General features: G+C 44.7%; 1 protein-coding gene across 2 annotated transcripts; it reads left to right on the top strand.

The window, feature by feature from the left end:
* Positions 1-4,212: 4,212 nt before the first annotated feature.
* LOC102448088 (amine sulfotransferase-like) lies at positions 4,213-24,941 on the top strand. Of its 2 annotated transcripts, XM_006123235.5 has the most exons (7): positions 4,213-4,370; positions 6,473-6,644; positions 14,842-15,050; positions 16,830-16,956; positions 19,763-19,857; positions 20,715-20,895; positions 24,701-24,941. In XM_006123235.5, exons 2-7 carry the CDS (start codon positions 6,482-6,484, stop codon positions 24,823-24,825), a joined length of 900 nt encoding a protein of 299 aa, XP_006123297.1. In that variant the 5' UTR covers positions 4,213-4,370; positions 6,473-6,481; the 3' UTR covers positions 24,826-24,941. The 2 variants fall into 2 exon arrangements, with proteins under 2 accessions (XP_006123297.1, XP_089633342.1); XM_089777216.1 differs by lacking the exon at positions 24,701-24,941 and having other exon boundaries at positions 19,763-19,894; positions 20,715-20,853.
* The last annotated feature ends 27,518 nt before the right edge of the window (positions 24,942-52,459 follow it).

Here is a 52,459-nt window from a genome sequence, read left to right as displayed (position 1 = left end):
TATAGGAGTGATTTAGCACCTTCTTTATCCAAGTGGAAAATAGGAGCCTGAACGTGTGTGTTGGAGCAGCAATAACCAAGCAGAGAAGGTAAATACCATTTTGTCGTATAATATAAAACTAAAACATTTTTGAGAGTAAATCTGTGTGCAAATTAAATATCCTGGCTCGTTTTAAACATTCTGTAAGTGTGGAAGGAAATATATGAAAACAAAGGATAGTTACCATGGAACAATATTTACGATATTTAATATGAAATCATATTAAAAAAATTAACACTACCTTTGGAATAGATGCGTTATCATCCTTTCTAACAACTCAAGCCAGTAAACACAGCAAAATGATTATTATCCACATACAGCTCAGCTTGAAGATGCTAAACAAATCTGAGTCAACAAGAAATGTTCGTGCTCTCCTTGCAAATATTAATACAATATTTACTGAGACTGGGAAAGACAGTAAAATGCATTCACACTGTCTTACACAGTTTCTCTGGGGAATGTTTAGAATCCATGCTATATAAATGGAAATGAAAGAGAGACCGTAAAAAGTGATCAAAGTTCTCCTGCTTTGAAGCTTTCACTTAGTGGATGTCACCAACTCAAAGAGTAGAAGCCCCAGAAGAAATGAACACATGGCTTCAAGGTCTGTAGACTGATCCATATTTCAAAGAGCTTCCAAATTAGGTTTCAACTTAGTACTTCCTCCTTTTGACTCATCTAGGGTTACCAGGCGGCTTAAAAAAAAATACCGGACTCACTTGACCTCAGATGGGGGGTGGACCACCCGGCAGGAAGCAGAGGGGAGGGAGCAGGGGCAGAGGGGATACCTGGGGGATATCGGGGTTGGGGAGGAGGGCTGGCCGGCAGGAAGCAGGGATGGCTGAGGGGTGGGTGTCGGGGGCAGTGGGGCTGGCCTGGGGATATCGGGGTGGGGGACCGGCCGGTTGGGAGCTGGGCTGGCCAGAGAGGAAGCAGGGGGATATAATCGGCTGGCAGGTAGCGGGACTGACCAGGGTGCACGCAGATCCCAGGGTGCTGCCCATCACTTGTACAGTCCCGTCGAAGCAAGAGCAAGTCCGGCTCCGGGGATTCCCTGTTGCCCGTCCCCTCATGTAATTGCGTATTTCCTGGCTGGTAGACACACTCACGCAGCGTGAGCATGTCTCCGAGCCAGGCAGTACACAACTACGTACTGATATGCCTAGTAATAATTATATGTACCTAATTAGAAAATACCGTATCTTTCATATGTCCAGTATTTTCTCAATTTGTTTCCCGGACCGTCCGGTTCAAATACCCTCAAATACCAGACTGTCCAGTTCAAAACCGGACACCTGGCAACCCTAGAATCATAAGAGCCAGACCTCTATCAGATAGCAAAGATCTGGCCTTAATGCAATACAATTCACCCTGTATTTATTGTTTCAGAAGGGTAGCCGTGTTACTTTAAAATCAACTTTTTAAGAAACAGCAAGTAGTCTGGTGGCATCTTAGAGACAAACATATATGTATATTACCATGAGCTTTCATGGGCAAAACCCACTTTGTCAGATGAGATGATCCTGAGGCAATTTTAAAATCATTACGATTAGAGTTTTCGATATCTCCAGCACTCCAAAAAAATCTGTTTAAAAGAATCTTTTTCCTTTTTACCTTAAGCCATTAATTAACACCTATGTCAATTTTGTTTGAAATGTAATCATGCAAATATCCTTGGTGCACACACCATCTATGCAGCCTGCTTTCCCCTCCTCCAACACAGACAGACAGACAGAGTCTAACTCTTCCATCTGGACGGCAGCAAGCGAGTTAGGACACCCCAAACAAACGCTTCCACCGCCCCCCCCCACTTCCACGTCACTGCACAGATACAGCATGCACCTCCCACCTCTTTCTCCTTCTTACCTCTGTGCAATTTGCTCCTAAAATCCTGCTTCTCAGATTTGCAGGCACCAGCAACCTAGCTGGGACTCAAGATTGGACACAGCAAAACTCAAACGCTAAACCAGTCTGCCCCCACTCTGTGTTCCCTCTAGGTTTTGTCTTGTGCGCCAATACTGAGGTCAAGTGCACTTGCTCAGATGTCTGCCACCCAAGGTATCAACAAAGTATGTGTGTACAGGCAGTCCCCGGGTTACATGGATCCAACTTACATCGGATCCCTACTTACAAACGGGGTGAGGCAACCCCACACTAGCTGCTTCCCCCCAGCAGACCAAGGAGACGCGAAGCTAGCGCCCCTCCTCCCCCCCAGCAGACCAGGGAGACGCAGAGCGGCTTTTCTCAGCAGACACCTCAGCTTGAGAATAAAGGACTGAGGGAAGTGAGGTGTGGGAGAAGAAAACTGAGCTCTGGAGAAATGTTTGGCTAGACTTTCCCCTACAATATGTACCAGTTCTGACTTACATACAAATTCAACTTAAGAACAAACCTACAGTCCCTATCTTGTACGTAATCCGGGGACTGCCTGTATATATATATATATATACAGAGAGAGAGAGAGAGAGAGAGAGATGTAAAACTAAAATGAGGGATAACAGACAAGACAAAAATTGTCAGTAACCATTAATTATCTTACATATGTCTGTTCCTTTGAGGCATAAAACAAAAGTGTCAATTTTCTTGACAAAGCAAAGAAAATATTTTATTATTATTATTGATACATGAAATGAAATATTTGTTACAATTTATGCTTGAAATTAAATATTTATGTCTCTTGGTTTGAGACACTTAAAAAAATTCAGCATCTTTATATGCTCAAAAGTGTATATATGGTCTTTTTTCTTGTGACTTGTGTCAAAACAAACTGTTTCATTTTATGCATCACAACAAATAACTAATTTATTTTCTTTATTTTGAAGACCACTAATCATAGTTACTGGAATGAGACCCATAGACACTAGTAGATACTGGCAAGCTAGATGATGGGGCAGTTACTTGCTGCTGGTTACCATGATGAACATTTTCTCTTCTGCCTTTACAATTCTTTCAGTGCTCATATACAGTGTCAATTGAGAGATATAGTGTTGCTGAAGCCACACCATGGGCTGTGCGTTCATCTGTAATTGACTTCAAAACTACATGTTTCCATAGCAATGATACCTATCCACATGCTCATCTAGAATTTGTATCTCGGTTTTTTAATCTGGGATTCACATTTATTCCCCAATATATATGTGAAGTATGGGCCAATCAAGGAATTATTTGGCCTAACAAAAACTTGAATTTAACTTTGACTAATTTACTCCCTTGTAAATCCAAATTATTGCAGTATAATGGAGTCAATTTGGTGCTGAGTGGTTGGAGACACCCTGTTACATTCCAGCTTAGCTTTCCCTTCGATATTTTTATATCCACTGCCTCTTTTTGTCCCCCTGCCATTTTTTCCCTTCTTCCCCCATGCCCTCCTTTCTCCCCTATTTATTTTATTTCTGGACGTCCAACGCTCTGGTCATCTGAAGAAGTGGGCTGTGCCCACATAAGCTCATGATACCATCTTCATGTTCTGTTAGTCTTTAAAGTACTACCAGACTATTTCTTGTTTTTCTAGTTTAGTTCTTTTTTGCCATTCAAATAGATTTTGTGTCATGGGCCATGGCTGATCTCAATTATGTAAAATGCTTCCTCGAGGCCTTTTCCCATGTAAAATACTTTCCAGAGATGCCTCAGGGCCATATACCTTTCCTAGGAGAGAAGTGTATGGGGCGTGAGTTGGGGGAGGAGGGGAGCTGAAGTGTGATTTTTCACATTCACACTGCCAGTGGCCTGAGCTTGCCACTCCCATGATGGATTCTTCACATTTGCTTCCTTAAAATAAAATTAGCAGAATTTTAAAATACTGTGAAGAGAAAATTTATTTTTTTGGTGCTAAATGCCCTCAGGAATAGGAGATGCTTTGCAGTTTTGGGAGCAGTGGCCGGTGTGGCTGGGAAGGTACTGGGCATAGAGATTTGTGGTGATGTCTTGGGATTTCTGGGCATAAGGGATTTATGGGCATAAGGTGCTGGGTGATACTGGACAGGGAGGCGGCATGGTAAGCACACTGGCAACTTAGGGCAGGAGCTGGTATTATTTTAATAATTTTCCTGTTCTTTAATTCAGACGTGTCCAGGGAATTTGCGTCATATTGCCATGTTTCACATTTCTAGAACTATCTGTTTTGAAATCTTCCCCTAGAAGTTTATCTTGAGTTCAAAGGTTGAAAGAGATTAAAAGAAAAAATAACCAAATAGATCCATGAAACTTCAAACAGGTTACACATCAGCTATAACTACTCTCCTTTTACAGGAGTGATTCACCATCTTCTTTATTCAAGTGGAAGGAAGGAGCCTGAGCGTGTGTCTCGGAGCAGCTGAAACTAAGCAGACAAGGTAAATATTCTTTATTGTGTAATAGATTACTAAAACATCTTCATGAGTAAATCTGTGAGTGAAATAAATATCCTTCAGGGTTCTGCAGTGGAGTGTGTGCAGTGTAAATATTTTCCATCACAGTTCTGTAGCAAGAAACTGAGATGCATGGGAATCTGATCCTGAAATGCTTTGTGTGGTTATTTAATACAGAAATCACAACAACATCGTGCATTGTATTAATGCCATCACTTGGTTTATTGTATCAGCATAGTGATGAAGCTTTTAATAGATCACTGCTATTTTCTGCTGTGACAGTAGAAGTGGATGGAATAGTTAAGGCAGACACAGGTTTGTGCACAAGAGTAGCTGTGACATCTGGCTGGTAGGATGCCATTCTACACAGCAGTGCTGGCATTTGAGCAGTGCAGAAAGGTTGTAACTCTTGTGCGCCTGTGTATGGGTGACTGCCCTAGACCAGCCATTTTGCAGGGACCCTCAAGCTGGAAACTTCCCTGGAGCTTCCAGTGCAGCCTGAGGTGCAGAATGAAGTTAAAAGAATAATTCAAGTTGACAACACTATTGCAAATAGTAAAATAAAATACAATTGGCCAGGGAGCTGATTGCATTGGGAAAACAGGAGGGAGAAGAATCTTCACAATGACAGCAGCCCTGCTGCGTGGCAGCATCTCAGCGTGTGTCATTTCAGAGGCCGACTGCAGACTCCTTCCTGTAGCCCCCTCTACTTCCCATTTCCTGCCTTTTAGAATCCCTGTCTGTCCCACACAGACGAGCTTCTCCTTAAGTAGCTGCCTTGAGCCACCTGGTCCCACTTGGCTCCTGCAGGGCAGTGTGGGGAGCTCGCCCCATCGCAGTGACAATAATGTTACTCTGCAGACAGCTAAGAGTGTTGCTAGAAAGAACTTGGAGGCAGAGCCAGCACCAGGCATGAGCAAAGCAAACAATTGCTTAGGGCATTGAACCGCTTCCTGGCTTGGAGTCAGGGGCTGGCAGACAGGGTGGCAGCCAGACTCTTGGCAGGTAGCATCTGGACACCAAACTGTGGGAAGCCAGGAGACTGGAGGTCACGTGGCTGGTAGATGGGAGCCAGTAGGGCAGGAGCTGGGCTCTCCTCAGGGATCCGGGAGCAGAGGGAGAGGTCAACTGAGGGGCTGGGCAGCAGCTGTTTTCCCAGAAGGGAGGCAGAAGCCTGGGCAATAGCCTGGCAGTGAGCTGGTAGCCATGGCAACAACCTGGCTCATTGTGGGGAGCCAGGTGGCAGCTAGAGCCCTACACTGGCCCAGGGTGACAGCCAAAGCTGTAAGATGGGCGCTGGATCTTCAGCAAGGAGCCTGGCAGCCTTTCTCCTCAACCTCACAGCCCCAGCACCAAGCCATGGCACAGGGCTCCTCCCACACTGCATGGCAACAAGGTCCATTGACACAAGCCCTACAGCTCCCAGGGAGGTAAAGTTACGAGCTCCCTGCTTTACAGCTACGAAACCCATAAAACAAAGTGGCCTAGAACAGTTTGTGCACTCAGCATGGACGCTATCTTTCAAAAAAGCAGATCGCTTTTTTCATTGCACTTTGTCTTTGTGTACACTCTCTTTTGGAAGAAGATTTTTAAGTTCGCTTCTGGAAAAGCTTCTTCCGAAAGAAGTCTGCAGTCTAGACATAGCATGGAAGTGAGAGGAAAACAGAAATAAGATGGTGTAAACAAAATACCAGATAAACAATGATTCATTATTCCAGTTGTATTTAAGGAGTAAGTCATAGCTCAAAGAAAGCATTCAACTTTGTAGGGAGTTCCTTGGATAGCTCTGACTTTAAGAGCCCATTTATGTGCATTCTGAGAAGTTACACAATTCATTAAGGCAGTAGTGATGCCTAACAATATCAGATGCTTCTTACAAGCAAATGATTAAAAGACAATGCATTTCACAGAAGTTTTAGTTGCAAGAGATATTTAATTTTCATGCCAGGTGCTAAAAAGGCAATTTATATCCTATTGTTCAATTTGCTAACGGGATCTGGTTTTCTATATTGGATACAAATTTTTGTCCTGAAAGATAGATAATACCAAAGTAAAAACGATATAAAACTGTGTTTCCTAATCTGCAGATTCTTGACATGAGTGAAACTGAACAAACAATGGAGCCATCAAATAAATATATGTTCAAACATAAAGGATATTATTTTCCACAAGACACTACCACAGCTGAATACATAGATTCACTGGAGGATTTTGAAATCAGAGACAATGATGTATGTGTGGTTACTTTTCCAAAATCAGGTGAGATTGATTGCTTCTTTCTCTGTAGGAAACTCATTTCTGACTTTTGTCTGAATCCTTCATTGGGCTCTGCTCCTTTGTGATCACCATTATGATCTATGTTTGGTGGTAGCAGTGTAAAATCTTTTAACTGCCACCAATTTATTAGAGACATTGTCTCAGTTCATCCCCATGATTAAGCAGTGGCAGAAGTTTAACACTTCAGAGATAATCTGCAAAGTGTATTAGAACTTGGCTAATATTGTCAAAAGCTATTTACAACATTGTATTATAATGAAGCATGTCTATTCATTTTTTGTAATAGACTACTATTTTTATTCACCTTAGTGCAACCATTTATGTCATCAATATTTTGGGAACACTAAGCTGATGGAAAGGGAGGATGGTGTGACTGCTTATACTAATTAATTTGCGTATAAACACATTCCTCCACTGAGACAGCTGTTTTGATTTGAAATTAAACAATCTCCCAACCATTCAAATTTGAACCCTATCTTGTCATACAATATTCAAGATGAACTACCATATCCGTGTACTCAGATTATCCAATTTTTGTTCTCAGATATGACAGTGATATATTTTCTTAAAGCACGAATAATACCAATTCTAGTCTTTGCGGATTGAGAACTATTTACAGCTTTAGATTTGTAATAAAGGAGAACAAACTCCTTTGAGAGAAGCTTAGGAAGATGGATTCTGTATCCCATTGTACACAGAACATTGTACAGTAATATGAAACACCACCACACAAGGTGCTTTCAGATACTATCAGTAAATCCACTGATTATTCTGTAATAGCCAGTCATGCTGTTATCCTTCTAAGAAGCACACAGGAAATTTTGAGGGGAAAAGGCAATACAATATGTTTATTGAATATACAACTTTAAAAATCAGTATATGCCTTTATCATACACAAAGACACACACACACAGAAAGAGAGAGAGAGAGAGGTCATAGAGATGGCTTTAGAGTTACCAGTCTGTTGCAGCTTGAATCAATCTAATGGCCAGGGATATTGAGCATGAGTGGGGATCTGTTGGTTGCGATCCGAAGTTGTAGAGGATAAAGCCAAAGAACCATGGCAATACTCCCTACACACATAGCTATACGTTCCAATTCAAGTCTATGGCTTGTGCATTGTCATTTAGCAATTATTAATCCTTAAGTGGTGTTTATCCCAAGGTTGCTTCTGTCATTGTCCTTCATCAGCACTTTGAATGGGTGTCACTGGGAGTCTGCAATCTGGTTATGCCTTTATATATTATTTTGCCTTTGAGTGTATGGCTGTGATTAACAACAGGGTTGGGGAACCTCAGGCCCAGGGGCTGCATTCATCCGCTAGCATGCCTGGATCTAGTCTCTGAGGTTCAGGGTCCCCCCCCCCCAAGCATTAGGGAGCCTATTCTAGCACTCCAGCCCCCACCCCCACCCCTGCATGCCCACCATAGGACTGGAGCACACAAAATCTGCTGGGGTGGTCCCCCCTTAGGCTCTGGTATGGAAGAGGAAATTGGGGAGTGTCTTTCTCTTTCTCAGTCAGAGGCCACATCAGCGAGGGTTTTTTTTTTCATTTGTGTATGATCCCTGATTGATTTTTGTGTGGGTCAGCAGCTCCCTATCCAAAAAAGTTTCTCAATCTCTGCTTTGCAATCATCAATCTGTCTCTCTTCAATCATACTCAGTTAACTCATCAGTGTGTCCTGAAAGCCTCACTGGCAGTTCTGAGTCTTTCTCTCCCTTTTTCACCATCTGGGTCAGGTATTCCTCACTCCTTACCAATTGCTATGCATGTATTCTGCACTTACACCCATAAGCCACTAAACTCATGAAAGAGCAAAAGCCTATTTCTTCATTAGAGACAGGCCACTGTTGTAAAGTCCAAAGAATAAAGAATAAAACATTTTACCTTGAATAATAGTGACGTTAATACATCAGTGATTTCTCTGGACTTTTTCTACCATAACATTGTGGAAGACACCGACAGATCCCTGGATGCATATTTTTTAAAAGTTAATTAGGAAGGGTGGCTGACAGGGTAAAACACAGGAAACACAATGATACTATCACCACTAAACTGAACTTAATATTATAATTCTACTACAGGATTTTTCATTATTTCTTATTCTACATAAGTGGCCTTAATACATCCAAGCTACACTGTTGCATCATTTAGGCAATATTGGAGGGAGAAAAAAAATATCTAATAATTTATCTTTCAATGGGGAACCTGAATACCCTAGGTAAAAGATATTTGAGGAGGGGAAAGACCCTATTTGGATACAGAATTGCTAACCTAGTGAGGAGGGCTTTAAACTAGGTTCGATGGGGACAGGTGAGCAAAGCCCACAGGTAAGTGAAGAACATGGAGACCTGGGAGATGGTTTGGAAATGGGAGGGAGCATGGGCTACAATGGCAGAGAGAAAGGAGGGCCAGGGTAAAACTGGGAGGCAAGGTCAAATCAGGATCTTAGATGCCTATATACAAATGCAAGAAGTGTGGGAAATAAGCAGGAAGAACTGGAAGTACTAATAAATAAGTACAATTAAGAAACTGTTGGCATCACAGAAACTTGGTGGGATAATACACATGTTTGGAATGTTTGTACGGAAGGGTACAGCTTGCTCAGGAAGGATAGACAGGGAAAAAAGGGAGGCGATGTTGCCTTATACATTAAAAATGAACAAACTAGGAGTGAGGTGGAGATGGACATAGGATACGGAAGTGTTGAGAGTCTCTGGGTTAGGCTAAAAGGGATTACAAACAAAGCTGTTGTCATGCTAGGAGTCTACTACAGGACATCTACCCAGGTGGAAGAAGTGGATGAGGCTTTTTTTAAACAACTAACAAAATCATCCAAAGCCCAAGATTTGGTGGTGATGGGGGACTTCAACTATCTTGATATAGGTTGGGAAAATAACACTGCAGGGCACAGACTATCCAATAAGTTCTTGGACTGCTTTGGAGACAACTTTTTATTTCAGAAGGTTGAAAAAGTTACCGAGGGGGAAGCTGTTTCATATTTGATCCTAACAAATAGGGAGGAACTGGTTGAGAATTTGAAAGTGGAAGGCAGCTTGGGTGAAAGTGATCATGAAATCATAGAGTTCACTATTCTAAGGAAGGGTAGAAGGGAGAACAACAAAATAGAGACAATGGATTTCAGGAAGGCGGATGTTGATAAGCTCAGAGAGCTGATAGGTAAGGTCCCATGGGAATCGAGACTGAGGGGAAAAACAACTGAGGAGAGTTGGCACTTTTTCAAAGGGACATTGTTAAGGTCCCAAAAGCAAGCTAGTCCACTGTGTCAGAAAGATAGAAAATATGGCAAAAGACCGCCTTGGCTTAACCACAAGATCTTGCATGATCTAAAAATAAAAAAGGAGTCCTATAAAAAATGGAAAGTAGGACAAATTACAAAGGATGCATATAGGTAAACAGCACAGGAATGCAGGGGAAAGATTAGAAAGGCAAAGGCACAGAATGAGCTTAAACTAGCTACGGGAACAAAGGAAAACAAGAAGATTTTTTATAAATACATTAGAAGCAAGAGGACCAAGGACAGGGTAGGCCCACTGGTCAGTGAGGAGGGAGAAACAGTAACAGGAAACTTGGAAATGGCAGAGATGCTCAATGACTTCTTTGTTTTGGTCTTCACCGAGAAGTCGGTAGGAATGCCTAACATAGTGAATGCTAGTGGGAAGGGGGTAGTTTTAGAAGGTAAAATAAAAAAAGAACAAGTCAAAAATCACCTAGAAAAGTTAGATGCCTGCAAGTCACCAGGGCTTGATGAAATGCATCCTAGAGTACTCAAGGAGCTGATAGAGCAGGTATCTGAGCCTCTAGCTATCATCTTTGGAAAATCATGGGAAACAGGAGAGATTCCAAAAGACTGGAAAAGGGCAAATATAGGGCCCATTTATAAAAAGGGAAATAAAAACAACCCAGGAAACTACAGACCAGTTAGTTTAATTTCTGTGCCAGGGAAGATAATGGAGCAAGTAATTAAGGAAATAATCTGTAATCACTTGGAAAGTGGCAAGGTGATAGGGAACAGCCAGCATGGATTTGTAAAGAACAAATCATATCAAACCAATCTGATAGCTTTCTCTCATAGGATAACGAGTCTTGTGGATAAGGGAGAAGTGGTGGATGTGGTATACCTAGACTTTAGTAAGGTGTGTGATATGGTCGTGCATGATATTCTTATCAATAAACTAGGTAAATACAACTTAGATGGGGCTACTATAAGGTAGGTGCATAACTGGCTGGATAACCGTACTCAGAGAGTAATTATTAATGGTTCACAATCCTGCTGCAAAGGCATAACAAGTGGGGTTCCGCAGGGGTCTGTTTTGGGACCGGCTCTCTTCAATATTTTCATCAACAATTTAGATATTGGTATAGAAAGTATGCTTATTAAGTTTGCAGATTATACCAAGCTGGGAGGGGTTGCGACTAATCTGGAGGATAGGGTCATAATTCAAAATGGCCTGGACAAATTGGAGAAATGATCTGAGGTAAACAGGATGAAGTTTAATAAAGACAAATGCAAAGTGCTCCACTTAGGAATGAACAATCAGTTTCATGCATACAGAATGGGAAGCAACTGTCTGGGAAGGAGTACGGCAGATAGGGATCTAGAGGTTATAGTGGACCACAAGTTGAATATGAGTCAGCAGTGTGACGCTGTTGCAAAGAAAACAAACATGATTCTGGGATGCATTAACAGGTGTGTTGTGAGGAAGACACAAGAAGTCATTCTTTTGCTCTACTGTGCGCTGGTTAGGCCTCAGTTGGAGTATTGTGTCCAGTTCTGGGCACCGCATTTCAAGAAAGATGTGGAGAAATTGGAGAAGGTCCAGAGAAGAGCAACGAGAATGATTAAAGGTCTAGAGAACATGACCTATGAGGGAAGACTGAAGAAATTGAGTTTGTTTAGGGTACGTCTAGACTACATGCCTCTGTCGCCAGAGGCATGTAAATTAGGCTACCAGACATAGGAAAATGAAGCGGCGATTTAAATAATCACCGCTTCATTTAAATTTACATGGCTGCCGCGCTGAGCAGACAAACAGCTGATGCCCAGGAGGCATACCTGGGTGGTCGACAAATACCTTTGATGTCGACACCCCCGCGTCCAGATTATCGCGCTGAGCCATGTAAATTTAAATGAAGCGGCGATTATTTAAATCGCCGCTTCATTTCCCTATGTCTGGTAGCCTAATCTACATGCCTCTGGCGACAGAGGCATGTGGTCTAGACGTACCCTTAGTTTAGAAAAGAGAAGATTGATGGGGGACATGATAGAAGTTTTCAGATATTTAAAAGGGTGTCATAATGAGGAGGGAGAAAACTTGTTCATCTTGGCCTCTGAGGATAGATCAAGAAGCAATGGGCTTAAACTGCAACAAGGGAGGTTTAGGTTGGACATTAGGAAAAAGTTCCTAACTGTCAGGGTAGTCAGACACTGGAATAAATTGCCCAGGGATTTTGTAGAATCTCCATCTCTGAAGGTATTTAAGAGTATGTTAGATAAATGTCTATCAGGGATGGTCTAGACAGTATTTGTTCCTGCCATGAGGGCAGGGGACTGGACTCCCTTCCAGGCCTAGTATTCTATGATTCTATGATTTGTCTCCTGCAATCCATGTCCAGACTCTAACAGAGGCCATGGGCACCATTCCTTACCCCCCTGGCTAATAGTCTTTTAGGGACCTAACCTCTAAGAATTTATCTAGCTCTTTTTAAAACTCTGTTATAGTCCTAGCCTTCACAGTCTCCTTTGGCAAGGAGTTTCACATGTTGACTGTGCGCTGTGTAAAGAAAAACTTCCTCTAGTTTGTATATTATGGGAACAAGTAAATCACTTTTCTTTATTCACCCTCTCCACACCTCTCATAATTTTATAGAACTCCATCGTATCCCCTCTCAGTCTCCTTTATTCTAACCTGAAAAGTTCCAGTCTCTCTAGCCTCTCCACATTTGGGACCTGTTTCAAACTGCTCATTATTTTAGTTGCCCTTTTCTGAACCATTTTTAATGAGGTAAGGAGACCACATCTGTATGCAGTATTCAAGATGTGTGTGTACCATAGTTTTATATAGCGGCAGTCAGATATTCTTTGTCTTATTTTCAATCCCTTTTTAATAATTCCTAACATCGTATTTGCTTTTTTGACTGCCACTGCACACTGTGTGAATGTTTTCAGATAACTATTCACAATAACTCCAAGATCTCTTTCCTGATTAGTTGTCACTAAATTAGCCCCCATCATATTGTATGTATAGTTGGGGTAATATTTTCCAATGTGCATTACTTTACACTTATCCACCTTAAATTTCATTTGCCATTTTGTTACCCAATCACTGAATTTGGTGAGATCTTTTTGAAGTTCTTCACAGTCTGCTTTCGTCTTGAGTATCTTGATCAGTTTAGTATTGTCCGCAAACTTTGTCACCTCACTGCTTACCCCTTTCTCTAGATCATTTATGAATAGGTTGAATAGGATTGGTCCTAGGACTGATCCTTGGGGAACACCACTAGTTACCCCTCTCCATTCTGAAAATCTACCATTTATTCCTACCCTTTTTTTGCTGTCTTTTAAGCAGTTCTAAGTCCATGAAAGGATCTTCCCTCTTATCCTATGACAACCTAATTTACACAAGAGGCTTTGGTGAGGGACCTTGTCAAAGCCTTTCTGGAAATCTACTGGATCCCCCTTGTCCGCAAGTTTGTAAACCCCTTCAGAGAACTCTAAGGGTATATCTACACTACCACCCTAGTTCGAACTAGGGTGGTTAATGTAGTCATATGAACTTGCAAATGAAGCCCGGGATTTGAATTTCCTGGGCTTCATTTGCATGTTGCCGGGCGCCACCATTTTTAAATGTCCGCTAGTGCGGACTCCGTGCCCGTAGCTACACGCGGCACGAATTAGATAGTTTGGATTAGGCTTCCTATTCCGAACTAGCTGTACACCTCATTCCACAGAAGCCTAATCCGAACTATCTAGTTCGTGCCGCGTGTAGCCGCGGGCACGGAGTCCGCACTAGCGGACATTTAAAAATGGCGGTGCCCGGCAACATGCAAATGAAGCCTGGGAAATTCAAATCCCGGGCTTCATTTGCAAGTTCGTATGACTACATTAACCACCCTAGTTCGAACTAGGGTAGTAGTGTAGACATACCCTAATAGATTAGAAAGACATGATTTCCCTTTACAGGAACCATGTTGACTTTTGCCCAACAAATTATGTTCTTTTACATGTCTGACAATGTTATGCTTTATTATTGTTTCAACTAATTTGCCCAGTACTGACGTTAGACTTACCATTCTGTAACTGCCAGGGTCTCCTCTAGGGCCCTTTTTAAATATTAGCGTTATGTTAGTTGTCTTCCAGTCCTTGGGTACAGAAGCTGATTCAAAGGATAGGTTACAAACCACAGTTAATAGTCCCGCAATTTCACATTTGAGTTCTTTCAGAACCCTTGGTTGAATGCCATCTGGACCCGGTGATTTGTTACTGTTACATTTTTCTGTTTGTTACAATACCTCCTTTAATAACACTTCAATCCGGAACAGTTCCTCAGATTCATCACCCACAAAGGATGGTGCAGGTTTAGGAATCTCCCGAACATCCCAGCTGTGAAGACTGAAATAAAGAAATCATTTAGTCTCTCCACAATGGCTTTATCGTCCTTGATTACTCCTTTTGTATCTCGATCGTCCACGGGCCCCACTGGTTTTTTAGCAGACTTCCTGCTTCTAATGTTCTTAAAAAACATTTTGCTATTACTTTTTGAGTTTTTGGCATGCTGTTCCTCAAAATCTTTTTTTTTTTGCTTTTCTTGTTACATTCTGACACTTAATTTGGCTGTGTTATGTTCCTTTCTATTTACCTCACTAGGATTGGACTTCCACTTTTTAAAAGATGCCCTTTTTCTCTCACTACTTCTTTTACATGGTTGTTAAGCCATGGTGGCTATTTTTATGGAATCTTACTATGTTTTATAATTTGGGGTATACATTTAAATTAGGACTATATCATAGTGTCCCTTTCATACAACCTTTGTATTTCATGTATAATGCAAAATGTGACAATGTTTGGATGAGATCGTGACCATGGAAGATTATTACATGATATTAAAACAAACTTAGCATCAAAGCTCTTTTAAATAAGGGTATTTCTTTTCCCAGGAACTGTGTGGAGTCAGAATATTTTGAGCCTGATTTATCATGAAGGCCATCGGGATGGAACAGAAAATATAAATCTAATACACAGAGTTCCATGGCTGGAGTATAACTTACGTAATGTTGATTATGTCAATCGTCCATCACCTCGGCTCTTTGCTACTCACCTGCCTTACAATTTAGTTCCAAGAGATCTCAGGAACAGGAGAGGAAAGGTAGGTGAAAATATTATCCAGGAAAAGTTCTGGCTTTCAGCAGTAAATCAGCCTGAATTCTCAGAGCCAGACTGTCTGCCTTTCCCACAACAACCTTTGCAGAAGTATATCTCCCGTGAATACGGATGGGGTTCATGTTCCTCCAAAGGCCTATTCTATGTCCTAAAGCCTGCCAAGGGAGAAGGGGGAAACAAAGTTCAATCTAGACCTCAGGACGTCAGTGCCCAATTTCCATGGATATCCCATTTGTATTAGAACTGCTGTGCTTGGTGTCTGGGCCAGGAAACAGAGTTCCTTCTGCATAATGATAGATTACCTGAAAAGAGCAATATTGATGGGTATGATCTTTATAGTCTGCTTCTTATATGTAAATTGCAGTGTTCTTGTTGTGGTGGTGTTTGTAGCTATGTAAGTGTCAGCTCTGCTCTTAACCATATTTTATGTCTCCTGCATCTTGAAATATCATGAGACTCCTTGCCAATGAACAGGAGCTCTCCTGGGCCAGATGCAGGTCAAGAGGAAGGCTACCCCGGAGACAGGATTTCACACTGAGCTTTTTCCCACTGAAGGTGCGCAGTGCCACTCTGCCATAAGGCAGAGGAAGAGGGAGAATTGCCTCATGAGAGCAATGCCAATCTCTTAAGTTTCCATCTACATATTCCATGACAGGGGCTGCAGTGCACCCACTTCTCCGTGAGAGACCCTCTTTGCAGCTTCTTTATCTCAGTTGCAGAAACATTCCAGTAAGGGGAACAGATGCTCAGAACAAGAACCCTATTCTGCATGAGCTCCATCAGTGAACCTCTCAATCCCAAAAGGTATGTCTACACTAGCCCCCTAGTTCGAACTAGGGGGCTAGTGTAGACATACCCATAGGTACCTTCCTCCTGAATTGCTTTATTGCTCAATCCCTGACTCCCAAGCAGAAAGACTACAGTAAAAATCAGTGGAACAACATCTCTTATGATGCACAAAGCACAGTTTTAACTATAGACATAGGAAAATCTTGCTTATGTGTATTTGGTAAAATATTGTTGGAAAAAATAGTCAAGGTGGGCAGCAAAGCATTTTAGCATGACTTATTAAACATGATAGACATTGCAATTGTCTGCAAATAGCTCTATCCACAATTTTATGAAAAAGGGGCAAATTCATGCTTACTGGGATTCTAGTCTGAGGATACTTTTTTCACTGAAATAATGTATCAAACACAATACACATCTGTTATTCACTTGATAGTGGTTGTTTATAAAAAGGAAAACAAAAGCTAATCCATTTATTAAAAAGTTACCATTCTTTTAAGGTAGTACACCTGTAACTGTAGCCCATGTTATTATTAGTGATTATTTAATGTTACATCTTCCATGATTTTTAAATATTTTTGTTGCCTTCCTGCTCTGCAAAAGACCCACACAAACAATTAAAACAGTTGAAGAACCACTTCTAAGAAAACTTACTGCTGTGCTTACAAAAGTGATGAATCCCAATGAGGCCAATGGTACTATCAGCTACAGACAGCTGCACATGGGCAGGAGAGGATTTGGAATTAAAGAAGTGCAGTAGTGACCCTGACTGTGCAGAAAGTGCTGGCAAGGCACATAAGAATCATTTATTTAAAAGCAGGTTAAACTATAGTATCAAGAACGTTTTTTAATCCTCCTCATACGCAGAGATTTTAAGGGTTCTTTGCAGAAATAGCAATAGTATTAAACCTACAGATTTTTAGGTTTATCGTGTCCATGTAATACGTCTGAGATTGTCACTGTTTTTACCTTGCAGGTTATTTATGTTGCCAGAAACCCTAAGGATGTCGTGGTTTCCTATTTTCATTTTTCCAACCTTGTTGTCAGTCTTGAGAAAGTACCAGATTTTAACAGTTTTCTGGAAAAGTTTTTAGCCGGGAAAGGTAAGGCATCATTTCTTGGTAAAGAGCAATGACCTCATCACTGACCACAGTCCATATAAGCTAACTGTTGGCATAAATTACATAGAAGGTGGAGCTTTTCAAAATCCTGGTGTCCACTCACAGCTGGGGGTCAAAGGCTTCAAGTAATGCACTAACACCCACGGTTCACAATAGAGGTTTTATGTAAAAAGAATTGCAGGGAAGCTGCACGGTCATGTGCACCGCATCAATGACATCTTATCAGTATGCATACACTGTACGTCTGGAATCATCCCATGAGGTTTTACCTGTCCCCTATGGCTGAGTGAGCAGGCGGATGCAGTGTGCACTAGACCCCTCAGGGGTTTCTTCCCCACCCTTATTGGGATGGTGGACAGCCTCTATCCCTTTGTCCACACACCAGCATGAAACTAGCCATAAGATTCGGACCTTTGCATTCCATATCCAGGCAATCCTGCTTTTGTGTCCTAGCTGCCTACAGTGCCAGCAAACTATCATGCTGGGTCTACTGGGTGTTCATCAGGGTTCCTCCTTCCTGTCCAGGCCTTTCCATGGAACAGATTCCTCTGGCTTCCCCCCAAGTCATTGTCTTCATAGGGTCAGCCCCCTCTGTCTGGGGGGCATATATTTCTTGGTCAGCTTCTCTGCATTGACCGTTGGGGGTGGTGGCATCTGACCCAGACTCAGATATTCTTGGAGAGGCCCCATAACAATTATTCTAGGATGAGTGTGTCCATTATTTCTCCCACCGATCACATCTTGGGCCTCATCCAGTGGCTCATCCAAGGCTTTCGGTGAATGTCCAGGGCTGCCTTAGGGCCCAAGTTGCCCTCTTCCATCGTCCTATAGGCAACTGGTGCCTGAAGGGAGAGAGATTCAGGGAGGGCTACTATGAGGAAGAGGCAAGGGGTATGAGTGAGCATTTAGCAAACAAAATTTTGTCAGGATCATAGGGGCAGTGCACCTCCTGGGTGCTACTATGAGTTACCTTTGTCTGGCACTGTGGTCCTACTCAAATGTACCAAGGAAGGCAACTGGATTATCTTCTGCCCCCATTTTTCAGAGTCAATAACCAGCAGTTGAAGCTTGACTATTTTATACTGGAAATAAGGCAAAACTATTAACTGAGAGCATAATTAACTACTGGAAAAATTTACCAAGTCTTGTGTTGGATTCTTCATCATTGGCAATGTTTAAATCAAGGTTGGATGTTATTCTTAAAGATGAATTTAGGAATTAGTTGGGAGAAATTCGATGGCCTGCATTGCACAGGAAGTCAGGCTAGATGATCACAAAGGTCCCTACTGGCCACATGTTCAGAGATTGTTGGATTCTATCAATTTGGTTCTGGGTTTGGGGTCATTCATCTACAAAAGCAATTAAAATATGGTTGTGACTGCCGCGGTGTGCGATCACCCTCTCCCGCCCCAGGAGAGGGGTTCGGCGGACCCCGTCGCTGGCCTCCGGCCCGTTGGTCCTGGAGTCTAGTTCAATTTAATGCCTTTGGGTGCGATCACCCCACTCAGCCGAGTCCGGGGGATCTGCGAGCCCTGAGGTTGCCCGTCCCTTTAAGCGGGGTTCTTCCCCGCGGTCTCTGCCAGTGGCTCCAGCTCGTTGGCGCTGGTGCGCCCTGCAGCTCCCGACGATGGCAGGATGGGAGGGGGACCCGGGCCCACCGTCTCCACCAGGTCCCAGCCCGGGGCCCTAAGCGCAGGGGTCAACTAGCTCTCTGTGCGGCGGACATGGGATTCCTTCCCGAAACGCGTCCACCCACGGACGCCAAAAGGGCCCTGCCCCGGGCTGCTTCCTCCCCGCTGCGAACCCGTCGGCCTCCCCATGGGGTCCCCGTAGCCTACCGTGGCTCGGTTGCTCAATGAGGGCATAGTCCGTCCTTCGCCATGGGATCCGGCCTCGTCAGCGAACAGCCGCCGAGGACGTCTTCGACCCCTCGCCTCAGGGGGTCCTCGCTGGGAATCCGAGTCCCCCGGGGTGGCGTCTCCCCGAGCCCAGCCCCAAACCCTGCGGGAGCCGGCCACCAAGGACGTACCCCCCCCCCCCCCCGCGCTGCTGGCAGGCCTGTTTTAAATGGCTCACCGGAGAGGACGTCACGCCAGCGCGCCGCCTTTCCTGCGTCAGTGTGCACGCTCCTGCCCTGCCCGGCTCGTTGGCCTCTGTGCCTCCCCCGGCGGACACGCGCCGGGAGCCAGACAGACCGCTGCTCTATTTCCCAGCTGCGGGGGAAGCTCCCGCGGCTGGCATCTGCCGCGTGCCGGCTTCCCGCAGCCAGGCACCGCGGCCGTAAGTGCTGCCTCCCCCAGCCCCCCTTGGTGTTCCTCCATGCGGGCCGTCTCTGGCCCGTCACAATGTTCTATAAGTAATTAATCCGAACATAAACATTGAAATATGTTGTGCCAGGTGAGAACACAATTCTGTGGTGCCAGTGGGTTCTAGAGGTAAAAGTATAACCTTTATTAGTCAACATGTAACTGTCTGTCTGTCTTAAGAAAAAAAAAATCTGGTGTCATATACCGAGATTAGAAGATTGATGTGGCATGATATCTCATGTTTAATATGAAAGTAAACTAGGAAAAGGTTATGAATAAGAACATACCTGGAATAATATTTCAAGGGCCCAAATATCCCCCCAGCAGGAGAAGGGGAAAAAATCTGAAATAAGGACCTATGCTCCCTCGATTCTACATGGTCAGGTCTGCTGATGAGCATTCTGGGATGCAAACATGCCAATAATTGAATGGCTTTTCTCTTTGAGATCATTAACTTTTATTTCTATATTCTCCTTCCCAAGCGTCTCCTGGCTCATGGTTAGATCACATCGGAGGCTGGTTCACTCACAGGGATGACTTCAACATTCTCTTCCTTACCTTTGAGGAGATGAAGAACGTGAGACCAGTCGATCACTTTATAGCTCAGATAAACAGTAAACTAATGCCTCCCTTGTTCCCTGTTTTTACCACCCTTACTTATGCTGAGTTGTGCTTTAGTCTGTGAGACGTTTCATTGATTTCACAGAGGAAGGTACATTGATCTCAGTGATTTCAGTGAGTGTCATTGTAAAAGTATGTGCAAAGGGGGAAGAATCAGAGTAATTGGGTAAGATGCTTAATTCAGTTTGACATTCAATAGCATGTAAATGCCTAGTTCACTATATCATAACAGATCTCACCTACTTCCAATTTGTAATGGTTTGCCTTGCTATTCCTCTGTCAGATTTTCATGCTACTTTACACACTGATAGGGTATGTCTACACTATGGGATGAGGTTAAATTAAGATACACAACTTCAGCTATTATAATTGCATGATTGAAGATGAAGTACCTTAACTCAGCTTTTGGTGCTGCCCACACCTCAGAAACCTAAGGGATAATACTCTCCTTTTGACTTCCCTTATTCCTCATGGAAGTACGGCTACTGGCATGGATTGGAGTGCCCCTTTCAGTTTAAATTAATGGGTCTTCATTAGACCCCCCTAATTCTAACACTGGAAGGTCAACAGTAGCAGTTCGATCTTCTCTGTAGTCTAGATATGCCCATAGTGAATGAAAATCTTACTTATGAAATTATGTAGTAAAGTTGAAGGTCCCAACGAAGAAGTCACCTTTATTCTTCAGTGCTCTAACCCTATGCTTCATTTTACACCATTTGTTTAAGGATCCCATTAGCCTTTGCTCAGTCTCTTTATTTAGTTTTTTTATTTCTTAAAGCTAGGAAACTCACTTTAAAATAATGTTCATTTCAGGATCTCAGAGGCGCCGTGCTGAAAATCTGCAAATTCTTAGGAAAGCAGCTAACAGGAAAGGAACTGGACACAGTCGTGGAAATGGCTTCATTTGATAACATGAAAAGGGATGCCAGAGCAAATTATGAAAACATGCCAGAAAGTGTCCTGGAACGAGGCAAAGGACATTTCCTTCGCAAAGGTAACACAGCGGCTGCGAAGTCTAATCAATATTTATTCTTCCTAATCCTGGTTAGGTCATGTTGAGGCTATCAACCAAGGACTTCCAAACACAACTTTCTGTGCTTGGGAAATAACTGGATTTAGGGAATTACTACTGTTATTTCCAAAGAGTTTGATTAGAAAGAGCTGGACAAAAACTGGTGAAAGGGTTCAATGATAAAACTATCAGTATTTCAACAAATGAAAATTGTCAATAAGCTCTTTTAGGGTATGTCTACACTACAGTGTTAATTCGAGTTAACTTTATTCAAAATAGTTTATTCGAATTAAGATAATTCGAATTAACACATCTACACAGGTAAGGCAGCGGCAGCCAAGTCTAATCAATATATAATCTTCCTAATCCTGGTTAGGTCGTGTTGAGGCTATCAAACGAGGAGGTTTAGGATGGAGAGGCGGGAGGGGGAGAAGGGAGTGGGAGGAGGAGCGGGAACTGGGGAGGCAAGAGGCGCAGGAGCATCACGAGACAGCACGCTCTGCACCAGGGTGTGCAGATTGGCAGAGATGGCACAACCCTGAGCAAGCAGCTCCCGCTGGAACTCCTGTTCTTCCTGCGCCTGCTGCTCTGTGATGCGGGTCTGGTCTCACAGGTCCGCCAGCTGCTGCTCGTGGTACCCCTGCAGTGTTGTGGTGTTCCTGCGGAGCCCTTGGGTGTGGGAGAATGTCCCATGTGGGGTGGTGCGCCCTGCACGTGCAGGTGGTGCAGCTGTGGAGAAAGAAGAGAAGTGGTCAGTTCTCCCTGGGGACACAGTGGGTGAAGCCCAGCCCCCGCTCTGTGAGGAAAGGATGACCGTGTCCTGCACCGTCAGAACCATTGTGCTTGCCCAGAGGTCATGTTCGGAATGTCCAGCTATCCCTGGGATTGGGAGGTGCCCTGAGACTGCACCCATGTCCCTGTGCTGTGTATAGTGTGACTGAGGTGGGGGGAGATGCCACCTGCCTCTGTGTAGAGGGGGTGTGTGAAGGGAGGGTGTCCTGCTGTGTCCTGCCCCAGGGTCCGGACCGTGTCAGGTTTCTTCACAGACACCTGTGCCTATCAGGCCACAGCCCCTGGGTGTCACTCAGCTGGAGCCACCTTCCTAAGGGTGGCACGGCATGTGCCCTCACGTGCACAGGTTGCTGCGTGATGTATGGTAGGCAAGGGCCACGTGCGGGGTCTCTGTTCTCCCTCCCCTGAGTAGGGGATGGTGATGACACTTACTTTGTGTGGCCTCCCCGGATGACCCTGCTGACTCCGGTGCTGGGACAGTTTGGGGGTCCTGCCAGCGTGGCACCCTCAGCGATATCCCTTCTGCCGCACACTGGTCAGGCCCTCCAGTCCAGGATCACTGTCCCCCGTGGTGATGTGGGCTGTCCCGCCCCCCAGGATGCGTTCTAGGGTGGGGAAGTAGGGGCAGGTGTCAGCCCCTGCTGCGGCACCGCCCCTGGTGATCCTGGTGTATGCCTGCCGCAGCTTCTTCACTTTGAGGCGCACCTGCTCCTGCATGCACCTGTGGCCCTTTCTGGCCATGGTGGTCACGTAGACGGCCGCATTCCTCTGCCTAGTGAGGAGATCATGGACATTGGGGGCCTCCCCCCAAACCTCAAGGAGGTCCATGATCTCTGCACTGGTCCATGAGGGCGCGCACCATCCATGGCTCCTGGCTTGCCCCTGGGTCCAGGGGGACTGGGCGCAGGATGGCTGGCTGCTACTGGCTGCTATTGTGCGGCCAGTGGGTGAAGGGCTGAGGCTGCTGGCAAACCTGGCTCTGGCAGGTGCCCAGTGGCCAGACTCTACCCCTTTAAGGGTCCTGGGGCTGGGGCAGAGGGAGAGGAGTTTTCTTGATTGTGCCCAGAGTGGCTACCAGGGGAAATTGGGAAGGGTTGGAGGTCAGCTAATTCAAATTAAGTGTCTACACAGCACTTAATTGGGAATAGCTATTTTGAAGTTGGCCTAACTCCTCAGAGAATGAGGTTTACAAAGTTCAAATTCAGTGCTCTGATCTTTCAAATTAAATTTGAAATAGCGGTTTGCATGTATAGACGCTATTAAAGTTAATTCAAAATAACGGCTGTTATTCAAATTAACTTTGTAGTGTAGACATACCCTTAGAAGGTAAAATTCATTTTATGCTACCTGTAAAAGGAAAGGTCTTCTTCAAGAAATTAATAATACGTGAACATTAAAAGAAAACGGAAAGCAGTTCTGTGTAGTGCTTCTGTGAAACTTCACAAATGGGGGTTGTGATGGACTGGGCCTGGTCTGGGCACAGCTGAGGATATCCGCTCAGGGCGAATTGCTCAAATTCGGGGCTCCTTACAGCCCCCAGACTGGAGACCTTTCCAAACAGGCCACAAATCAGTCCCAGAGCGCTTTAGCTGCCTGCCTGAAGCCTCACGAGCAAAACCCCTCCGACACCCTAGCAATATCCATGCCCCAGATGGCCCTGGGCCTCTCACACAGGTGAGGGGTCTAGAACCCAATCTCACCTCCCCCGAACAAGTTCTGTCCAGTTCCAAGAAACCAGCCACAGATCCCAGGTCAATTTACCTTCTGGACCTTACCCACAAATCACGCTGAGCCAATCCTTTAGCATCTAACAGCTAAAGGTTTATTGCTACAATAAAGAAAACCAGGAGAGTAAGGTTTTTAAAGGATAATACATTACATGCATCGAATCTCCCAGTTCTCGATGCAGGCTCTAGCAGAGATGTTATAGCTGCTGGATTAAAAGTCCTTGTTGAACATCCTAGGTTAGGATGGGTCCACAGGTCTTTCCGGCTCTTCGATCCCTACACTGATGCCTCTGGGATGAAGTGCTGAGCTGAGTACAAGATGGAGATGGCCACGTGGCAAATTTATACCTCCTTCCTGGTTTCTTCCAGGCTGGCTAGAGAGCCACAAGGCCAGTGGCCAGGTGTGTCTTTGGCCTTCATAGGCCCATTGTTCCCTGGTGCTTCGCTCATTAGCATGTCCATAGGCAAACATTCCTAGCCCATTAGTAAAGCCCATACAGAGAGACTTCAGTCCCCATACAAAGTACAGATCCCTAACTCCACACACAGACATTATACAGATATATAAAGAGCAGATACAGAATCAGAAGAAAGTAAGCTTTTGTTTGACCCCTTACATGGCCCCCTTTGTATTACTTTTGAAGTGAAGACCCCCCCATAGGTGCAGCAGTGACCTGGCTGCTCCCCTCATAATCCAATAATGTGACAGAGATATAGGAACTGATTTGTCTCTGCTGTTTCTAAGAATAGTTTAGAGCATGGAATTAACCACATAGATAAGATCTAAGGGTGTGTTTGCACAACACCCTGAACTCAAAATAAAACTGCATGTCTTATTTTGAATCTATGTTGAAACAGCTTACAGTATTTAGAAATTGTTCTTCTAATATTTGCAGTGACATAAATCAGTACAAGGAGATAAGAACTGAGCTATATAAAACTACCGGTATATAAAGCAGATTGAGTGAAAGTATCTAGAAAGAGCAGGTCAGAGAGGAGATGTATGCTCCAGTGGAAAAAACATCCGAGGGGGGGGGGAGTGGTTTACTGTATTTGTCCAGCCCTCCAGGTTTGGAAATATACCTCCAAAGAGCTAGGGAGCTAAGTTCTGGGGGGTTGAGAGAGGAAGGGCCTGTCTGGGGAGAAAAGGAATTGAACCCAACCAGAAGCAGTCACAGCTTCTTACCTGCACAAGTGATATTGAGATTATAATAAAATCCGCAAGTGGCCTCTAATCCCCAATTCTCCGTCTGTGTCTCCTGCCCCAGGGACCATTGGAGACTGGAAGAACACAATGACTGTGGCGCAGAGTGAAAGGTTTGACAGCGTTTTTAAGGGAAAAATGAAAGAGCTGCCTTTCCAGTTCATCTGGGATATTCATGAAGATCTCTAGTGTGGGCTCCAGTTGGAGACAGGTGACAGTACACCACAGGGAATGAAAATATCTCTGTCACGGGTGTTCAGAAAAATCCATTGTGCTGTGCAATTAAAGATTTGAAACCTGCAAAATTTTGTACCTCTCATATGTGTTTGCACATTATGGTGAAAACCCAGTTCTAAGGAAAGGTGCCCTGTTCTGTCCCAACTGTCCTGCAAACCTCAGCACCTGATCTGCCCTGAGGCTGTGTTTGACAGCCTGGATACCAACAGCCTGCAGACAGACATGAAGGGTAAGTCTAGACTACATGGCTCTGTCGCTAGAGCCATGTGGATTAGTTTACTATACATACCCAAATGAAGCGGCGATTTAAATAATCGCTGCTTCATTTACTTTAAAATGGCTGCCGCGCTGAGCTGTTTGTCAGCTAGGCGCACTAGTCTGGACGCTCCGCAGTCGACATCAAAGGCATTTGTTGACTTTCCCGGTAAACCTCATCCCACGAGGCATAACGGGGCGGTCGACAAATGCCTTTGATGTCGACCGTGGAGCATCCGGACTAGCATGCTGAGCCGACAAACAGCTGATCGGCTTGGCTCAGCTCCGCGCAGCAGCCATTTTAATTTAAATGAAGCGGTGATTATTTAAATCGCCGCTTCATTTGAGTATGTCTAGTAAACTAATCTACATGGCTCTGGCGACAGAGCCATGTAGTCTAGACATACCCGAAGTGTCCCGAGTGTCTGTGCTGCACTGCTCTAGGTCAGCGCTCTGTCTCCAGCTAACACAAGAGCCCCACTCAAGTGTTGGTCACCCTCTTATCTCATACACACTGACCGAAACACACTCCCAGTCCTGAGAGTAGGCCATAGTAGATGGAGGGTGGGGACGCTCCAGGCCAGACAAGGGGCAGCCCTCTCCTCACCATCCTTCAATCAGTTAACCAAATAAATGAGATTTTACATCCCTACTAGAGATATATCTACCTATTATTGTCCATCTGAGCAGCTGGAGAAAGCCATTCCAAATCTTTTTAGTGACCCTTCCTCTTGGTAGACTAAAAGAGCATTTCCATGAGTGGTGACATTTCCATGAGCATTTCAAACAAAGGCTGCCACAGTTTTCTGGCATTCTGCACAGGGCAGCTACTTTGATTAAGGGATGTGTCTGTCTTTGGGCTACATTTTGGCAACAGGAACTTTTCATGGCAAGGGACTTTCCTTGCTTTATTTATCAGCCTTGATAGTGTTCTTCTGCTTTTCAACTTGCTTCCTCCCGCCTGGTATCTCTGGAGTCTCTGTTTCTGCTTTTTTTCATGTTTACCCAAGAGATGCTCTTAGATACGTTATCTATTCAACTGTTAAAACAAGTAGAAGCTCAACAGCACAAATGCCTGTGTTGACACCTCAGCATGAGATGGTAACGTGTCAAAAGGCAGAAGAGCTGGCCTCACCTGCATCTCCTAGAGGTAAGAAAGAGATAGTGTAGTTATCTGTGTGGGTGTATCGGCCTCTGACATGATCGCCCATGAGCTAGTATCTTCCAAATTCCCATGTAATTTGTAGTAACCTGCACTAAATACAAGTGGGTATGTCTACACTACAGCGTTATTTCAAAATAACTTAATTCAAAATAGTTAATTAGAAATAAGATATTTCAAAATAACGCGTCTACACACAAAATGCAGTTCGAAATAGCGTTTTGCTATTTTGAAATACCGTTTCCACACTGAGTGGACTCTGATTTGTATTTAAGACCATTCGGAACCTAATCGAGCAGGACATCAGGTGTGGACTTACTGTGTGGGGCTGCTGCCTGAGGCTATCTGAGGCCTGTGCTTAAAGGAACACCCCCTATTGCCCTGGGCAGCCGGTTCTTAGGTTGCCCTGCTTGCTTTCCTACCTCAATGAGGGACAGGAAAGCATTTGTGTTTCTGTATGCTCTGGTTGCCCTCACTCAGGACACCACAGCACTCTACAACATGGAGCCAGAGCTGCCCCTGTGCACTCTGGTGCTTCTCATGGATGCGTTGCTGTGACCCTGGTTACACTTCTGCAGGCTGCCATCCAGGAGGTCCATCGGGGGGCTGTCAGTATCCAGGAGGCCCTGTGGGAGAGCTTCCACCCTGAGGAACACTTAGAGCCTCCCTGGTCTGCCCCACTGGGGAACTGTGCCTTATTCCTCCCTCACGTTCTTCCACTTACCCACCCTTCCCCCAAACTCCTTCCTGATGTCAAATAAAAAACCCGTTTTTCCATAAATACAAAGTCTCTTTATTTAACAAAACTGAGCGGGGGGGATGAAACTCTGGGGAGACTAGGGAAAGGAGGCGGTAGAGGAGAGAAGAGTGGGTGGGAGAGGGGAGGGAGAAATTTGGGAGAAGGGAGCTGGAAGGGGGAAGCAAGGGGAAGAAGGGGAAGGAGGGGTTCAGGGGTGGGGGTTTTGCTGGACCAACTGTCTCCCAGCACAGAGGGTGCGGGGGCCTTGGTATCCCCGGGGGGGATGGAGAGGAGGGGGGTTGGAGGGTGAGGAGGGTGTGGAGGGAGAAGTGGTAGTGGGGAAGGAGTGGGAGGAGGAGCGGTAGGTGGGGAGGCAGCAGGCGCTGGAGCTGCAGGAGGCAGCACGCTCTGCACCAGTGTCTGTGGGTGTTGGCAGATGGCATGAGCCTGGGCAAGCAGCTCCCCCTAGAACTACTGATCTTCTTGCACCCAGTACTCCACTGTGCAGTGCACAGCTCGCAGGGCCTCCAGATGCTGCTTTCGGTACCCCCGCAGTGTTTGGTTGGTGCTGTGGAAAACTTGGGTGCAGGAACATGTCCTGGGTGGGGTGGTGCATCCTACACACGCATCGGGTGTGGCTGTGGAGAAAGAAGAGGAGTGGTCAGTTCTCTGTGGGGACACTGTGGGTGAAGCCCAGCCCCCCTCTGCGAGGTGAGGATGACCGTGCCCTGCACCATCAGAGCCGCTGTGCTTGCACAGAGGCCAGGTTCGGAATGTTCGGCTATCCCCGGGACTGGGAGGTGCCCTGAGACCGCACCCATGCCCCTGTGCTGTGTATAGTGTGGCTGTGCCAGGAGGGGGGGAGATATCCCCTGCCTCTGTGTAGAGGGGGCTAGTGAAGGGAGGGTGTCCTGATGTGTCCCGCCCTGGGGTCAGGAGCGTGTCATGTCTCTTCACACATGCAAGTGGCTATCAGGCCAAGGCCCCTGTGTGGCAGCCAGCTGGAGCCTCCTGCCCAGGGGTGGCACAGCACATGCCACAAAAATGGTATAAAAGGGGGCCATGTGGGGTGTTGAATAGAAGCTTACTGTCTGCTAATCCTATGTACGCTAGTCATGTGATTGTATAATGTCTCTGTGTGTTGTTAGAAATCTGTAATCTGTGTAGATACTGAATATTTCTCTGCATGTGGTTGAGCAGTGGGCAGAGCCCGGCCTATGGACAGAGAGGCCCTGTGGGACAATGGGACTCAATGGGCCAAGGACACACCTAAAGAATGAGTGGTGACTCATACCTAAAGGCTAGTAGCAGGGAACAAGCAGGAATAAACCGTTGCCCAGGTGACCTGCTGTAGCCAAGAAGAGACCAGGAAGGAGGGATAAATAGGCCATGAGATGGACTCCATCTTGGTATTCAACTCAGCACTTCATCCCAGAGGCATCAGTGCAGGGATTGAAGAGCCGGAAAGACCTGTTGACAAATCCTAACCTAGGATGTGCAACAAGGACTCTTAAGCCAGCAGCTGTAACATCTCTGCTAGAGCCTGCATCGAGAACTGGGAGATTCGATGCATGTAATATATTATCCTTTAAAAACCTTACTCTCCTGGTTTTCTTTATGGTAGCAATAAACCTTTAGCTGTTAGATGCTAAAGGACTGGCTCAGCGTGATTTGTGGGTAAGGTCCAGAGGGTAAATTGACCAGGGATCTGTGGCTGGTTTCTTGGAACTGGACAGAACTTGTTTGGGGTAGGTGGGATTAGGTGCTAGGACCGCCCACCTGTGTATAGGCCCGGGGCCTTCTGGGGCACGGATATTGCTGGGGTGTCAGAGGGGTTTTGCTCGTGAGGCTTCAGGCAGGCTGCTGAAGCGCTCTGTGGGACTGGTTTGTGGCCTGTTTGGTCACCAGTCTGGGGGCTGTAAGGAGCCCCGAAGTTGAGCAATTCGCCCTTAGCAGACGCCCTCAGCTGTGCCCAGACACGGCCCAGTCTGTCACAGCTGCTTCTGGGGCCGTAGCTGGCAGGGAGCCTGCCCAGTAGTCTCATTGGGCCGCAGGAGTTTATTGTCCCAGAGGTTGGTGGCAAAATTGATCTGAATGTTTCCTGTGCTAGATCCTTCCTGTGGGGTCTTTTTGGTCCACCACTGCTCTGGGAGTAAAGGTCTATGTGCTCTGTACCAAATCAAATTTCCTTCATTTAAACTAGGTAAATGCTAATACACAGATCTGCTCGGTAACATTTAAACTGTTTAATTATTACCTCAATTTCATAATAACTGAGTATTTTACAATAAGGTCTGTGTTTTGTCAATACACCAAAGGGTTTTCTCTTTTGACAAATAAAATACTTGAAAGAAAGTGGATGTTATTGTATTATTTTAATAGTTTTCAAAGGATATGTCTACAAAGCAAAGTTATTTTGAAATAACAGCCCTTATTTCGAAATAACTTTCCTAGTGCATACACAGCCAAACCGCTATTTCAAAATTAATTTGAAACAGCGACGTGCTTAGTTTGAACTTGGTAAATCTCATTCTATGAGGAATTATGCCAAATTCGAAATAGCTATTTTGAGATAAGCGCTGTGTAGACATTTATTTCGAAATAGGGGGCCTCCAGCCTTCCCAGGGTGCGTTCCGGCCTCAACAAAGAACACTTTTCTCCCACCCTGCTCCCCGGAGCCCTTAAAGGGGTAGACTCTGGCCACAGTGTCTGTTCCAGCTCCAAGCCTGCCAGCCCAGAGCCAGCAGTCACTGCTCCTGACCCAGTGGCCCCAAAGCATGAGCCAGCAAGCCACTGGCTGCCAGCCCTCCACCACTCCCCAGGAGCAGTCTGCTAGCTCCCAGGAGCCTGCCAGGGTCTGGAGCAGGTGGGCACCTTCCTGGTCTAGGGTGGAGATCAGGGACCTTATTCAGGTTTGGGAGGGATGCCCCCAACATCCATGATCTCTGCACTAGAAGGAGGAAAGTGGCCGTCTATGGCAGGATAGCTGCCAGCCTGGCCACCAAAGGCCACATGCAAACCCAGGAACAGGTTTGCATGAAAATCAAGTTGGTCCGGTGAGACCCCCAACCCTGAGTCCTGAGCTTCCTCTCCCCCTTCTTCCCCTTGCTTCCTCCTTCCAGCTCCCTCCTCTTAGATTAATTCGAATTCACTATTTCGAATTAAGTTTATTCAAAATAGCACTGTAGTGCAGACATACCCTCAGGTACCTGTCTTCTGTAAGGGTATGTCTACACTACAGCATTAATTCAAGTCAACTTAATTCAAAATAGTTAATTCGAATTAAGCTAATTCGAAATAACGCATCTATACACAAAACCTATTTTGAAAACTGGGAGGAGGGAGCTGGAAGGGGGAAGCAAAGGGAGGAAGGGGGAGGGGAAGCTCAGCACTCAGGGGTGGGGGTCTCGTTGGGCAAAGGAGCAAAGGAGCAAAGTCGCACGGGCAGCGGGGTGCCGCTGCCTGTGCGGCTTTGCTCGGGTCTCCCTGGTCTGCTGGGGAGGGAGGGGGCGCAGCTAGTGCGCCCCCCCCCCCCCGAGCAGACCAGGCTTTTGTTGCGGGACGCCTGGGGTAGAGCAGCTGTGGTGCTTCTGGGTTGGTCCTGCGGGGACCTACCCAGCAGTGCCCCAGCTGTTCTGTCCGAGGAGTCCAGATTCAGCTGCTGTTGAAACTGATCAGCGGCTGATTCCAGGAAGCCGGGGGCAGAGCAACTCTGCCTAGGGCTTCCTGTAGTCAGCAGCTGATCAGTTTCAGCAGTGGCTGAATCTGGAGCCAGTTCCGACTTACATACAAATTAAACTTAAGAACAAACCTATAGTCCCTATCTTGTACGTAACCCGGGGACTGCCTGTACTAATGAATTTACCTAAGAACACTAAACCTCAGATTCCAACTAGAGATCCGTCTCGACTTAAAATTAATTAAACACAGTCTCCCAACCATTCAAATTTAATTCCCATCCTGTCATTCAGTATTCAAGATGAACTACTAACTATGTGTACTGAGATTATCAAGTTTTTGTTCTTGAATATGACAGAGATATATTCTCTTAAAACATGAAGAATACCAATTCCAGCCTATGCAGATTGAGATCTATTTACAGCTTAAGAGTTATAATAAAGCAGAACCAACTCCTCTGAGAGAAGCTCAGACAGATGGATTCTGTATCCCATTGTATACAGAACATTGTAACATGAAACACCAGCACACACTGTGCTTTTGGATAGAATCAGTAAATCCACTGATTATTCTGCAATAGCCTTTCATGCTGTTACACTTATAAGAATCACAGAGGATATTTTGAGGGGAAAAGGCAATACAGTATGTTTATTGAAAATCCAACTTTAAAAATCAGTATATACCTTCATTCATAGAAACAGACACACACAGAGAGAGAGAGAGAGAGAGAGGTCATACAGATGGTCTTACAGTCACCAGTCTGTTGCAGCTTGAGTCAATCTAATGGCCAGGGATATTGACCACGAGTGGGGATCTGTTAGTTGCGATCCGATGCTCTGAAGTTGTAGGGGATGAAGAACCATGGCAATACTCCCTACACTCATAGCTATACATTCCAATTCAAGTCTATGGCTTTTGCATTGTCATTTAGTAATTATTAATCCTTAAGTGGTGTTTATCCCAAGGTTGCTTCTGTCATTGTCCTTCATCAGCACTTTGAATGGGTGTCACTGGGAGTCTGCGATCTGGTTTTACCTTTATATATTATTTTGCCTTTGAGTGTATGCCTGTGATTAACAACAGAGATGGGGAACTTCAGGCCGGTGGGGGAGGGGGCATTCAGCCCCTAGCTTGCCTGGATCTGGTCCCCAAGACTTAGGGTCCACCCCCAACATTAGGGAGCCATGCTGGCACACCAGCCGCCTCGCCAACGCCCCACCATGGGACCGGAGCACACAAAATCTACTAGGCTGGGCTCCCCTTCGGCTCTGGTATGGAAGAGGAAAATGGGGAGTGACTTTCTCCTTCTCAGTCGGAGGCCACATCAGCGAGGGTTATTTTTTTCATTTGTGTATGACCCCTGATTGATTTTTGTGTGGGTCAACGGCCCCCGATCCAAAAAAGTTTCTCAATCTCTGCTTTGCAATCATCAATCTGTCTCTCTTCAGTCATACTCAGTTATCTTATCAGTGTGTCCTGATAGCTTCACTGGCATCTTTGAGTCTTTCACTCCCTTCTTCACCATGTGGGTCAGGTGTTTCTCACTCCTTACCAATTGCTGTGTATATATTCTGCACTCACACACATAAACCACTAAACTCATGAAAGAGCAAAAGCCTATTTCTTCATTAGAGTCAGGCCATTATTGTAAAGTCCAAAGACTAAAGAAAAAAGATTTTACCTAGAATAACAGTGACCTTAATATGTCAGAGATTTCTCTTGCCTTTTCCTGCCACAAGATTGGGGTAGACACTGACGGCTCCCGGGATGCATATTTTGCAATAGTTAATCAAATCACTGGCTTTCTGCAGTAAACCAGCCTGAATTCTCCAAGCCAGAATGTCTGTCCTTCCCACAACAACCCTTGCAGTAGCATATCTCCCCTGGATATGGTTGGGGTTCACATTCCTCCAAAACCCTATTCTATGTCCTGGGAGCCTTCCAAAGAAGTAAGGGGAGACGAAGTCCAATCTAGACCTCAGGATGTCAGTGCCCAGTTTCCGTGGAGATTTCATTTTTTCTGAACTGCTGGACTTGGTGCCTGGACCAGGAAACACAGCTCTTTCTGCTTTATGATAACTCACCCCAAAAGAGCATCATCAATGGGTATGATCATTACAGTCTGCTTTTTATATGTAAATTGCCTTTCCCTGCACCTGCAACTTGGCTCGGCTGCTTGCCCAGCTACTGCTAACTCCCTCGGCAGCACAGGCTCTTACTCTTGCTCTGGAGTGCCTGACCTGCACCTTCGGGTGGCTGGGGCTTCAGTCCTGGCCCCACGCATTCCCGGCCACAACGCAACGCAGGCGTGGGAAACCAGCAGGCTTTCACCCCAGCTCCATGTAGCCAAGGGAAGCCAAAGAGCTCTGAACCTGTGCTCCTGGTGTTTGGTGTTGGGTCTCCGGCCCCAGTCCTGCGCTGCCCGCAGCTCTGCTGTCCTGCCAGCTGTTCCTCTTGCCCTTGGTCATCCAGGCTCTCTGGACCAGAAGCATTTGTGGTTCTGCTAGACCAGAGACGTTGCCGGACTAGAGAGTGCCAGATGTTGGTGGTACAACCTGTACTTATACTTTGAAAGACCCAGCTGTTGCCTGAATTCTCTCATGATGTCGCTGACAATGCAGAGTTCTAACCAGTGCTGTTTGTGGCACACTGAAAAATTAAATTAATAATCAAATAAATTTTACACGTTCTTCTGTGATGGTCCTTAGTGCATCTATTTTCTCTGCACAGGATCTTTCAGACCAGACTCCAGCCTGATCTTCCCTAAGCTTTGAACCCTCTGTCTCTTTTGTCCTGTGAAGCATCTTACTACAGACTATTTGCCCAGCAGGAGAGAGCAGTGTGACTCCTCTCCAGCTGTTACAGTCAGTGAGATCACCCCTTTTCAGCACTCTGCCCAGGAGTCCAGGTTTTAGCCTCTCAGGGGTGTCTATTCCCCATACCTTCAAACAGGTCTTTCAGTTTTATGAGGGTCATGGGGTCCAGTTCTTTGAGCATTTCTGCTGTGATTTAATCTCCTTGTGTTTGTTGTTTTCCAGCTGCCTATTGGCAGCCTGCACTGTGACCTTTCTTAGTTGCAGCTGCTATGACAGAGGTCTGGCTTAGGGCTTCTCAGCCAGTCCTGTGACACACCTCCCCTCTCATGAACTGCCTGGTTTGGCTATTCTCAGCCCCTCTGTTCCCCAGTAGTAGGGTTTCTCTAGGGAAGTCCTTCACCCCTTTCAGGAGATCCCCGGTGTCATCTCCTGAGGATTCCCCCATACCCACCTTCCAAAACAAGACTTGGTGTGGGGTAGATACCCCATTATCTCTGCCACCACCCACAGATCCTCGTGCTAATCACACCCCTGTAGGTGTCCCTTTTCCTGTACCCCCTTCTCACCTGTCTGGTGGTTAGGGTCAATCCTAATGTCCTGCTAGATCGTCTGGGCCTCAGTTTCCCCAAGCTGCTCAGTGCAGTTTGAGTCTTCTATTGAGATAGCTGCTGAGCTCCAACTTCCCCTTTTGTCCTTCTAAGAGGCTTGGGGTGGCCATGTCCACCATGAATCCTTCCCCTCTGTCTGTTCTTTCTGGGCTCTCTTGCATAGCATGCTGTGATTCACTACTGCCTGGGCTTTGGTCCTCTCTCCCCTGGGGCTTCCTAGGTTAAGGGTCCCCACTCCTTCCTTCGGGGGATCATTCTTTTTTCTCTAGGTGGGCCCTAGTCCTTATTTATTGCCATTAGATATGGTAACCCCTCTACTACTCACTTGATCACTTGGGTCACTGGGCATGACCTATTATCAATATGCATACACTGTGTGGCCAATGAGGAGGATTTACCAGTCCACTATGTATAAATGAGCAGGCTGACATAGTGTCTACTAGACTCCTCAGTGGTTTCATCTCTACCCTCATTGTTCACTCTCCAGCATGAAACTAGCAATAAGATTTGGCCCTCTTGCATTCCATATCCAGGCAATCGTGTTTTTGTGTCCTAGCTACCCACATTGTCAGCAAACTATCATGCTGGGTCCTACTGGGTGTTCATCAGGGTTCCTCCTCCCACTCCAGGCCTTTCCTTGGAACAGATACCTCTGGCTCCCTCTTCAAGTCATTGCCTTTGTTGTGTCAGCCCCCTTTCTCGGGGGGGTCTGTGTGCTCTGTATCAAATATCCTTGGTTTAATCCATGTACCGTAGACTTCCGATAATCCGGAACCTGTGGGACCTAGGTGGTGCTGGATTATCAGATATGCCGGACAATAAACTGGATATATATATACTGTATACATTAAATACTGTATATAAAGTGTTCTTAACCCTTTTTATTGTACATACTGTATACAGTATACTGTAATGTTTTCATTTTTTTAAGCCTTTTTTACCCTTTTTGCTCAGTTCAGCTGCTGCCGCTGTTACTTTGTGACTCATTTTTTGCCGAAGCTCACTCAGTAGGCTCTTGCCATTTTGATGCCAGACTATCAGGAGTGCCAGACTATTGGATGCCGGACTATTGGAGTTTTACTGTAAATGCTAATTACTCATGTCTGCTTGGTAACATTTAAACTGTTTAATTATGGCCTCAATTTCACAATCACTGTTTTACAAAAGGGATTGTGTTTTGTCAATACAATATACCAAAGGGTTTTCTCTTTTGACAAAGAAAATACTTGAAAGAAAGTGGAAGTTATTCTATTATTTTAATAGTTTTCTTGCTGAGTTATTTAATTCAGATGTACCCAGGGAATTTGTCATATTGCCATGTGTCAAAGTCAGACAGGACTCTCAGATTTGTCAGACTGCTCTGTTTATTTTAGCAAAGCTCTGCTAAAATGCATCCAGAAAATGTGAGCACCATACAAGGTTCAAACCCCTTGATTTAAACAGTCAAAAGAAAGTCAAGTTAACAGGATTAAAAGAAGGGGCAAAACTTCACATGATTAGTGTGAGATTTAGTCAAGTATCTTCATTTCCACATCAAGCACACAGCAATCTCCTGTCCATATCTACTTGGTTATCTCAAATTGCTTTCTGCCTAACACATAATGTTTCTTTTCCTGTTAACTCAGACCCACCTGGCTAGCACGTTGATCTCTTAAAAGACAAACAGAATTCCTTCAACGTATTCAATTATTATAGCACAATTAATCTTTCTCTTACAGTATAATTCTTTCTACTTTCACACATGTTTTAATTAATACATTTTGAACTCTTTACACATTTCTAAGAACCACCTATTTTGTAATCCTCCCCTAACGGTTAAACTTCAGTTCAAAGGTTGGAAGGGAGTAAAAGGAAAAAGCAAATAGTTCCATGAAATCTCAACCAGATTGCACACCAGCTACAAATACTCTCCTCTTATAGGAGTGATTTAGCATCTTCTTTATCCAAGTGGAAGGTAGGAGCCTGAACGTGCATCTTGGAGCAGTAGAAACTGAGCAGAGAAGGTAAATACTTTTTTGTTGTGTACTATAAAACTAAAGCATCTTCATGAGTATATCTATGAGTAAATTGAATACCCTGGGCAGTGTTAGAGGGCAATGTTCCCTCTAACATTTTTCATGCTTGGGTAGGTTCAGCTTTCTTTTGGGTGGGTTAAAATGACTTATCTGCAACACCAGTATTGTGTAGTGTGAGAATGTGCACAAGCCGTACAAACAAGGATTCAATATATAAATATATATTGTAAATAATCTATAAGTGTGGGAGGAAATATATTAAAAGAAGGGATAGTTAATATGAAGCAATATGTATGATATTTATTTAATATGAAATCAAATTTAAAAGAAATAACACTACCCTTGAGCTACGTCTACACTGGCACCCTTTTCCGGAAATGCTTAAAACGGAATAGATAGCACAGTAGTCTATTCCGCAAAAAAGCCCCAATCGCAAAAATGATGATCGGGACATTTTTCTGGAAAAGCGCGTCTACATTGGCAGGATGCTTTTCCAGAAAAATGTCCCGATCATCATTTTTGCGATCGGGGCTTTTTTGCGGAATAGACTACTGTGCTATCTACACTGGCCCTTTTCCGGAACAGTTTTTCCGGAAAAGGACTTTTGCCCGAATGGGAGCAGCATAGTTTTTCCGGAAAAAAACTGACAATTTTACAGTAGATCGTCATTGCTTTTCCGGAAAAGCAAGTGGCCAGTGTAGACAGCTGGCAAGTTATTCGGGGAAAGCGGCTGCTTTTCCGGAATAAGTGGCTCAGTGTAGACACAGCCTTGGAGTGCATGTATTATCATCCTTTCTAAAAATTCAAGTTAGTAAACACACCAAAATGCGTATTATCCACACATAGCTCAGTTTTGAGATGCTAAACAAATCTGAGTCAACTAGAAATAGTCAAAACAACAAGAAGTCCTGTGGCACCTTATAAACTAACAGATTTATTGGAGCATAAGCTTTCGTGGGCAAAGACTCAGTTTGTCAGATTCAGACTAACACGGCTACCCCTCTGATACTAGAAATAGTCATGCTCTCCTCGCAAATATTAATACAATATTTATTGACACTGTGAACAAGAGTAAAATGTTGTCACTCAGTCTTATACAGTTTATCTGGGGAATGTTTAGGATCCATGCTATGCAAATGGAAGTGAAACAGAGACTGTAAAAACAGATAAAAGCTCTCCTACTTTGAAACTTTCACTTAGTGGATGTCACTAACTCAAAGAGTAGACACCCCAGAGCAAATTAACACTTGGCTTCAGGGTTTGTAGACAAATCCATGATTCAAAGTGCTTCCAGATAAGGTATCATCTTACAAAACAACTAGCATCACACCTACCATTTCCTACTTCTGACTCATAAGAGCCAGTACTGTACTAGATACAAAGATGTGGCTTTAATGCAATACAATTTATCATGTATTAATTGTTTCAGAGGGGTAGCCATGTTAATCTGTAACTTCAAAAACAACTTTAAAAAAAACCAGCAAGTACTCTGGCGGCATCTTAGGCTATGTCCAGATTACAGAGGTTTGTTGGAAAAACGGTCATGTTTCTGACAAAACTTGAGTTACATCCACAATGCAAGCACGTTCTTTCGACAGTAAATCAAAAGAAGAGAGGGCTTTTTGCGCAATTTGTAATCCTCAATCCATTTTGCGAAAGATGTCTTTCTCAAAAAGGCATCTGTGGACAGGGAAGAGGGAGTTTTTTCGGAAGAAGAGGGAAGAGGAAAAAGCACAGGTGCCCTGGTAGCCATTCTCTCTATAGCAATGACTGTTTACATGCGAGATAGCATCCAGGCAGGCTGGACGCTATCTTTTGAATAAGTGCATTGCTTTTTCAATGCACTTTTGCAATGTGGCTGCTCTTTTGCAGAAGATCTCTATCAAAAAAAGTTTCTTCCACAAGAAGCCTGTAGTCTAGTTGTAGCCTTAGAGACTAACAAAAACATATCTAGAACATCATGAGCTTTTGTGGGCAAAACTCACTTTGTCAGATGAGATGATCTTGAGGCATTTTAAAAATCATTAAGATTAGAGTTTTCGATATCTCTCTCATGCCAAAAAATTCTGTTAAAAGAACCTTTTTCCTTCTTATCTTAAGCCTTAACTCCTAAACTGCTATGTTAATTTTGTTTGAAATGTAATTATGCAAATCTCCTGGCACACAGCCCCTCCATGCAGCCTGCTTTCGCCTCTTCCAATGCAGACAGACAGAGAGGGTTTCACTCTCCCTTCTGGATGGCAGTAAGTGAGTCAGGACACCACAAACAGACTGCCCCCCGCCTCCACCACATTGCACACATGCCAGCACAGACCTCCCACCTCTTTCTCCCACCTGCTTCTATGCAATCTGCTCCTAAAATCCTGCTTCTCACATTTGCAGACACCGGCGGCCTACCTGGGAGTCAAGACTGGACACAGCAAAATCTAACTCTTAACCATTCTGCTCCTGATCAGTCTTCCCTCTAAAATTTTTCTTCCGTGAATAGAGCGAGTTTTGTCTTGTGCACCAATATTGAGGTTGTCTGCCACCCAAGGTATTAACAAACTACTGCTCTCTCTCTCTCTCTCTCTCCCTTCCTCCCTCTCTCTCTCTCTATACATATAAAAACTAAAATGAAGGATAATTGATAAGACAAACATTTTTCAGTAGCAATTTCTAATCTTGCACGTGTCTGTTCCTTTGAGGCATAAAACAAAATTGTTTGTTTTCTTGACATAACAAACAAAATATTTTATCATTATTATTGATACACGAACTGAAATATTTGTTACAGCTTATGCTTGAAATTAAAGATTATGTCTATTGGTTTGACACACGTAAAAAAAAGTCATCATCCTTATGTGTCAAAAGTATATATATGGTCTTTTTTTCTTGTTGTGACTTGTGTCAAAACAAATTTTTTCACTTTATGCTTCACGAAAAATTACTTCATTTATATTTCTTTATTTTGGAGACCGCTAATCATAGTTACTGGAATGAGACCCATAGCCACTAGTGGACACTGCCAGGCTAGACAATGGGGCAGTTACTTGCTGCTGGTTACCACGATGAACCTTTTCTCTTCTGTCTTTACAGTTCTTCCAGTGCTCATACACAGTGTCAATTGAGAGATATAGTGTTGCTGAAGCCACACCATGGGCTGTGTGCTCATTTGTAATTGACTTCAAAGCTACTTATTTCCATAGCAATGATACCTATCTACATGCTCATCCAGAATTTGTATGTCTGTTTTTTAAATCTGTGATTAACTCTTATCCCGCAACATATATGTGAAGTATGGGCCAATCAAGGAATGATTTGGCCTAACAAAAACTTGAGTTTAACTTTGACTAATTTACACCCTTGTAAATCCCAATTATTGCAGTATAATGGAGTCAATTTGGCCGAGTGGGTGGAGACACCCCTGGCCAACACTCCACCCATTCAGGCAGTGGCCTGGCAGTGAACACCAGGTCGACATAGAGCGTCTAGACACATTCAGTTCTGTCGACAAAGCAAGCTGCTTTGTTGACAAAACCCTGTAGTCTAGACGCAACCCTACAGGCAATAACACCTTCTGTCGACAGAAGGTGTTATGCCTCGTAAAATGAGGTTTACCAGCGTCGACAAAACTGCTGAGTTCTGTCGACGTTATGTCGACAGAACTCAGCGGTAGTGTAGACGCAGGTATAGTTTTGTCAACAAAAGTCCACTTTTGTCAACAAAACTCAGTAGTCTAGACACATCCTCAGTCTTTAAAATGCTACCAGACTATTTGTTGTTTTTCTTGTTTATTTCTTTTTTTTTCATTCCAATAGATTTTGTGTCATGGGCCATGGCTGATCTCAATTATGTAAAATGCATCCCTGTGGCCTTTTACCATGTAAAATACTTCCCAGAGGTACCTCAGGGCCATCTCCCTTTCTTAGGAGAGGAGTGTATAGGACATGAGGCTGCAGTGTGATTTCTCACCATCATGCTGCCAGTGGCCTCGCTTGCCACTCCCATGCTGGATTCTCCACATTTACCTCCTGACAATAAAATTAGCAGAATTTTAAAATACTGTGCAGAGAATGTTTAATTTTTTGGTGCCAAATGCCCTCAGGAATAGGAGATGCTAGGCGGTTTTGGGAATGGTGTACATTGTGGGTTGGAAGGCACTGGGCATAGAGATTTGTGGTGATCTCTTGGGAATGGGGATTTCTGGGCATAAGGTGTTGGGTGAAACGGGGCAGGAGGTGGTGTGGTAAGCACACTGGCAACTCAGGGCAGGAGCTGGAGGTGCAGGTGGGAGGAAGTGCAGAAGTTGGAGTGAAGGTTGCAAAATGTTGGGGTTAGGGGCACCGTGTAGGAATTAGTGGGTGAGAATTAATGCAAACTGGACAGAGAATGGGGATCCATGGGTGGGGAAGCCCAATGCAGCCAAAGGAAATGGGGGGCACCATGCCCAGTGAGGAGGAAAATACAAGTTTTCCCAGGGTGTCATTTTCCCCAAGGCTGTTTTTTCCCCCCAATCTCTTCACTCTCCTGTCTCAGCAAGAAACTTTAGGCCGCTCATCTCTGCAGCCCCCTCCCCCCCAAGACACACTTGTGCTCTCAGAGCCTGACTGCAGACTCCTTCCTTGTAGCCAATATGATGTCAATATGGTACAGCAAGAGGTTTTCTCCTTTCACAAAGAAACTACCTGAAATAAAGTGGATATATTTTAAAAGCCATAGGACTTGTGGTTAGATCATTTTAACCTAAAGTTTGTCAGGAACCAAAAAAGGACATACAGTTTATCCTCTCCATTTCTCTTGTGTTGTCTGACAGAGCTTCTGGCATGAAAAATGTAGTGTCCAAGGGCAAATAACTATGCTATTATTTTAATAGTTTTCCTGTTATGTAATTAATACGTGTCTAGGGAATATGAGTTATATTGCCATGTTTGTAATTCATACATTTTGAACTCTTTTCACATTTCTAGAACTATCTGTTTTGTAATCTTCCCCTAGTAGTTAACCTTGAGTTCAAAGGTTGAAAGAGATTAAAAGAAAAAAACCAAATAGATCCATGAGACTTCACACAGGTTACAAACCAGGTCTTGAAAGCAAAGCCTCACCCTGCAAGTATGTCAGGCCAGAGCTTCACAGCTCTGCCTGTCCTTCCTCAGCATTGCTCTGTCTCGGGTGCCTTCTCCAGCTTACTAGGCAGCCAGATACTTCCTGCTCCACAGCTGGAGCAGGAACATGTTCCTTCTTTCCCGGAGCCCTTCTTCTAGGGCTTAGTGAGGCCCTCATTCATTTTGGCTAGCCCTCTTCTGATTGGGTCTCAGCCCCAGCCTTCAACCAAGGCTGTCTTAACTTTCTATGACCAGTGCAGAACAACTACATCATCACATGGTTAAAATAAAATGATCAAAGAAAATGCTCAAGTGAAAATAAACTTCCTCTGACTCCCTCGTATGTTGTTGATCTCGTTACTAGACATGAAAGAGAAACATATTAAACAGGGAAATAAGTGAGGGTATGTCTACACTACCCCACTAGTTCGAACTAACGGGGTAATGTAGGCATACCGCACTTACAAATGAAGCCCGGGATTTGAATTTCCTGGGCTTCATTTGCATAAGCGGGGCTCCGCCATTTTTAAATCCCCGCTTGTTCGAACCTTGTGCCACGCGGCTACACGCGGCACGAACTAGGTAGTTCGAACTAGGCTTCCTAGTTCGAACTACCATTACTCCTCGTGGAATGAGGCGTAACGGTAGTTCGGACTAGGAAGCCTAGTTCGAACTACCTAGTTCGTGCCGCGTGTAGCCGCGTGGCACAGGGTTCGAACAAGCGGGGATTTAAAAATGGCGGAGCCCCGCTTATGCAAATGAAGCCCGGGAAATTCAAATCCCGGGCTTCATTTGCAAGTGCGGTATGCCTACATTACCCTCCTAGTTCGAACTAGGAGGGTAGTGTAGACATACCCTGAGAGAGATTGAGAGAGAGACTGAGACTATGTCTACACTACAGAGTTTATTCAGAAACACAGATATTTTTTCAAAAAAAACTTCACTTACATGCACACCACAATCGCGTTCTTTTGGAAAAAAATTGAAAGAGTGCAGGGGTTTTCCAACAATGGTAAACCTTCTTCTATGAGGAGGAATCCTTTTCCCAAAAGAGCTCTTTCAGAAAAAGATGTGTGTGGCTGGGGAAGAAGGAGTTCTTAAAAAGAGGAGGAAAGAGGACAAAGCACAGGTGCCCTAGTGGCCCCTACATCCACAAAAATCACACTTAAATGAGACATTCAGCATGGACGCTCTCTTTCAAAAAACAGATAGCTTTTTTCGATATGCTTTGGCTTTGTGATAGGAAAATGGAAATAAGAAAGCATTGGACTTTATATGGAGTTCCTTGTATACCTCTGACTTTAAGTGCCCATTTACATGTATTCTGTGAAGTTACATAATTTGTTAAGGCAGTAGTGGTTCCTAACAATACCAGATGCTTCTTTCAAGCAAATAGTTCAAAAACAACACATTACACAGCAATTTTACTTGCAAGAGATATTTAATTCTCATGCCAGGCCCTAAAAATGCCATTTATAAACTTTCATTCAATTTGCTAATGGGATCTGGTTTTGTATATTGGATACAAATTTTTGTCCTGAAGGACAGATAACATCAAAGTAAAAATGGTATAAAATTATGTTTCCTAACCTGCAGATTCTTGACATGAGAGAAACCGAATAAACAATGGAGCCATCAAATAAATATATGTTCAAACATAAGGGAGCTTATTTTGTACAAAACGTTACCACAGCTGAATACATAGATTCATTGGAGGATTTTGAAATCAGAGACAGTGATGTATTTGTGGTTACTTATCCAAAATCAGGTGAGACTGATTGCTTCTTTCTCTGTAGGAAACTCATTTCTGACTTTGTCTGAAACCTTTATTGGGCCCTGCTCCTTACTTATCACCATTATGATCTATGTTTGGTGGTAGCAGTGTAATATCTTTTAACTGCCACCAATTTATTAGAGACATTGAGTTCATCCCCATGATTAAGCAGTGGCAGAAGTTTAACACTTCAGAGATAATCTGCAAAGTGTATTAGAACCTGGAAAATATTGTTAAAAGCTATTTACAACTTTGTGTTATATTGCAGCTTGTCTATTTGTTTTTGTAGTTGACAACTGTTTTTATTCACCATTGTCATCAATATTTTGGGAACACTAATCTGATGGAAAGGGAGGATGGTGTGACTCCTTATAATAATGAATTTGCACATGAACACAAAACCTCAGATTCCATGAAGACAGCCATCTTGACTTGAACTTAATTAAACACAATCTCCCAACCATTCAAATTTGATCCCCATCCTGTCATACAGTATTCAAGATGAAGTGCCAACTTCATGTACTCAGATTATTCAATTTTTGTTCTCAGATTTCACTGTAATATATATTCTTAAAAGAAGAAGAATACCAGTTGTAGCCTATGAGGATTGAAAACTATTTACATCTTTAGAGTTATAATAAAGTGGAACTAACTCCTCTGAGAGAAACTCAGAAAGATGGATTCTGTACCCCATTGTATACTGAACATTGTAACATGGAACACCACCAAATAGGGTGCTTTCGGATAGTATCAATAAATCCACTGCAATAGCCAGTCATGCTGTTATGCTTATAAGAAGCATAGAGGATATTTTGAGGGGAAAAGGCAATACAGCATGTTTATTGAAAATACAACATTAAAAATCAGTATAAGCGTTTATTATACACAGAGACACACACACATACACACACACAGATCATACAGATGGTTTTATTGTTACCAGTCTGTTGCGGCTTGAGTCAATCTAATAACCAAGGATATTGATCATCAGTGTGGTGTTGTTGGCTGCAATCCGATGCTCCAAAGTTATAGAGGATGAAGCCAAAGAACCATGGCAATACTCCATACATGCATGCTTATCAGTTCTCATTCAAGTCTATGGCTTTTGCATTGTCATTCGACGACTATTAATCCTTAAGTGGTGTTTATCCCAAGGTTGCTTCTGTCATTGTCCTTCATCAGCACTTTGAATGGGTGTCACTGGGAGCCTGCAATCTGGTTTTGCCTTTATATATTATTTTGCCTTTGAGTGAATGGTTGTGATTAACAACAGAGGTGGGGAACCTCAGGCCCAGGGCCCACATCCAGCCCATAGGTTGCCAGGATCTGGACCCCAAAGATCATCATCTGCCCGCCTCCCCCTCATAAGGTTAGGGAGATTAGGCACTCCAGATCCCTTCCCACGCCCAACCATGGGTCTGGAGAACACAACATCTACCAAGCTGGGCATCCTGTAGGCTTTGCTATTGAAGAGAAAAATGGGGAGTGTCTTTCTTCTTCTCAGTCAGAGGCGACATCAGCAAGGGTTTTTTTTTTCATTTGTGTATGACTCCCGAATGATTTTTGTGTGAGTCAGTGTCCCCCGATCCAAAAAGGATTCCCCACCTCTACTTGGGAATCATCAATCTGTTCCTCTTGAAGAGCAAAAGCCTATTTCTTCATTAGAATCAGGCCATTATTGTAAAGTACAAAGAATAAAGAATAGAACATTTTACCTAGATTCATAGTGACCTTAATGTGTCAGGGTATGTCTACACTACCCCGCTAGTTCGAACTAGTGGGGTAATATATGCATACCGAACGTGCAAATGAAGCCCGGGATTTGAATTTTCCGGGCTTTATTTGCATAAGCCGGCCGGCGCCATTTTTAAATGCCGGCTTGTTCGAACCCCGTGCCGCTCGGCTACACGCGGCACGGGCTAGATAGTTCGAACTAGCTAGCCATTCCGAACTAGCTAGCCATTCCACGAGGCATACAGATAGTTTGGAATGGCTAGCTAGTTCGAACTATCTAGCCCATGCCGCGTGTAGCCGCGCGGCACGGGGTCCGAACAAGCCGGCATTTAAAAATGGCGCCGGCCAGCTTATGCAAATAAAGCCCGGGAAATTCAAATCCCGGGCTTCATTTGCACGTTCGGTATGCATACATTACCCCGCTAGTTCGAACTAGCGGGGTAGTGTAGACATACCCTCAGAGATTTCTCTGGACTTTTCCTGCCAAAGCATTGGGGTAGGCACCGAGAGCTCCTTGGATGCATATTTTGCAACAATTAATTAGGAAGGGTGGCTGGCAGGGTAAAACACAAGAAACAAAATTATATGATCACCACTAAACTAAACTTAATATTGTAATTCCACTACATCATTTTTCATTATTTCTTGTTCTGCATAAGGGGATTTAATACATTCAAGTTACACTGTTGCATTATTTAGGCAATATAGGAGGGAGAAAAAAATCTCTAATAATTGCTCTTCCAATGGGGAACCTGAATACCCTAGGTAAAACATATTTGAAGATTTCTTATTGAGCAGCAGATAGATCCGATCGATAGATCGATAACTTTTGTATGTTTTAATGTTAAAAAGAAGCTATAATGCTGTTTGGATTCCCATCCCTGCTTCACCAATGTCCCTTCCATACAAATTTTGTATTTCGTGTATTATGTAAAATGAGACACAGTTTTGATGAGATCTTGATCATGGAAATTATGACATGAAATTCAAACAAACTTAGCATCAAAGCTCTTTTAAATCAGGTTATTTCCTTTCCAGGAACTGTGTGGAGTCAGAATATTTTGAGCCTGATCTATCATGAAGGCCATCGGGATGGAACAGAAAATATAAATGTAATAGACAGAGTTCCATGGCTGGAGTATAACTTATATAAAGTTGATTTTGTCAGTCGTCCATCACCTCGTCTCTTTACTACTCACATGTTTTACAATTTAGTTCCAAGAGATCTCAGGAACAGGAAAGGAAAAGTAGGTGATCCTATTTTCACAATTCAATTAATATTATCTAGGAAAAGTTCTGGTTTTCCCCAGTAAATCAGCTTGAATTCTCATAGCCAGACTGTCTGCCCTTCCCACAATAACCCTTGCAGTAGCATATCTCTCCTGGATAAGGTTGGGGTTCACATTCCTCCAAAACCCTATTCTATGTCCTGGGAGCCTGCCAAAGGGAAGGGGGAAATGAAGTTCAATCTAGACCTCCGGACGTCAGTGCCCAGTTTCCATGGGGATCTCATTTTTAATGGAAGTTCTGTGCTTGGTGCTTGGGCCAAGAAACAGAGCTCCTTCTGCATGATGATAGCTCACCCCAAGGGAGAATCATCAATGGGTATGATCATTATAGTCTGCTTCTTCTATGTAAATTGCAGGGTTCTTGTGGTGGTGGTGTTTGCAGCTATGTAAGTGTAAGTTCTGCTCTTATCCATGTTTTATGTCTCCGGCATCTTGAAATATCATGAGACTCCTTGCCAATGAAAGGGAGCTGGCCTGGGCCAGATGCAGCTCATGAGGAAGACTACACCAGGGTCATTAATTCACACTGAGCTCTTTCCCACTGAAGGTGCGCAGTGCCGCTCTGCCATAAGGTTGAGGAAGTGGGAGAATTGCCTCATGGAGGCAATGCCAAAGTCTTACATTTCCATCTACATAGTCCATGTGGCTTCTGTGCACCCACTTCCATGTGAGACACCCTCTTAGCAGCTTCTTTATCTCGGTTGCAATAATACTCCAGTAAGGGGAGCAGATGCACAGAACAGAACCCTACTGTGCATGAGCTCCATTAGTGAACCTCTCAATGCATAGGTACCTTCCTCCTAAATTGCTTTATTGTTCAGCCCCCTGTCTCCCGAGCAGAAAGACTCACTATGTCTACAGTAAAAATCAGTGGAACAACATCTCTTATGCTGCACAAAGCACAGTTTTAACTAGAGACAGAGGAAAATCTTCCTTATGTGTATTTTACTAGGCTCATGCAAATTTTTGCACTGTTCAGAACATTTAGAAGGCAAGGGAATGATTTCTCTTCCTGGCTGGCTGTTTTTAGTGTGCAGGACCCTCTGGCTTAGCTCTCAGAAATTCTCAGATCCAAATTGTTGGGAAAATTAAATAATGTGGGCAGCAAAGCATTTTAAGACGACTTATTAAAAACAATAGCCATTACTTGTCTATAAATAGCTCTATCAACAATTTTATGACAAAGGGGTAAATTAATGTTTACTGGGATTCTAGTTTGACAATAAATTTTTTGCTGAAATACTTTATCGAACACAAGACACACAAATACACATCTGTTACTCTGTTGATAGTGGTTGTTTATAAAAAGGAAAACAAAATCTAATCCATTTACTGATAAGTTTCAGTTCTTTTAAGGTAGTACACCTGTAACTGCAATCCATGTTAATATTTGTGATTTTGTATTATTACATTTTCCATTATTCTTAAACATTTTCAATACCTTCTTGCTGTGCAAAAGACCCAAACAATTACAAAAGTTGAAGACCCACTTCTAACAAAACTTACTGCTGTGCTTACAAAAGTGATGAATCCCACTGAGGTTAATGGTACTATTAGCTGCAGACAGCTACACACGGGCAGGAGAGGATTTGGAATTAAAGAAGTGCAGTATTGACCCTGACTGTGCAGAAAGTGCTGGCAAGGCACATAAGAACCATTTATTTAAAAGCAGGATAAATAATAGTATCAAGCATGTATTTTAATCCTCCTCATACGCAGAGATTTTAAGGGTTCTTTGCAAGAATAGAAATTGTATAAAACCTACAAATTTTTAGGTTTATCGTGTCCATGTAATACATTGCAGATTGTCACTCTTTTTATCTTGCAGGTTATTTATGTTGCCAGAAACCCTAAGGATGTGGTGGTTTCCTATTTTCATTTTTCCAAGATTTCAGTCACCCTTGAGACAGTATCAGATTTTAACATTTTTCTGGAGAAGTTTTTAGCTGGGAAAGGTAAGGCATCATTTCCTGCTAAAGAGCCATGACCTCCTCACTGACAGAGGCCATGAAAGCTATCTCTGTGGATAAATTACATAGAATGTGGAGTTCGTCAAAATCCAGGTGCCCACTCACAGCTGGGGGTCGAAGGCTGCAGTAAATGCAATGACACCCATGGTTCAAAATAGAGGTATTATGTGAAAAGAATTGCAGGGAAGCTGCACAGTCACATGCACCGCATCAATCAAGTCAAGTCATTTCATGTATCTCAACTGGGAATTCAGTCTGAACCTACCAAGATGATTTCAGTGCATTTCAACTACACTTCTGCACTCAGATAACAGAGGTGAGGAGATGAGGATGAGCCTTGTACAGAGAACATACACAAGTACTTTTCTACCGTTCTCTTTCTAGTTTCATAGATTTCTATATCTGTATTGCCTATTCCCCAGTCTCAAACCACTACAGGTTGGACCTCCCTGGGGCTGCATCACTGGGACCTGACCAGTCCAGCATAGCACCTCACTACAGACAATTTGCCCAGCAGGAGAGAGCAGTGTGACTTCTCTCCAGCTGTTAGTCAGTGAGATCACCCTTCTTCAGCACCCTGCCAATGAGTCCAGGTTTTATTCTCTCAATAGGAGTCTCTTTTCCCTGCACCTTGGAACAGGTCTGTCAGTTTTATGAGGGTCATGAGGTCCAGTTCTTTTAGCATTTCTGCTGTGGTTTAATCTCCTTGGCTACGTCTAGACTACATCCTTTTTCCAAAAAAGGGATGTAGTCTAGACGTAGCCCTTGTGTTTGTTGTTTTCCAGCTGCCTACTGGCAGCCTGTTCTGTGACCTTTCTTACTTGGAGCTGGTATGACAGAGGTTTGGCTCAGGGCTTCCCAGCCAGAGTCCTGTGGCATGCCTCCCCCTTTATGAACTGCCTGGTTTGGCCTTTCTCAGCCCCTCTGCTCTCCATCAGTGGGGGTCCTCTACAGAAATCCCTCGCCTCTTTTTCAGGAATTCCCTGGCGTCATCTCCTTGTGGTTCCTGCCTGTATCCCCACCATCCAAAAGAAGATTGGGTGGGGGTGGATACCCCCATAACTCTGCCACCACCCACAGGTCACCATAGTAATCGTACCCCTGTGAGTGTCCCTTTTTCCTGTATCCCCTTCTCTTCTGACTGGGAGTCAAGGTCAGTGTTAACATTCTGCTCGACCCTCTGGGCCTCAGTTTTCCTAAGCTGCTGAGAGGAGTTTGAGTCTTCTATCGAGAAAGCTGCTGAGTTCCAACTTTCCCTTTTCTCCTTCTAAAGGGCTTTGGGTGGCCATGTCCACCATGAATCCTTCCCCTCTGTCTGCTCTTTCTGGGCTCTGTCACCTAGTATGCGCTGATTCACTACTGCCTGGGCTTTGGTCCCCTTTCCCCCGGGGCTTCCTGGGCTAAAGGTCCCCACTCCCTCCTTCGGGGGATCATTATTTTTCCTCTAGTTGGTGGGCCCTAGTCCTTATTTATTGCCACTAGATATGGTAACCCCTCTACTACTCTGAACTGTTTCCACTTAAAGCTGCCCTATTCTTCTGGGATCATTTCGGTCACTGGGCATGACCTCTTATCAGTATGCATACACCGTACATCCGGAATCACCATGAGGTTTTCCCTGTCCCCTATGAATGAGTGAGCAGGCTGATGCAGTGTCTTCTAGACCCTGTCAGCAGTATCATCCTCACCCTCATTGGGCTGGTGGACAGCCTCTACCCTTTGTCCACCCTCTAGCATGAAACTGGCAATAAGATTTGGCCCTCTTGCATTCCATGTCCAGGCACTTGTGTTTTTGTGTCCTAGCTGCTGACACTGCCAACAAACGATCATGCTGGGTCTCCTGAGTGTTCATCAGGGTTCCTCCTTCCTGTCCAGACCTTTTCTAGGAATGAATTCCTCTTTCTTCCTTCCAAAGTGATTGTCTTCATAGGGTCAGCCCCCTTTCTCTGGAGAACATGTATTTCTTGGTCAATTTCTCTGCCTTGACCATAGTGGGCTGGTAGCATCTGACCCAGACTCAGATATTCTTGGAGAGATCCTATAGCAATTGTTCTGGGATGACTGTGTCCATTATTTCCCCCACTGATCACATCTTGGGCCTCATCCAGCAGCTGGCACAATCCATGAGGCTTTAGGTGACTGTCCAGGACTGCACAGTTTCAGGCCAATCTGAACTTCTGGCAACATTTTTCCACCCACAGTCCCACCTGGTTGAGGATGGCTGCCTTCACCATCTCATAGTTCTGGGCATGATCCTCACCAGTGTTCCCTCTAAGCTGCACAGCACAACTTCACATGTGATTAATCAGCGCTGCTAGTGAATCAGCTGGGTGCAAGGAGCCCTGAGTCCCTTACTGGGTGGGGCTGATTAATCACCTGTGAATCTGTGCTGCTGAGCAGCTTAGAGGTAACACTGCTCCTCACTCAATGATATTTACTGCCACTTGATCTTCTTCTGCCAAGAGTGGAGACAGCCTTAGGGACAGAGTTGCTCTTTCCCATCTGGTGCTATAGGCAACTGGTGCCTGAAGGGGGAGAGATTCAGGGAGGGTCACTGAGAGAAAGAGGCAGGGGATAGGAGGGAGCACCCCATTTAGCAATAATAATTATGTCAGGATCATGGGGGCAGTGCACCTTCTGGGTGCTACCATGAGTTACCTTTGTCTGGCGCCATGGCCCTGCTCAAATGTACCACTGAAGGCATCTGGATCATCTGCTGTGCCCATTTTACAGAGTCAGTGACGGGCAGTTGAAGCTTGACTAATTTAGAATCACAGAATCATATTATCATAGAAAATTAGGACTGGAAGGGACCTCGAGAGGTCATCGAGTCCAGTCCCCTGCACTCATGGCAGGACCAAATACTGTCTAGACCATCCCTGATAGACATTTATCTAACCTACTCTTAAGTATCTCCAGAGATGGAGATTCCACAACCTCCCTAGGCAATTTATTCCAGTGTTTGACTACCCTGGCAGTTAGGAACTTTTTCCTAATGTCCAACCTAAACCTCCCTTGCAGCAGTTTAAGCCCATTGCTTCTTGATCTATCCTCAGAGGCCAAGATGAACAAGTTTTCTCCCTCCTCCTTATGACATCCTTTTAGATATCTGAAAACTGCTATCATGTCTCCCCTCAATCTTCTCTTTTCTAAACTAAACAAACCCAATTCTTTCAGCCTTCCTTCATAGGTCATGTTCTCTAGATCTTTAATCATTCTTGTTGCTCTTCTATGGACCCTCTCCAATTTCTCCACATCTTTCTTGAAATGCAGTGTCCAGAAATGGAAACAATACTCCAACTGAGGCCCAACCAGCGCAGAGTAGAGTGGAAGAATGACTTCTCGTGTCTTGCTCACAACACACCTGTTAATGCATGCCAGAATCAGGTTTGCTTTCTTTGCAACAGCATCACACTTCTGACTCATTGTGAAGGGGCAGCAGGGGCCGCGGACACTAGCCCTGTGCCCCGCACTCAAGTGCTGGGCGGCGTAGCTGCCGTGGAGACGGGGCGGCTCTGCCGAGCCTGTTCAGCAGTGGCTGCCTGCGCAGGCGCTGTCGTCCCCCGAGCGAGCTGCCTGGGAGTGGGGAAGCCAACGGCTCAGCGCGCAGGCGCCGGCGTCCCCGACAAGGGGTGCCGACTTTGAAAGAGGACTCCCAACCGGGAGCAGGAGAGTGGAGGGGGGCACGGCCGAGGTGGACCGAGTCAGCCGAGACCCGGACCAGAACCGATGGGGTGCCGGAGGCGCCAACAGCGGATCAGCGCAGCGGGAAGAGGTGAACCCCCCCCCCGAGAGGGGGAGGATGGACAAGGACTAGCTGAGCGGAGGAAGCAGCCCAGGACAGGGTCAGGGAGACCTGGGGACCGGCGAGTTGCGGCCATGGCCCCCCCCGGTCGGGCAGCGCGTCTAGGACGCCTACCCTTAGGGTCCTGGACTGGGACCTGGAGAGGGGGAGGGCCCAGGTCCCCCTCCGCCTCAGAGAGCCCCTATAAGGGCCGACAGTGATATTACAACTGGCGGATAAGGGTTTCCCCATCCCCCAGGGGAGAGCCCCATGCGGGCAAGCCAGGTTGGTGCGTGACAAATGGTGGAGAATGTGAGCATGACTCTGAACCTCTAGACTAAAAGGGGGTGTGCGAAAAAAAACCCCGCACAAGACGGCGGTAAATCCCAAGAGGGGCGGAGGGTGCCTCCCCGGGGTGAAGGGAAGGAAATCCAGGACCATGGACCCCACCCAAATATTCAAACGGCTCACGGAGCAACAAAAACAACAGCAACAACATCAAGTACAGTTGTTGCAGCAGCTGGCTGCGCAAGGCCAGGAACAGCAACGGCAGCTGGTTAGAGAGATAACGCAGCAGCAAGAAAGATGGGTGCAGCACGGGATAGGACGAGGGGCAAGTGTTGGACTGCTGGGGGATGGAAGCGAGGGACCGGTAGCCCCCCCCCCCAGTTGCCTATT

This window comes from Pelodiscus sinensis, chromosome 3 (assembly GCF_052426305.1).
Source record: "Pelodiscus sinensis isolate ZL-2025 chromosome 3, ASM5242630v1, whole genome shotgun sequence".
In the NCBI taxonomy this organism is placed as follows: domain Eukaryota; kingdom Metazoa; phylum Chordata; order Testudines; family Trionychidae; genus Pelodiscus; species Pelodiscus sinensis.
This window is presented reverse-complemented; position numbering and strand designations above follow the sequence as displayed.

Excerpts from the sequence above, each read along its gene's own strand:
- LOC102448088 (XM_006123235.5), top strand. The coding sequence starts at position 6,482 with ATGAGTGAAACTGAACAAACAATGGAGCCATCAAATAAATATATGTTC. Across the intron at positions 6,645-14,841 it reads GGTTACTTTTCCAAAATCAG|GAACTGTGTGGAGTCAGAAT; the intron begins GTGAGATTGATT and ends TTCTTTTCCCAG. Across the intron at positions 19,858-20,714 it reads CCTTTGAGGAGATGAAGAAC|GATCTCAGAGGCGCCGTGCT; the intron begins GTGAGACCAGTC and ends TGTTCATTTCAG.